The following is a 72,089-nucleotide window of genomic DNA, read 5'->3' as shown; positions in this document are numbered from 1 at the left end:
AAGAATGACTCTATATTACAGTCTACGTACCAGAAATCTAGATAAGGAATTCTGTTAACCCGGGAGAAGGTGTTAGGCATTCCCGAGTTCCGTGGTTCTAGCACGGTCGCTCAACTGTTATATTCGGCTTGATTATCTGATTTTTATACAAATTGAACACATGTGCAGATTTTAACTTTTAACCGCTTTTGTCGTTATTATTATTTTTACAAGAATTGCAACGTCGTGAAAATATATCTCGAACCGCGTTACATCAATGTACCCGTGGTTATCGATATATATCTCGACTCGGTTGAGATTTGGATTTGGGTCATATAAATGTGCACCCGAATTAAGGAAAATAAATTGTTAAAGGCGCGCTTAAAGCAACTAGCGTCTTGTTATTTTGGGGAAGGTCGTAAAAATTCGTTAAACGGCACATCCCGAATTCTAAATACTTTAATATATACATACATTTAGAGGGCCTTGCAGCTTTGTACATGTTTGTTTGTCGAGGCTCGTCTCATTCTTATTTTTTTTTTATTTTTTTTTAAAAGGAATTTGCGACGTCATGGACATGCATCTCGAACCACGTCACAATCAATGTACCCGTGATTAGAAACACATCTCGAATCCGTCGAGATTTGGATTTGGGTCACATAAATGTGCACCCGAATTTAAGAAGGTAAAATTATTAAACACGCACTTAAAGAGGCTATCGCGTTATTATTCCGGGAGGTTCGTGAAATTTGCTAAACGACCCACCTTGGAAACTAAATGCTTCGATATATTCATTTAACGAGGGCCCCGCAGCTTGTGCGTTTTTCTTTATCTTGTCGAGGCTCATCTCGTCCTTATTTTAAAAGGATTTCCTATAGCAACTACGTTTCTTGTCGCATTTGTCTCTACTAATTGAAAACAAAGATAGTCCTAGTTAATTACATGCTTGCAGGCTTATTTATAACAGGATTCAAAATGCTTTTACAGAATAAGAAAACGTGATTACGCATATGGACAGCTGATCGAACATTATGGCCCAAATCCAGCTCATGCGGGATGGGCCAGACCTGGGCCACTATTTTTCCGATGCGGGCCTGCTTGGTCTGTTTCGACCTGGGCTCGACCTTCATGAGGTTGAGACCCTGAACTGGTTCTTTGTTCTAAAATGAGTTTATCAGTTATATGAGACCATTTATCAGAAGGGAAGGAACTTAACTAGTAGTGGATAGTTTTCATGCTTGGCCTACATTAAAGAATATGCTACACAATTAAACTAAGTCTAAGATACAACCTATTGCATTGGGAATGTTTTCACCTAACAGCATACATATATAAACTAACATTCAACTAATCTACATTGATATATACCAGGCATGCAGGCTACTTCTATTATCCAAACAGGAATGTAAACTATCATGCATTACATGAGGTTTAACATAACAGTCTATAAAAAAAATCTTCAGATCTTCTTTTTTGTATTCATGCTCAACCTTCAAGTTACATTGACAATGTTCTAGGCGTGTACCTGGTATAGCCAAGCAAAAGAAGAAAGGAATGATCAGCTGAGTAGTATGCAACAAACAAAGCAACAGCAGATACACAACAACAACACAGCAACAACAACCAGCCAACAATGATGAAGCTCACGAGCAGTCGAGCCACAAACAAACAATCCCAGAAATAGAGTAATGAACCAACAGAAACAGCAGAGTATTCAATGCAACCACACCAGCAATTCAACAATCACAAGCAGCTCAACAGGCAACCAACATCAATCGGCCAAAAAAACTAGACCAGAATGAACTCTTATGTAATTTTCAGACAATGTTTGGTTACGATATTCTGAGACTTTATGTTTCTTGTTTTTTCCTGAAGACTAAAAATGTCCAGCCTTTAAGAAAATCCTTTCCACAGGCTCCAAAAATCTCTCAAAAAAAATCCTCCCCCCTTCTCAATGGAAGGTCTGCCTCTTTTATAGCCTGAATTCAGCACTTTACAGCCTATGTGACAACTCAAAATTCCCCCTCCCTGCTATTTTTTTCCACTCAGCTATTTTAAATAAACAGACTCCCATGACATCCCTAACAGCCCCCTTTTAACATTTATTAAACTAAAACAGGTCATGGGCAGCAAGAATATAATTTGACAGCATGTGCTGTCAGACTATTTTAATCCGAAAAGGCTTTATGCACATGTTGTGCACAAGTGCACATGCCCTCCAATTCAAACTGCAACTAAACAAAATCAATCCCTTTATATTTCTGATTCAAATACATCAAATGTAAATAGCTAAAGTCGATCTTCAATTTTGATTCAAGCAATGTTCAACGAGACAAATCAAGCTGTTACCATTCAAACAGCTAAAACTATTTAACGACATGTATCGAATCGACTATACTAATTATAACAGGTAATAATCAGTCTCTCATATAAACAACACGTACAGGGTCCCGAATGACTTCAAATATCTTTTGTTCAATTACTGGGAACCTATATGAGTTAACTTATTTGACGATTAATCTAATTGAACATGTTTATCACAGGATACGTTCAAAGCATATACAGAAAACAATCGACTAAATAAAGGGTCTTTGACAGAGATGGAAGAAATCCGAATGAAAAATAACAAAAATAACAAACAAACACAACGAAACATGCTGACAACTTAATTAGCAGTTGAATAAAACAAAAAGGAAAAGAAAAACTTACCGAAAAATGTCCAAACAGAATTGACCCAAATCTGACTCAACTTTGACCCCTTGAGGTCGAACAAACTTTAATCAGGGTGTTCTCACACGAGAACACCTTGATTAAGGTCTATTAGACCTCAAACCCTGTTAAGACTGGCCGGTTTCCAAGGCTATTCATGTTCTAGGGTTTGGATCTTCAGATCTGGTTTTTTAGGAGTTGTGGGTGGATTCGGACCAAACAAAGCCTGGTTTGGTCACGAGGGAGGTCAGGGGAGTGTCTGGTACGAAGATGGTGAGGTTTGGTATAAGTCAGAGTTCGACTCGAATCTTCAAATGAAGATTCGAGACGAAGGAAGGTGATTCGAGGCTAGGGGGTAACAGATCAATGTTCAGGAGAGTGAGGTGGTCCTAGGGTGTTCAGGAGGTGGTCATCGGCGTTCATGCCGCCGGGTTCTGGTGAAAGGGAAACTAGGGCGGCTGCTAGGGTTTCGGGGGTTCAGGGCTTGGTGAAGGAGATGAGTGAAGGGGGGTTCGGATAGGGGGCGTGGGGTGTGAGGGAAGGTTTATATACGAAGTAGAGGATTGGATTCGGGCCGTTAGATCAGATGATCTCAACGGCTTGGATCTGTTGGTGAGGGGTGAGACGAGGTCGTTTGGAATTAAAACGGGGTCGTTTGGATTTAAGTGAGGGGTTGGGTTGGACCGGCTAAACAGGTCGGGTTACAGGTGCGGATGTGGACCGTTGGATGGGTGTGGTTGAACGGCTCAGATCAGACGCCTGATGCGGTGTCGTTTCGGGAGTGCCTGGGCAGCTCATGTTTGGACTGGACTTGTGTGACGGTTTGGGCCTATTTTTGTTTTATTTCTTGGGCCCAAACCGATTTTCATCACTTCTTTTCTTTTATTTTCCCTAATTTTAAAAAAAATGAAATAAAAATGAAAAAATAAAATTAAAATAAACACAATGTAACACTTCAATACAATTATCACACCAAATTAAAATGTTTAAGTAAGTTAAATCACAACCTAGAACGAACAATGCATATATATTTTTTTTTTGAATTTTCTTTCAACGACCGAATTAGGTTTGATTACCATGACAGACATAAGTCCTATTTTGATTGATAAGATCAAATGCAACATGGACCGAACCACAAATGACTAACAGCACATGCCACGAAAAATCGAAAAAAATTGTACAGCTGAGTCATTTGTCACTATTTTTGTTTTCTTTTGGAGCGATTGTCCGTGAAGCAAAAATCACGTGCTTACAGCTGCCCCTCTTTGCCCGAAGACACGAAGGGTTTTCGCGCAAAGATAAAGCGGGCGATTTTTGCTCGTCCGAGTACTCCGTGTGAAGCATTTTTTTGAAAAAGACTTGACCGAACCTTTGCTTCAGAGGTTTCCTACATATCCTGGGCTGAACAGGAATCAGGTCAATGTAGTTCGGGAAATTTTGGTAGTTGGGACTACCGCGTGACTGTAGTGCTCGCTGCTGGTGTGCGTTGTTGCATGCTGCTGCTGGATGCTACCGCTCACCGATCTCCTTGTTACATTGTTCTGAAAGGAAAAACAAGAAGCTAAGCTAGACTATGGATCATGAGATCTCATCTATCCTCGACTTGTTTCTTGTTGCCTTGCTTTCTTGTCGGCTAGCGCTTTCCTCCAATGCCTTTATTTTGTGAACTTGGGGGATGATACTGGTCCTTCGCCTTTTCTAAATGCCAGTTTTCATCACTTCGCTTGATCTGCTGGGAACATGGCCCTCTTCTTTAAGCCTTTCAATGGTTTCTTCAGTGGTATGGCTTTCTTCATCAAAATTGTTATGTTGGGCAGGCTATAACGTTCCCCAAACTACTTCCTTCGAGACACGTTCCTTCTTCCTTTTGAATCGCGCGCTTGCCTTTGCAGCCCTCTGCTTCTTGGTGCTGGGGGTTTTATTGTTTCCTGCTTGGGGATCTCTGTTGTAACCTTCCGCCTTCAGGTGGGGTTACTGATTCCAAAATCTAGAGCTGAAAAGTATTCCCGCATTTTACTGGTGGGCGACCTAGAACTTAAATGTATTCCCGCATTTTACTGGTGGGCGACCTAGAACTTAAAAGTATTCCCGCATTTTACTGGTGGGCAACCTAGAACTTAAATGTATTCCCGCATTTTACTGGTGGGCGACCTAGAACTTAAATGTATTCCCGCATTTTACTGGTGGGCGACCTAGAACTTAAATGTATTCCCGCATTTTACTGGTGGGCGACCTAGAACTTAAATGTATTCCCGCATTTTACTGGTGGGCGACCTAGAACTTAAAAGTATTCCCGCATTTTACTGGTGGGCGACCTAGAACTTAAATGTATTCCCGCATTTTACTGGTGGGCGACCTAGAACTTAAAAGTATTCCCGCATTTTACTGGTGGGCGACCTAGAACTTAAATGTATTCCCGCATTTTACTGGTGGGCGACCTAGAACTTAAATGTATTCCCGCATTTTACTGGTGGGCGACCTAGAACTTAAAAGTATTCCCGCATTTTACTGGTGGGCGACCTAGAACTTAAATGTATTCCCGCATTTTACTGGTGGGCGACCTAGAACTTAAATGTATTCTCGCATTTTACTGGTGGGCGACCTAGAACTTAAATGTATTCCCGCATTTTACTGGTGGGCGACCTAGAACTTAAAAGTATTCCCGCATTTTACTGGTGGGCGACCTAGAACTTAAATGTATTCCCGCATTTTACTGGTGGGCGACCTAGAACTTAAAAGTATTCCCGCATTTTACTGGTGGGCGACCTAGAACTTAAATGTATTCCCGCATTTTACTGGTGGGCGACCTAGAACTTAAATGTATTCCCGCATTTTACTGGTGGGCGACCTAGAACTTAAAAGTATTCCCGCATTTTACTGGTGGGCGACCTAGAACTTAAATGTATTCCCGCATTTTACTGGTGGGCGACCTAGAACTTAAAAGTATTCCCGCATTTTACTGGTGGGCGACCTAGAACTTAAATGTATTCCCGCATTTTACTGGTGGGCGACCTAGAACTTAAAAGTATTCCCGCATTTTACTGGTGGGCGACCTAGAACTTAAATGTATTCCCGCATTTTACTGGTGGGCGACCTAGAACTTAAAAGTATTCCCGCATTTTACTGGTGGGCGACCTAGAACTTAAATGTATTCCCGCATTTTACTGGTGGGCGACCTAGAACTTAAATGTATTCCCGCATTTTACTGGTGGGCGACCTAGAACTTAAAAGTATTCCCGCATTTTACTGGTGGGCGACCTAGAACATAATGTATTCCCGCATTTTACTGGTGGGCGACCTAGAACTTAAAAGTATTCCCGCATTTTACTGGTGGGCGACCTAGAACTTAAATGTATTCCCGCATTTTACTGGTGGGCGACCTAGAACTTAAATGTATTCCCGCATTTTACTGGTGGGCGACCTAGAACTTAAAAGTATTCCCGCATTTTACTGGTGGGCGACCTAGAACATAATGTATTCCTGCATTTTACTGGTGGGCGACCTAGAACTTAAAAGTATTCCCGCATTTTACTGGTGGGCGACCTAGAACTTAAATGTATTGAAATTGTTTCCCCGTTCTTCCGAGAAAATTTTCGACAATCGGCAGAAAATTTTCTGCCCCGGTTTTTTGGTGATTTCCCTGGCGTTGCGTCTTGCTGCCATTATCAATCCTTTGTTTTTCTGCAGCAGACAAAAGGATTTAGTTAGTTTTAATCGTGGTGGGAGGAGGTGCCTTTCCGGCGGATGATTTTTCCTCTCTTCCCCTTTTCTTGCTCTATGCCCCCATAATAGGTTGGTGGACAAAATTGCTTGCTGGGGGTATCCGGCCTGCTGGGGATTGGTTTTCAATTTATCCCCTTTTCTGCTTTCTCTTTACAGTACATGCTGTGGGAGTCTGTTCTTACTCCCGAAACCACTCCCTTTAGGAGTTTACTTCCTCCAAAACCGCGGGGCACAACATTGCATTGCCTGGGGCCAGCCTTTAGGACTGTTGGGGTTATCCTGCATTGGATGAATCCTCCTTCGGTCTCTGGTAGTAAGCTTTGAAAAATCCTTTTCAAGACAAATTTTAGGAAGAGAAATAAAAGGTAGAAAAAGGAGAAAATCTTTCTGAACCAATTATTTGGTGGGAGAAGAAATTCAGAAGAACTTATCTGGAGGACATGACTGGTCCCCGTGATCATGACGTGCACCATAGATTCCCGACCCAGTCTAGTTGTATCAATCGATTTGACCGATGGTCTGACTTGCTGGGGATGATAAATGAGTGTCCATTTCGTTGCGAATGTGGTCGCTTTTTTGTTGATCTGTCTTGTCGCCTCATAGTGCCCTTCGAGGGGTTTTCACTAATGAGACTCTTTCTTTTCTCTCAGCTCCCGGCGCCTTATGCTGCCTGTGAATGTTTTCACCAATAAGACTCTCTCATTTTACATTTCTCATCTTACGTCGCCTTTCGGTGCCTGTGAAGGTTTTCACCGATAAGACTCTCTCATTTTACTCCTTCATCAAGGAATCGGGGTGTTGCCGATATGACCCTCTCTTCTGGAAGTTCCTTTGACCATCAATTCATTCCCAGTCTTATGATCCTTTTCTTTACTGGGGATCGGTGTATTATTCTCGGCTTTATTTGCCTGACTTGGCATCTCTTGGATATTGATCGGGAGGTCTTTTGGACGTCGATGTTGGTTTTGGTGTGGGGCTAAAGAAAGGCTTATTAAAAAATGAAATAATTTCGACGGGTGATCTGCTACAACTTTTGGAATCAAACCTTTGTCGGAACTTAAAACATAACCTCTGCCCCAGTTTTCTTGCTTGGGGAATTTTATTTTTTACACTTATGTTAAGCTACGTGCGTTATGCACACTGTGCCTATTATGCACACTATGACCGAGCCGTGAGGCGCCTACGTATCCTCTTCGAGGAATCAGGTCAAACGTAGTTCCCACGGTTTTGTATTTCTTATGATTTTATCTTCTTTTTCTTTTCTTTCTCCTTCTTTTCATTTTTTCTTTTTCTTTTCTTTTCTTTTTTTTTCTTTTTTTTCATGTCTTTTCCATTAGTGATTCCAAAAGAGGGGTATGAAAGAATAACTTAAGGCTCAAAGGGGGAAGCAAGGGTTAAAGTGTTTGGATAGAAGAAAAGAATTGTCTCCGTCATCTCATTATCCAATAAATACCAGATACAAACAAACGAACCAAAAATTGCCATAATTAAAGAAATTACGCATAATATCTCTTGACTGCATCAGAATTGATAGCCATGTCGACACATCTCCCTTCGATATCTGTCAAACACAAAGCACCGTTGGACAACACTCTAGTCACGATATAAGGCCCTTGCCAATTTGGGGCGAATTTGCCTTTTGCCTCGACCTGATGTGGGAGGATCTTCTTCAATACCTGCTGCCCTACTTCAAACTTCCTAGGGCGCACCTTCTTATTGTATGTTCTTGCCATTCTCTTCTGGTACAGCTGACCATGGCACACTGCTGCTAATCTTTTCTCGTCTATCAAGCAACTGTTCCAATTGGGCTTTGACCCATTCATCATCATCAATCTCGGCTTCAGCGACAATCCGAAGGGATGGAATTTCGACCTCCGCTGGTATTACGGCTTCAGTTCCGTACACCAACAAATAAGGAGTTGTACCTATAGAAGTCCGGACGGTAGTGCGGTAACCCAACAAAGCAAAGGGTAACCTCTTGTGCCATTGTCTGGACCCTTCCACCATCTTTCGCAGTATCTTTTTGATGTTTTTATTGGCTGCTTCGACCGCTCCATTCGCCTTGGGACGATATGGGGTGGAATTGCGGTGGGTAATCTTGAATTGTTGGCATACCTCTCTCATCAGGCTGCTATTAAGATTCGCACCGTTATCCGTGATGATTACTTTTGGGATCCCAAATCTGCAGATGATATGGGAGTGCACAAAATCCACCACTGCCTTTTTAGTTACCGACTTGAAGGTTTTAGCCTCAACCCATTTGGTGAAGTAATCAATGGTCACTAGAATGAACCTATGACCGTTGGATGCTGCCGGCTCAATAGGTCCAATGACATCCATGCCCCATGCCACAAACGGCCAGGGTGCTGACATCGTATGTAACTCTGTTGGCGGAGAATGAATCAGATCTCCATGTATCTGGCACTGATGGCATTTCCTCACGAAAGTGATACAGTCGTGTTCCATGGTGAGCCAATAACACCCTGTTCGAAGGATCTTCCTTGCCAATACATACTCGCTCATGTGTGTCCCACAAACTCCAGCATGTACTTCTGCCATAACCGTCGTGGCTTGACCGGCATCTATGCATCTCAACAATCCCAAATCCGGGGTTCTTTTGTACAATACTCCTCCACTGAGGAAGAAACCATTCGACAAACGCCGAAGGGCTCTTTTTTGGTCTCCAGAGGCAAGTTCTGGATATATCCCCATTCTGAGGTATTCCTTGATATCATGAAACCAGGGTTCGCCATCTGCTTCTTCTTCTATGGCATTACAGTAAGCGTGCTGATCACGGACCTGGATGTGCAGAGGATCAACATACATCTTGTCAGGGTGGTGCAGCATTGATGCTAAGGTGGCCAAGGCATCCGCAACCTCATTGTGAACTCTCGGGATATGTTTGAACTTCACTGATCGAAATCGCTTGCTCAGATCATGCAAGCATTGTCGATATGGTATGAGCTTTAGATCTCGCGTTTCACATTCACCTTGAATCTGATGTACCAAGAGGTCCGAGTCTCCCAAGACCAAGACGTCTTGGACATCCATATCCGCAGCTAAGTGCAGACCCAGAATGCAAGCTTCATACTCGGCCATATTGTTGGTGCAATAGAAGCGTAGTTGAGCCGTAATAGGATAATGGCGTCCTGTTTCAGAAATGAGTACTGCTCCTATTCCAACCCCTTTTGCGTTTGCAGCTCCATCGAAGAAAAGCTTCCAACCCGGTTCCTCAGTTAATTCCATCTCATTTGTATGCATTACCTCTTCGTCGGGAAAGTACGTTCTTAAGGGCTCGTACTTTTCATCAACGGGATTCTCTGCCAAATGGTCGGCCAGCGCCTGGGCTTTCATGGCTGTCCTCGTTACATAGACGATATCAAACTCTGTGAGCAGAATTTGCCATTTTGCCAACCTTCCCGTGGGCATAGGTTTCTGAAAGATATACTTCAATGGGTCCAAACGGGATATGAGATAAGTAGTATACGAGGACAGGTAGTGCTTCAACTTCTGAGCTACCCAAGTTAGGGCGCAACATGTTTTCTCGAGTTGAGTGTACTTGACCTCATGTACTGTGAATTTCTTGCTAAGATAGTAGATAGCCTGCTCCTTCCTTCCTGTGTCATCATGTTGCCCCAATACACAACCAAATGAATTTTCCAGGACCGTCAGGTAAAGAATTAAGGGCTTCCCAGGCTTAGGCGGGACCAATACGGGTGGATTAGACAGATACCCTTTGATTTGGTTGAAAGCCTCTTGACACTCTGCTGTCCAACCTACCGCAGCATCCTTTCTCAGCAGCCGAAATATGGGCTCACAAGTTGCTGTGAGTTGAGCGATGAACCTGCTGATGTAATTGAGTCTACCCAGCAAACTCATCACCTCTGTTTTATTCCTTGGCGGTGGCAAATCTCGGATGGATTCAATTTTGGATGGGTCTAACTCAATCCCCCATCGACTGACGATGAAACCTAGCAGCTTTCCTGATGGAACCCCGAATGCGCATTTGGCCAGGTTGAGCTTGATATCATACCTTCGGAGTCTTTGGAAAAATCTCCTTAGGTCTGCTACATGGTCCTCCTGACGCCAAGACTTTATGATCACATCATCGACGTACACCTCGATTTCTTTATGTATCATATCGTGAAACACAGCAGTCATTGCTCGCATGTACGTTGCCCCGATGTTCTTCAATCCGAACGGCATTACCCGATAGCAGTAAGTTCCCCATGGCGTAATAAATGCTGTCTTTTCCGCATCCTCCTCATCCATTAGGATCTGATGATAACCCGCATAGCAATCCACAAAGGATCCGATCTCGCGCCCAGCACAATTATCGATCAAGATATGGATGTTGGGCAATGGAAAATTGTCCTTGGGACTTGCTTTGTTGAGGTTACGGTAGTCAACGCACACCCTGATTTTCCCATCCTTCTTTGGAACTGGTACCACATTGGCCAACCACTCGGGATATCGAGTGACCCGAATGACCTTCGCCTGCAACTGCTTGATCACTTCTTCTTTGATCTTTACACTTATTTCTGTTTTAAACTTCCTTAGCTTTTGCTTGACCGGAGGGTATGTCGGGTCAGTGGGTAATTTGTGAACCACTAAATTGGTGCTTAATCCAGGCATATCGTCATATGACCATGCAAAAATATCTTTGAATTCCATGAGGGTTTTGATCAATTCTTCCCTGACATTCAGCTCAATGTGGATGCTGATTTTGGTTTCTTGGACGTTATCAGCGTCTCCTAGATTTACAGCCTCAGTGTCATTTAGGTTAGGCTTGGGTTTTTCTTCAAATTGGCATAGTTCTCGATTTATCTCTTCGAAGGCCTTATCTTCGTCATATTCAAATTCATCGTCGCAAACGACCTCTTGCATCATTGAGTCGGATTCAGATTGATTTATTAGACTAGGTCGAAGATCCGCTGTGCATGCCATGTCATTAGAACCAGTAAAAAGAGAACTGTTCAGAAAGAAAAAGAACAAGAACAAAATTAAAATGGGTAAAAGAAGAGAGCTTTATTAAACTTGCGGGATAAAAGGGTTCACACTTTTACAAAACAAAAGTAAAATTTGGATTACACCTGGAATAATTCGAACAAACAAACAAACAAAACATAAATCAAAGCCTACTACCAAGACTCCCCTCGGACAGGAAGAGGAGTAACTGTCCAATTGTTGGTCTTGGCCTCAGGCCCCATAAACTGTATCTCTGTTCTGCTGGAACCTTCTCCAGCTTCTACCACACTGACATCAGCGAATAGCCTCTCAAAACTCTGATTCAGGTCCTCATTTATACCGATCAATGGTCCTAGAATCTTTGAGACCGGTGACCCCTTGGCACTTGCTTTGACAAAAGACCTTGAGAGACGTGGCACCGGCTTAGGCAGAAACCAGACTCTCTTCTTCATTTTTCGCGCTTGCTTCCTATCTGCTGCGGTTGGTTTGAACCCCAATCCGAAAGTTTCCAGATTTTTAGGCAAGGTGACAGGTTGGACAATCCCCTGAAGCTCGACTCCTAGGCCCTTTCCCGGCACAAATCCATTACCCAGCATTTCTGAGACCATCATGACTGTTGAGGCAGCTACCCTAGGGTGTGGGATGATCTCTCCTTCAGAGATTTTGTTGGTTGACCCTGTATCGAAAATCTGGTAGACCCAAGGACCTTTGTCGTCAGCGGTCTCTATGAAAGGTACAATGGCGCCACCCATGGTGCACGCCGGGTCCTCGCCGTGTAGCACGACCTCTTGTCTTTCCCACTCGAACTTCACCATCTGATGTAGGGTGGAGGGCACTGCTTTGGCTGCATGAATCCATGGTCGTCCTAACAGCAGGTTATAAGACACTATGACATCTAACACCTGGAACTCCATGGTATACAGGACTGGACCGATGGTCAATTCATGTACAACATCCCCCACAGTGGCTGTTCCGTTTCCGTCGAACCCTCGGACGCAGATGCTATTCTTGCGGATTCTTCCGCGGTCGATCTTTAACTGGTCCAGAGTGGATAATGGGCAAATATTGGCACTTGAACCGTTATCCACCAATACTCGAGTTACCACCGAGTCTTCACATTTGACAGCTAGGTATAGAGCTTTATTATGCTCCGTACCTTCCACCGGCAGATCATCATCTGAGAATGTCACCCTGTTCACCTCGAAAATCTTGTTGGCAATGGTCTCTAGGTGGTTTACAGAAATCTCATTGGGTACATGAGCTTCGTTTAATAACTTCATCAGGGCCCGTCGATGCTCCTCTGAATGGATCAGCAATGATAGCAGTGAGATCTGGGCCGGTGTTTTTCTCAGCTGTTCGACCACAGAGTAGTCCTGCACTTTCATCTTCCTCAGGAACTCCTCAGCCTCTTCTTCGAACACGGGTTTCTTGGTTGCAGCCGGGTTGGTTCTTCTTAGCTCCACTGGAGCAAAACAACAACCGGATCGAGTCAGCCCTTGCGCTTCACAACTAACTTCTTCCACCTGTTTTCCTTTGTACATCACCACCACCTTTTCATATTTCCAAGGCACAACCTTGCTATCAATCATCGGCAGCTGGACTACAGGCTTTATGGTGACCAATTCTCTATATACCCCCTTCAACACAACTGCAGGTGCGGGCGGAATCCCTGATATTACCAACTTGTTTGGGTCGGGTTTGCTTGTTATGGCGGACGGGCTCTTTCCCAATATCACTATAGGCTTGACTCCTTCTCCCTGTGACTGTACCCTCGCTCCCCCACTGGTTGAGACTTCTTTCGGGGCGGCCTGGATCATCATCACTGTTTGTGAGGGTTTTCTCAACTCTCCTCCCTCATACACCAACTCAATCATGTGAGTCTCGTAGTGCGCTGGCAGTGGGTTTTGGTTGATGTTAGGAGCCTCCTGTGTCTGGACCTCGATCTTATTGGTGTCAATAAGATCCTGTATGGTATGCCTTAACTTCCAACACTTCTCGGTGTCATGCCCGAGCATCCCTGAGCAGTATTCACAACTTATTGATCGATCCAAATTCTGAGGTGGGGGATTTAGTTCTCGAGTCTGGACAGGACTAACCAAACCCAATTGCCTCAGCTTGTGGAACAAAGCGGTGTAGGTTTCTCCCAACTCTGTGAAAGTTCTCTGTTTCCGCAACCTGTCATTCCTAGCTTCTGGATTTCCCCGAAAGCCTGCCCCTGGAGGGTTTCTATATGCCCTCGGTGGAGGATAGGTGTTTTGGGGTGGTGCATATATGTTCTGGGGAGCCGGCGCGCGCCATTGCGGGCGAACCAGAGGCGGAGTGTATGCCTGGGCTTGGTGTACGGAACAATGTGGTTCTCGAGGTGGATAGAAATTTTGTGGTGGGTTGTATGGGTAGTTGGACCTGTGAGGTCTGGGTTGGTTGTAGTGTGGCTTGCCAGCCCTGGACCAACTTCCTGCCTCGATCGTGGCAACCTCTTTTTTCTTTTTTCTCAGCGCACCTCCCGTGCCGCTCTGAATAGCCTGGGTTGTGGCCTTGAGTGCCGAGTAGTTCAAGATTTTGTCAGACCTCAGACCCTCTTCTATCATGACCCCTATCTTGACCACCTCGTTGAAAGATTTTCCAACCGTTGTCACCAAGTGACCAAAGTAGGTTGGATCCAATGTTTGCAAGAAATAGTCCACCATCTCTCCCTCTCTCATGGGAGGATCGACTCTAGCTGCTTGTTCTCTCCAGCGGAACCCGAACTCGCGAAAACTTTCCCCGGGTTTCTTCCCAGTTCTTAATAATGTGAGACGGTCAGGGACTATCTCGAGATTGTACTGGAAATGACCTGCAAAAGCCTGCGCCAGATCATCCCAAGTATACCACCTGCTGGAATCCTGCCTGGTATACCATTCTAGTGCAGATCCGCTCAGACTCTGGCCGAAATAAGCTATCAGCAGCTCATCCTTGCTGCCTGCCCCTCTCATTTTGCTACAGAATCCCCGCAAATGTGCCATGGGATCACCGTGCCCTTCATATAAATCAAACTTAGGCATCTTGAACCCAGCCGGGAGTTGGACGTCTGGGAAAGGGAACAGATCTTTGTACGCTGCGCTGACCGGGTTGCCCAAACCGTGCAGGTTCCTGAAGGACTGCTCCATGCTTTTGAACTTTCTCAATACCTCATCCTGTTCAGGGGCCTTAACTGGCTTCTCAACCTCTGTCGGCACTTCCAAGTGTGGATTGTAAGCCTATGGCTCGGGGGCATGAAACGTAGGCTCAGGGGGATAGTATTGCGCATCGTGAGCCTGAAACAATGGCTCACTGGTCGTTCTTTGCAAAGGGGCTGATGTGGGTCCCACAAAAGTGGGAATACTGGGTGTTGGGAGAGGTTGATGGGGTGGTGGAGCTTGGGAATCATGAAATCTTCTTTCTTGATGATAACGGGGATTTGGGAGGCTTGTGGAAGGGTCAGAGTGAGGGTATTCCGGCATGTGCCCCATTGTTTCAGGGCTCTTTTGTGCTTTGGCTAGGGCTAGCTGCATTGCATTCATCTCTAGTCCCATCCTTTCGATCTTTTCCATCGCTTCTTTTAACAACTGGCTCATCGGCCTTTCTTCCTCATTACTATTCTCTGAAGTAGTCATGCTTGTTGCTACCGGTCCTTTGGATTTGGTTTGGTAAGAGTGTGTTGCCAGAATTCTTTAACAACTAACTGTCTGGAATCAGACAACAACAAACTTTGTTAGCATTAGAGTTTAATAGATTTGATCACAACACGTAAAGGATGCAATGCTCCTAGGCAGTTAACCGTTTCTACATGCTTTGCTTCAAACAACATGCGTCATCCCGGCTTGCTCATTTGTCCTTTTTATTTGTATTTCTTTTCTTTCTTTATTAAAAGCGGTCGAATCTTATGGGGATTGCCTACGTATCACGTCCTCGCGCAAATCAGACCAGGCGTAGTTCTGCCATAAAGTAAAGACACATAGAAATTCTTTTGGAGTTACTTAATTTCATTATCAAAATTTGCTATTACACATTACTTCAAACAATAATAGCAACAGTACAGACTCCACAATTTTTAACTTGGTTTGACTAATCGAAAACAACATATGGGAAAGCAACAATGCCAAATAAACAGGACTCGATCAAAGACTAAATTTCCAACTTAGGGGCCCACGAGGCATCTTTCGGCCCTTTCGCGGCCCTAGGTGTAATGTCTCTTTGCAAGCTCTTCAACTCGTTCATAATCCGGTGGACGCAGCCCATGATGGAAACAAGGAGGGTCTTCCGAGGTGTTTGTTCACATGCCAGGCATTTCATGTAGATGTAATGCCCGATTTCGTCAATCCTTGCTCGAATGCTATCCCTTTCAATGAAAAACTGCCTGATTTGTCGGTTCTTCAATCCCAGTGCCTGAGCATTGTCAGCAAGTCGATTCTGGAACAACTCCATTTGTCTTTCCATGCAGGCCATTGCATCGTAACACTGTCTTCTGTCGGCTTGGGCATCTCGTGCTTGTTTGATGATCCGCTCATGCAGAGTGGAGTTCGTCTCTCTTAATATCCCGATGCTCATTTCATAATCCCTTATGACCTGTTGCAGACGCTGCCTTCGGGCTATTGTACCTTTTGCCCATTTGACCCTCATCCTTGCGATGCAAGTTTCCGATTGTTCTAATTTTTCTTGGCTCTGGATGACCTGATTTCTCAAACTTGCTATCAATCTTTCGTCGGAGCGACACCTCTATCGGTCAATGTTATTCTTACTGGCTTGGCAAAGGCGGGCCTTCAAGGTCTGGTTCTCCTGGGCTAGCTTGTTTCTTTTCGCCTATTCCGAAGCGACTTGCACATTATTTTCAAATACAAGTCTTTCAACTTGACGCTTTAGCTTCCCGATTTCAGCTCGGTAACCTTCCTCTTTTGCGAGCCAGCCCCATTGTTCTTGTGATGACTCAACAAAATCTTGGAGGTGAGGCCGTTTGGTGGGCCGCTCCGCAATGTTCTTCTTATTATGCCAAGCAAGATAAGCTGGTGAGACTTCACCTCTGGATACATCATCTACCCGAGTATTTACCGTCAGGTACTGGCATTCTCCCCATATGCAACGAACTATCTTTTCAGGAAATTGGCCGTCACTGCTGACCTCGACTGCATAAGTGCTGAGATCTTCGTCCGGGTGTACTACTTGACACCTTCTTAACTGCCTCATCACCCTGTAAGGGGCATAAGGTTGAATACCTCTGAGTCCCATCAAGAGGAAGTGAGGACCAGTGGCGGGCATGTATACGATTTCTTCCACAGAAAGCCAACCCAAAGTCCAGTTTATTTGATCTGCAGTTATGGCCCGGAGATAGGATATCCATTCTTCAAACCCTCCTGGTGATCGGAAACCTGAAACCCTCAGGTTATAACCCTCGATGCAGCCCCCATTTGTAGACATGTAGCGCATATACTGAGGATGATAACACAGGTGTTCGATCATCCACATCTGTAATAACAAGTTGCACCCCTCGAAAAAGTCTGTCCCGACCTTACAAGCCGTGAGGGCTCGGTATATTTCTAACACTACCATAGGAGCAAGGATGCTTTTATCGTTGGTAATCAGGACCTTAACGATTCCAGCCACCTTCAGATCGATATTTCTATCTTTTCGGGGAAACACCACAAGGCCCAAAAATGCCACCATAAAAGCGAACCGCCTATGCTCATTCCACTTTACCAGATTTCCCCTACTGCAAACACCACTTTCTGGATCATTGAATCCTCCTATGTTCCCGTACCTCTGGTATATGAATTGTAGGGTAGAAAAACCTCTATCTAGTTCAGCGTATGGGACTCCCTTGCTTATCTTCAACAGATCCATGAATTTGTGTGAATTCACAGCTCTTGTAGCGATCAGGTATTTGTGTCTCAAACCTTCAGTGACGTTCATGTAACCCGCCATTTCTTCTAAGGTTGGGGTGAGTTCGAAATCCGAGAAATGGAATACGTTGTGGGCCGAGTCCTAAAATGTAACCAAAACCTTTATGATGTCGCATCGGGGACTGACGTTCAACAAATTAACCAGACCTCCCAGGTGCAGTTTGATCTTGTCTTGCTCTGACTTTTCCAGATCCTCCCACCATAATCGCACCTCCAGAGGGATCTTGCTCCTAACCGTTACTGGCAAACTTGGACTTATGCTCATTCTGCATGTTTATTGGGGTGATTAAGCAAAGATCCAGACTCATTGGACTCAAATACCAAATTGACACACCCTTCTTCCTAAAACAACGAAATTTGTTTGTTTCTGAAAAGCGTGATGTCACTTTGACTATTTAAAACTTTTGTTCCTTTGGATTGTACCTATATTTTGATAAATAAGTTGAGCCCGATGGGGGTTGCCTACGTATCTCGCACCCCGCGAGAATCAAACTGACGTAGTTCGGGCATAATCCGAATTTTGGAGACACACTATTTTTCCTCTTCTATTTGAAAATAAAACAAAGACTCTTATTTTTCTCTTACTTCCTAAAACAAATTAATAAGACACACATTTTCTCTTTTTCTGTTTTTTTTTTCTTCAAAATTCTGGCAGAATTTTAACTGTTTTCTAGGTATTGGTTTTTTCAAAAATAAATAATTAACTCCCTAACCGTTATTCTTTTTTTCACAACATTCCAATATTCAGAAGCCGGTCAGCATGTAAGCCTTGAAACAAGTAAATGCATAAAGCAAACAGGATGTAGCAAGATGGTCTTTATTCTTAGGTTGCTTGTCCTAGACGGACCCAACCCCTGTGTTGAGTCCCCTAAGTCAAATGCACATGATGCAAATAAGCGTTCCTACTAGGGATCCGGCATGAAGTCATGTTATACTAAGCTGTAAAACCTTAGGTGTTTGTTCTAGACCTGGCTTACCCGAGCGGACAACTCGAGCCGAGGATGGGAGCTGTGTACCGGTAACCAAAAGGCCATCCGATTTTGCAACTCCTCCGAATCCTCGTTCTATTTTGGTATATGACACTAACAGAAAGAAGCCACGACCAGCGTGCACTCCTCAAGAGAGAGAAGAGAGGGGTTTCGGCACAGTTTATATGTACAGTTCAAATAATATCAAAGTAGTAAAAGCAGCATTTAGCACATTAAGCTCAAACACGTAAAAATCAGATAATAAATAAAGCCAAATAATAACAATTATTTCAAGATCGAATTCTTAACCCTGAACCAGTGGTTCTGGGTTTGGAAGTCCCCAGCAGAGTCGCCAGAGCTGTCACACCTCCTTTTTCCGTACCCGAGGGGGTACAAGGGAGTTTTTTCCAATTAAAGGACAATCGGAACGGGATTGGTTTATTAATTTCAGAGTCGCCACTTGGGAGAATTAGGGTGTCCCAAGTCACCAATTTTAATCTCGAATCGAGGAAAAGAATGACTCTATATTACAGTCTACGTACCAGAAATCTGGATAAGGAATTCTGTTAACCCGGGAGAAGGTGTTAGGCATTCCCGAGTTCCGTGGTTCTAGCACGGTCGCTCAACTGTTATATTCGGCTTGATTATCTGATTTTTATACAAATTGAACACATGTGCAAATTTTAACTTTTAACCGCTTTTGTCGTTATTATTATTTTTACAAGAATTGCAACGTCGTGAAAACATATCTCGAACCGCGTTACATCAATGTACCCGTGGTTATCGATATATCTCGACTCGGTTGAGATTTGGATTTGGGTCACATAAATGTACACCCGAATTAAGGAAAATAAATTGTTAAAGGCGCGCCTAAAGCAACTAGCGTCTTGTTATTTTGGGGAAGGTCGTAAAAATTCGTTAAACGGCACATCCCGAATTCTAAATACTTTAATATATACATATATTTAGAGGGCCTCGCAGCTTTGTACATTTTTGTTTGTCGAGGCTCGTCTCATTCTTATTTTTTTTTTATTTTTTTTTAAAAGGAATTTGCGACGTCATGGACATGCATCTCGAACCACGTCACAATCAATGTACCCGTGATTAGAAACACATCTCGAATCCGTCGAGATTTGGATTTGGGTCACATAAATGTGCACCCGAATTTAAGAAGGTAAAATTATTAAACACGCACTTAAAGAGGCTATCGCGTTATTATTCCGGGAGGTTCGTGAAATTTGCTAAACGACCCACCTTGGAAACTAAATGCTTCGATATATTCATTTAACGAGGGCCCCGCAGCTTGTGCGTTTTTCTTTATCTTGTCGAGGCTCATCTCGTCCTTATTTTAAAAGGATTTCCTATAGCAACTACGTTTCTTGTCGCGTTTGTCTCTACTAATTGAAAACAAAGATAGTCCTAGTTAATTACATGCTTGCAGGCTTATTTATAACAGGATTCAAAATGCTTTTACAGAATAAGAAAACGTGATTACGCATATGGACAGCTGATCGAACATTATGGCCCAAATCCAGCTCATGCGGGATGGGCCAGACCTGGGCCACTGTTTTTCCGATGCGGGCCTGCTTGGTCTGTTTCGACCTGGGCTCGACCTTCATGAGGTTGAGACCCTGAACTGGTTCTTTGTTCTAAAATGAGTTTATCAGTTATATGAGACCATTTATCAGAAGGGAAGGAACTTAACTAGTAGTGGATAGTTTTCATGCTTGGCCTACATTAAAGAATATGCTACACAATTAAACTAAGTCTAAGATACAACCTATTGCATTGGGAATGTTTTCACCTAACAGCATACATATATAAACTAACATTCAACTAATCTACATTGATATATACCAGGCATGCAGGCTACTTCTATTATCCAAACAGGAATGTAAACTATCATGCATTACATGAGGTTTAACATAACAGTCTATAAAAAAAATCTTCAGATCTTCTTTTTTGTATTCATGCTCAACCTTCAAGTTACATTGACAATGTTCTAATCGTGTACCTGGTATAGCCAAGCAAAAGAAGAAAGGTATGATTAGCTGAGTAGTATGCAACAAATACAGCAATAGCAGATACATAGCAACAACACAGCAACAACAACCAGCCAATAATGATGAAGCTCACGAGCAGTCGAGCCACAAACAAACAATCCCAGAAACAGAGTAATGAACCAACAGAAACAACAGAGTATTCAATGCAACCACACCAGCAATTCAACAATCACAAGCAGCTCAACAGGCAACCAACATCAATCGGCCAAAAAAACTAGACCAACATGAACTCTTATGTAATTTTCAGACAGTGTTTGGTTACGATATTCTGAGACTTTATGTTTCTTGTTTTTCCTGAAGACTAAAAATGTCCAGCCTTTAAGAAAATCCTTTCCACAGGCTCCAAAAATCTCTCCAAAAAATCTCTCTCTTCTCAATGGAAGGTCTGCCTCTTTTATAGCCTGAATTCAGCACTTTACAGCCTGTGTGACAACTCAAAATTCCCCCTCCCTGCTGTTTTTTTCCACTCAGCTATTTTAAATAAACAGACTCCCATGACATCCCTGACAGTCCCCTTTTAACATTTATTAAACTAAAACAGGCCATGGGCAGCAAGAATATAATCTGACAGCATGTGCTGTCAGACTATTTTAATCCGAAAGGGCTTTATGCACATGTTGTGCACAAGTGTACATGCCCTCCAATTCTAACTGCAACTAAACAAAATCAATCTCTTTATATTTCTGATTCAAATACATCAATTGTAAATAGCTATAGTCGATCTTCAATTTTGATTCAAGCAATGTTCAACGAGACAAATCAAGTTGTTACCATTCAAACAGCTAAAACTATTTAATGACATGTATCGAATCGACTATACTAATTATAACAGATAATAATCAGTCGCTCATATAAACAACACGTACAGGGTCCCGAATGACTTCAAATATCTTTTGTTCAATTACTGGGAACCTATATGAGTTAACTTATTTGACGATTAATCTAATTGAACATGTTTATCACAGGATACGTTCAAAGCATATACAGAAAACAATCGACCAAATAAAGGGTCTTTGACAGAGATGGAAGAAATCCGAATGAAAAATAACAAAAATAACAAACAAACACAACGAAACATGCTGACAACTTAATTAGCAGTTGAATAAAACAAAAAGGAAAAGAAAAACTTACCGAAAATGTCCAAACAGAATTGACCCAAATCTGACTCAACTTTGACCCCTTGAGGCCGAACAAACTTTAATCAGGGTGTTCTCACACGAGAACACCTTGATTAAGGTCTATTAGACCTCAAACCCTGTTAAGACTGGCCGGTTTCCAAGGCTATTCATGTTCTAGGGTTTGGATCTTCAGATCTGGTTTTTTAGGAGTTGTGGGTGGATTCGGACCAAACAAAGCCTGGTTTGGTCACGAGGGAGGTCAGGGGAGTGTCTGGTACGAAGATGGTGAGGTTTGGTATAAGTCAGAGTTCGACTCGAATCTTCAAATGAAGATTCGAGACGAAGGAAGGTGATTCGAGGCTAGGGGGTAACAGATCCATGTTCAGGAGAGTGAGGTGGTCCTAGGGTGTTCAGGAGGTGGTCATCGGCGTTCATGCCGTCGGGTTCTGGTGAAAGGGAAACTAGGGCGGCTGCTAGGGTTTCGGGGGTTCAGGGCTTGGTGAAGGAGATGAGTGAAGGGGGGTTCGGATAGGGGGCGTGGGGTGTGAGGGAAGGTTTATATACGAAGTAGAGGATTGGATCCGGGCCGTTAGATCAGATGATCTCAACGGCTTGGATCTGTTGGTGAGGGGTGAGACGAGGTCGTTTGGCATTAAAACGGGGTCGTTTGGATTTAAGTGAGGGGTTGGGTTGGACCGGCTAAACAGGTCGGGTTACGGGTGCGGATGTGGACCGTTGGATGGGTGTGGTTGAACGGCTCAGATCAGACGCCTGATGCAGTGTCGTTTCGGGAGGTGCCTGGGCAGCTCATGTTTGGACTGGACTTGTGTGATGGTTTGGGCCTATTTTTGTTTTATTTCTTGGGCCCAAACCGATTTTCATCACTTCTTTTCTTTTGTTTTCCCTAATTTTAAAAAAAATGAAATAAAAATGAAAAAATGAAATTAAAATAAACACAATGTAACACTTCCACCAAATTAAAATGTTTAAGTAAGTTAAATCACAACCTAGAACGAACGATGCATATATATATATTTTTTTTTGAATTTTCTTTCAACGACCGAATTACGGTTTGATTACCATGACAGACATAAGTTCTATTTTGATTGATAAGATCAAATGCAACATGGACCGAACCACAAATGACTAACAGCACATGCCACGAAAAATCGAAAAAATTGTACAGCGGTGTCATTTGTCACTATTTTTATTTTCTTTTGGAGCGATTGTCCGTGAAGCAAAAATCACGTGCTTACAGTGTTTATTAGTTATATGCTAATACACTTAGCGTTACAATTTTATAATCAGTTCCACAAATAAGCCATGAACATTCATGTTACCTTCTCAGGAAAAAGAAAAACTATGAAGATTTTCCATGACTTCATGTTTCAAGTTAGTTCTTGTCAAAGTTTATTGAAAGATGGTAACATTGTAGCCTTCCAGTTAAATATATGCTAAAATTGTGGAGTGCCCAAAAGATTAAAGATGACCAAGTCTCTCTCTCTGTATGTGTGTATTTACCTAATTTCTCCATATGAGCTCTTTCCTACATGCTAACAATTAAACATCACAGTTTCTATCGCCGGATAGATTGTCAAATCTAATAGTGAATATAGCTTAGCTCAGAATTCACATTTTTTTTAATCAAAAAAGACAATAAGCTCATATTCACATTTCTTGATAACAATAAAAAAATACAATGAGCACATAATGACCTCCAAACTATTAAAATCTCAGCTTTCTCACTAATCTTTTTATAAACTAAACAAAACTTCGCTTGTTAGAGAAATCTCAGAGGAAGCATATCAATACTCTTTCCTCTTATACATAAGAAAGACTTATTTTTTAGATTATCCATAAAAAAGTTTACATATTAGTACATAAAAAATATCATTGAACATTGCTGGTTTAAACCCCTATGCGTGGTCCCAAATACCACCAAAATTTCAACTGATATTAAATTTTGAACCCATAATCTCAACTCAATGGACAACCAATTGTCACCCTCTGTATTTGTTAGTTTTCCTTATTGGGAAAATCCATATTGAATAGGAAGGTGCAGAGAACTTCAATTAATGGATGATCTCCAGAATAGCAGCAAAGTGGCTACCAAAGCAATAAAGAGCCTAAACGTTAGATAGTCGAAGGAAATCCCAATTTCTTTTCTAGGTATTTTTGAATTTCACAAAACTAACATAAAATTACAATTTAATTTCAAGCAACAAATCAGCAAGAACCCAAAAATAAAACAATCACAGTCACATGTAATGAAAAAAGATAGAACAATAAACTAACCTTTCAGCCATATGATTATGTCAATTGAACAACTACTGAACTACAAAACCCCAAACAAAACCCTAATTTTCTGTTACAACGAAGAAGCAGAAGCCAAAGGAATTCTGAGCGAAGATCAGCGGTGACTGTGAACCATGTGATTATGTCAATTTAGCAACTAATGAACCACAAAAATCCAAGCCAAACACCAATTCTTTCTTACAACGAAGAAGAAGGTTGTGGAATTCTCACCGAAGAGAGGAAAAAGCATAGCAAATTTAATTCTGTACTTTGAAATTAGATACAAATTAGATAGAGAAAAACAAAGAAGATGGTTAGATAGAGATAGAGAGTGACTTATCTGTCATACTGAAGTACCGCAGATAAATCAGTAATGCGCCAGCTGTCATATTGATCACACGCGTTAGCTTTCAGTCAAATTTAGGAGCAATATGAAATGACCACAATACCCTTTAGCAGCAAGCAGACATGACGACCTTCAGCTGCTTCTCTCGCTCTTCTATATATTATTAGTAAACTAGTGTAGAATGGCCCGTGCTAAGCCCGGGCCCAAACTTATGTTGTTTTATAAAAAGAGTGCATAAATTTTTATGAGATGTATAAGTTTTTTGTTATTAGAGATATAGTTTGAGAAACTCAATTCGAGGGGTCTTCTATATGGATTCAAACGCTATTATCCTGGAATTCTCTCTGCATAAATGAATTTTACTTAATTGTAATAGTTCACTTGAGCCATTACATTTCAACTTCCAAAAGCAGATTTGTTAGCTTAAGTAACTTGTGGTGTATAAGTATATTTGGGAGCCAATTCATTTATCTGCTAATCTTTTATTAAAAAAAATTTTATTGACCTTCGACGATCTTTCTTAGGTTGTCTGGGTATAGAAAACTGAACTTTGAGCTTTTGCACTTGCCATTTATTAACTCCGTTCATTATCATTACTTTCAGAAAACAGAACTGTCAAGATAATTGGAAGTCCATTGTGCTTACACCAACAAAAAGTTGCTTCTGTACTGTGTGACTTCTCCCTGGCTTCCTTTGTTGGTAAACCTTATGAGCTCTTATATTTCCTGCAATCCCTGACCATAAAAATCCGAGGGAACATACTTGATGTTTTTGATTTACAATATCTTGAATTATTTCTGCCCAAGAGTGTCAAGAATTTAAAGTTATAGCCAACAACGGAACACTTCTCTATCCACTGGATAGATAAGCTCAGAGGTGTCCCTTGGTCCAAATTGCAAAGCTTATCTCTTGTCTTAGACGTTATGTCAGATAACCTTTTAATCACAGTTGTGAATTTCCTTCCACTTATGGTATAGCCGAATTGAAGAAGGACCTCCCACTGGTCAAGTTGGCCGAGTTTTGTTCTCTGCTTTGTACTTAGTTTGTCTAAAATACAACTTCACTGTGATGCACGTTATACTTATTTTAGCCTTATTTGCAGCCTGAATTGTAATGTTCCGATTATCTTGCTTTATCATTCTTTGTTGTATAAACCCTTTAAATTGCAATGGATATCATCCTGTTAAAAAGGATCTCTTCTCAACTTTCAAGAGAAATGCGTTAGCTTATTTGCAGTCTGTCATATTCAAACATTATCTTTGATCGCAATGGGTTCCTTTTGTCATCACCACAAAAGAATTGGATTGATTAACAAGATTAAAAGAGTGTTATTTTGCACTTCAAGTGAACTTGTAATATTTGAAGAACTCATACTCCATAAGATAGGGCAACTTTTTAATAACGTTTTGTATAAATCAAACTGAAATTCATTTCAACAGGAAAAAAAATGCATATTTGAAAGTAATTTTGAGGGTAGGAAAGACTAACATTCACCAAGAAAGTAGGATGAAGATTAACTTGGTATTAAAAGGGTTGGGTTACGGGAAAGGAAGAACACATGCCCAGAATCTCAAATTAAATTAGTACTTGCAGAACACTACTACTACCGGACAACAATAGGCCAAGCATACTGAGTAAAACTTCTGAAGCCAATATCCTCTTATCACTTTCACGCACCTATATAATGGTGCCACAAGAATCAAGGTTATATATATGGGCAACTACGACTACAGAGAGACAAAAGAAAAGCAAACTTCTCAGTACTTCGATTCCTATAGGATCCCGAAACTCAGCAAAACATGTAGCTACTGCTACAAAAGAGATTCAATAAGAGCAAAAAGGTAATCTTGGTAATATTTAAATTTTCAAATAAAAGCAGTTCGCCCACTCCTCTTGCTATGTCTGTCATATGCAGTGTTCATATGCAGTGTACACAATCACGATAATAGATTAAAAACATGCCTAAAAGTATTTCCTACTAATCTTCATTTTAAATCGATAAACTCTACGACTAGCTTGTTTACTACGAGAACCACTCGATGAGATAGGAAAATAATAAGGAATAACATGAGACAAACATTTGCAGCCACAAAACTAGGCAAGGATTATGCTGATGAGTAAACTGCCAAAGAAAAATATAATATCTGATATTAACCCATTTCAATTGCTTATATCCACGGGAAATATATAGAATAATGAATACTACTTTACTGGTGAAACGTACTAGTGTACAACAGAACAGTGACATTTGAAGCAACATATAAGAAGCTTGGCATCTAAGACAGTATGCATTCATAAAATTCATAATATTGTTAAGCTAAAGACTGTTGAACTAAATTTTGTTAAGAACTGTTGAACACTAAAATTCTAATACAAGACAACTGGCAACTAATATAAGGTATCTTACTAGACTATTTTATGAAATGTATCGATTTATTATACTCTTAAACTCAAGAGTCTACTTTCCAACTTTAAATTTCGGAAAAAAAAAACTCCAAGCCAAACTAGAACTCCCATTGTAGCCATATCAAACTTTGATTTTATCAAAACACAAGGATGAAACTCATATTTCATTGGTAAACGTCAAAGCAAAGCAATATGTGTTAAATGAAGAAAAATACGTACATGAATTCAAGCTAAATACATGAGACCTATCACAATTCAATCACTGAATCCTTTTCAAATCAAACATCGTCATTACTAATTAGATAGACGCCATGTTTTAGGAATTAACTAAATCAAACTAAACATTCTGCTTATGTTTAAAACAAGATGGAAGCATATTCAGCCAATCACGCTCAGGGGCGGATTTAGGGTGGCGAAATATATAAGGTAAAATCTGATTTTTACCTCTATATATTAAGTTTTGAACCCGCTTAACACAACCCAAAAGTGTATTAAAGATCAGAAAAGCTGAGTTCTTTGGTAAGGAAATTACACTGACAGAGGCGGAAAATGAAAGATTTCATCAGTCAGTGAGATGGGTATCTCAAAAAGAAAAAACCTAATGAGATGGAACCCAAAAAAAGAAGAAGAAAGATAACTTTGAAAATAGAAATCCCTAATTTAAACACCTACCAATTTTAATCAAATACCAGTGAGTAAAGGAGAACGACGGAGAAATTCTCATGTTGTTATTGAGAAATCCAGCAAAGGCTCACAGAGAAAATTCCATAGAAGATACAGAGGAGGAGAGATGCTGGGAGTAAAATCCGATGAAATTTCGTAGAAAACATCGACAAGTATCTCGTAGCCGCTTACTCACCAAAATGCAGCACACGTGTAAGCGCCGGGAACACAGAAGGTATGTGAAAATACTTAAATACCCCCGTGTCTAAGCAGGGATGTCCAATATCTGGAAAAACTTTTAGCACTTCTGATCCTATTTTAAAATATGTGTATTGTGGTTTATACATAATCTTTACATTTCTAAATTTTATGTTTAAGATAATTAATATGTGCATTTCCTTATTGAATATTTGGATTTAACAAATCCTCAAACAACCTTAACATTAGAGAAAAGCAAAAAGTTGCGAGCTTAGTAATTGAAATGGCAAGAACCGTGGTGCCCACGTGGTCAGGGAAGTGCTACGGTAATAGTTTTCAAAAGGCTGTGTGATTTAATGAATTTAAGTTTCATAGAAAATCAGTGATGTCAGGTTGTGTCGGTAGAAATCACCATATAATCCTATTCTGAGACGACGGCAATCTTAAGGATATAATAGACTATTCAAAAAATGATTTCGCATGAAATGACTAAATTGCCCTTGAAAAGCAAGCAGGCATGGCGACCCTCTCATGCTTCTCTCGCTCTTCTACATATTATATAGTACAACTAGTATTAGTACCCGCACGATGTGCGAATAATATTATGATCCTGCTATATTCTATAAATTAAAAAGAATAAATTATATGAATAACTATTGGGATAAACTTAAATATTATAACCCCATATATAATCGGTGATACAAACAAATAAAAATACAATATGATTCAAAAATAAATACTCCTTTCTTTTCAATTTACATAAAGTATATTTCTTATTAATCTGTTCCAAAAGAATGACACATTTCTATATTTGGAAATAATTTAACTTTAGATTTTTTATTTTACCCATAATGAGAAACTCTTACACTCATACAACTATCACGGCCCCACAAAGCTTTTAGGACCACAAGTTTTAAAAGTTTTATTTTATCCATTTTACCCATGCACATATACTAAAAGAAGATGAGTTCTTACGGGTAATTCTTAATTAAATGAATTTTACCTTATGATTTTTGTGATTCACTTTATTTTGTATAAATAGTAATCCCAAATAGTGCAATTATAATCCTGTATATGTTTACCCTATCTAAATCTATTTCATTCTAATTGACACATATGTACCGACCCCATCGGTTGCTCAATCAATTGGCTCATACACTTTAAGAGAATACAAATATCAACAACGGGCTAAAAGGTCATAGTCCATACCTGAGCCATTAGAGAAGAATCCATCCTCCCTTTTTAGTTTTATCTATTATAACGATTTTAAATACGTGTATCTTATTCATATAATATGACTTATCTCATTATTATTTTAGAAACATTCTATTCTCAAAGATCAAATAAATCTTATCATTTTATATACATCTACTACTGAGATTATTATTTATTTACATATTTTTCTTCTTTTTTGATTCCTTGTTCATGTTATTGTATTATCCATAACTTAAAGTTGTTCATATCTTGCCCACAACTCCCATTAGTAGATGAATTTAATTTTCTTTTTCTTGTAATAAAAATTATATTCATTATTTCTTATTCAACTGCTCAAATTAATATTTAAATTTATCAATAATATTTTTAGCATCATTTATTTTATTATCTTTATTTTAAAATTATATTCTTTATTTTATTATTTCTAGTGGTACTCGTAGTATGTGTTGATAATACCTCCAAATTTATCTTTATAATGACTTAAGATAAAAGTGTTGTTTTTATCTCTCAGCTCAATATTTTCTTGTGTTAAAAAATTATTAGTTAAGATAGAGTAGTTGGTTATATCGTTATAAGACTATTATTCTTTCTTTCCTTTCAGATTCAAAATAATCTTATTTACTACCTTTCCATTTAAATTAAAAAATTATCTTTTTAATTTTAAATTAAATTAAATATTATTATAAATATTATCCTAAATTGTCTTTCAGTTCAATTTTTTTGTGGTCAAAACTTTATTAGTTAAGATAGGGTAGTTGGTTATATTTATAATAATATTTAGCTTATCCACAAATGCACATTATTCCTTTAATATATATAATGTACATATAAATATAGATATAGATTGATTTGAACATTGAGTTTATTGATTGACGAATAAGGTGCGCTATCACCAAAGCAAATTTTCTTTTATTAATCACCATACAAGTTGATGCTTCAATTCATATTTTCACTCTTCTATTATCACTACTAATATAATATAAATGTTAATTTCATATTTGTTATAGTTAAATTTATTGAATTAACGTCTTAGGGCACATGGAGAAGTGAACGTTATTGATCAACTAAGGTAGTTACGAAAGTTAAGTTTTGATCCAACAACTCAGTAATTGTGATTATGGGTTCAAACCTAGAATTTTTAATTTTTTTTCTAGCAACAAACACTTTTTACCTTTTTTTGTTGTTTTTGTTATGGAAATTTTCAAAAAACTTTTTCTTATTATTTAAAACAATTCGCCTCACTCATTGAGCCTCGCGTTTGAATTGGAACATTTATGTGTTGATTAGCTTTCCTAATTAATTAATCAATGGCCTGCATACAGACCTCCTCGGAAATAGAGGAAAAGGAAGGACATCTTTCTATGGCAGAGGGAATAATATTCTCGCTCAAATGGGTAACCAACAATTGATAGCTGCTAATATAGCAGGTATTCCATGTGGTAATACAGAACATCCTTTATATAAAGACTTTATGGATTTTATAAAATCCAGAAGGAAGAAGGTACATCAAATGTACTAACATATTCCTCAGTAATAACAGAGGAAAGTCATGAAAACCTTGAGGTTTATAACCAAAAGGAAAAGAAAGAATTAATAATTCTTTTAGAACAATTCGACCTTAAATGGAAGGATAATCCATGGCAGCTTATGGCTCGATATTTAGATACAGTGTCATATGCCACTTGTCACACCTCCTTTTTGCGCGCCCGCCCCGAAGGGTTAAATGCGCGAGGGGAGTTTTTCCAATTTACGTGACAATATTCGAAATGGGATTATTTATTTAATTCAGAGTCGCCACTTGGGAAAGGTTTGGCTTTTGGTGTCCCAAGTCACCGGTTTATCTTGAATCCTAAATCGAGGAAATTTTCGACTTTTCCAAATGAAGTCTGCGAACCAGAAATTCAAAGTAAGGAATTCTGTTGACCCGAGGGAAGGTGTTAGGCACCCTCGAATCCCGTGGTTCTAGCACGGTCGCTTAAATTGTTATAATGGCTAAATATCTGATTTAAATACATGTTATGACTTACGTGCTTTTATTAAGTTTAAACCGCTTTTATCATTATCATTTATTTTTATAGAATTGCAACGTCGTGAAAATGCATCTCGAACCACGTCACAATCAATGCGCCCGTGATCGTCAACACATTTTGACTTCGTTGAGATTTGGATTTGGGTCACATCAATGTGCACCCGAATTTAAGAAGGTTAAATTATTAAAGGTGCGCCTAAAGCAACTAACGTATTGTTATTTTGGGAAGGCCGTAAAATTCGCTAAACGGCCTGTCCCGAATTCTAAGTATTTTAATATATACATTTAGAGGGCCCCGCAGCTTGTGCATTTTTGTTTGTCGAGGCTCGTCTCATTTTTATTTAAAAGGATAAACCTACAGTGACTATATTTTCTATTAAGTTCATCTCTAAAATAAAAGAAAATTTCTTAATTATTTACATGATGAAAAACGTAACTTATTTATTAAGTTACGACTAATGTGAACGGAAAATTGCGATCGCGTTTGTACAAGGAAAAACTGCTTTAATTCTACATTCTATTATTTACTAATACTAGAGCATGAGATAGATACACAATAATATCAAAAACAGATTAATTCAACTAACATTATTAGATGAAGAAGTTATACATATGCAATCCATTACTTATTAATAAATCGACTATATTTTTATATAAAGAAAGGAAAATTATATTCAAACAACAAATCTAGACAGTTCGGATTCAACAGGAACAAAACCTGATTAATATTTCATTTTTTGCTTCAAGCCGAGATTGTACAAATGTGTACCTGGAAACAGCAGTACAAGAACAAAAGAAGTAGGAGTCAGCGACAGTAATAACGCGGCAACAGCAAGTTCAGCAACACCGCAAAACCAGTAAAAACCAGTAGAATAACCCAGTAACAGATTGAAAACTCAGCAGTGCAAAAGTACAATCGCAGTCAAAGCAGAAGAGAGAAAAGATACGAGATGCAGTAGTTTCTGACTTTTGAATAACACTCGAAGAAAAGCAAACAGAATTGTTCGAGTGAAAGTTCAAATTGTCTTTCTCTTTTACTATCACAAACTCTCTCCAAGTATAAAAGTATGTCGACTCTCAAGTGTAAAAAGAATCTGTCAACTCTCTCTAAAAATCCTCTCAATAATATTCAACTCTTTTTCTCTCCCCCCAAAAATCTCTCCTTTTAATGTCAAGAATCACTCTATATATAGCAAGACAAGTCTTCAATTCCCAACCCCCAAATTATTCCCCCAATGGCATGCTTTGTCCCACTATCAAATGTCTTCTTTATTTTAAAACTTTGTCCCCCATGCCTACATTAAATAAATGCCACATTACCAACCCATTACAATATGTCCCCCATGCCTACATTACACAAGTACAAGATTCCTCCCCATTATGTTTTGTCTTGTCCCCCATTATATTAAACAAGTACATCAAAAACCCCACCCCATTATAGTTGTCCCCCATGCTTAACATAAAGAATCAAAATAATGTTCAATTACCAAACTACCCCTCCGACCTTATCGCAATTACCATTTTACCCCTGAACGGATTGCAATTTACCAAATTACCCCCATCAGCTCTAAACACTCAATTAATCATAACTCAACCAAAACATAGTTAAGATGATCAATTTCTAAACAATCTTCAACAACAAATCATATGAACACGATGAACAACACAACTCCAAATTGATGGAAATAAATTAACCATATCGGGAACCAATCCTGGTTAATTTAGACCATCAATGGATGAACAAAGAGACAACAATACAAACAACAATATGCATGATTCAAATTAAATCAACAAATCACAAACAAACATAAATTCACATTAAATCACTGGATTTAAACATGAACTTCAAACCAAGACGAACATGAATTAAATCTATTTTTAAGCAACAAACATGACGGATTCTAACGACTCAAACAACATTAATAATTCCCGGAAAATACATAACAACATGAAACAAATTGAAGAAATAACCAATTAAACTTCAATTCGAATCTAACAAACTTTAAACTAACAAATAATCAATTAAACAACAATACAAACACGAAATAACATGAAAAACAATTAATTAATCTTTCATTTGGAATCTAAAAAAAATTAATTTAACAAACAACACATGAACATGAATAAAAAATTAATTCAAACGATAAACAAAACAAACATTTGCCAATTTTAGATCCGAAAATATCAAAACAAAATACGGACAAAATAAAACTCAAAAATCTACTAACCGGAGATGAGGAACGATGAATTCGATCGTATGGACTGTTTCGATGAACCTCAAACATGGGAATAAATCTGTCCGGACTCAACGGCGAACTCAACGACGAATTCACCTTTCTTATAAACTTGAACGAACTCAAAACGACGCTCGACGACCTCGACTAAAACTCAACCGAACGAAAAGGTGGCAGCAGCTCGTCTGAAGATACAACAGCTGGAAGTGTGCTTGGTTTGTTCACGCGAAGAAGATGAGGGCAGCAACAATAGCGTGAAGACAGCTTGGCCATGGTGATGCCCAAGCTCGAAGAGAACGAAACAGCAACGGAGGTCGTTTGGCCATGGAAACGAACGACCGACGAGGTCTGTTTGGAGGTGAAGAAGCAGCAGCTAGGGGGACTGGACGTCGAGCAGCAGCAGTCATGGTGAGCTGCTTTCGTCGTTCATGGTGAAGCAGCTTGGAGAAGATGAAGCTCGACCAAACGACGACGAACTCGACGGAGCGGAGCAGCAACTCGGAGCAGATGAAGCTCGAAGAAGATGAAGCAACAGTTGGTTGACGAGGAGGAGGAAGGTGGTCGACGCAGCACGCAGAAAACTCGAGCTTGAAGCAGCGTCAATGGCGGGAAGGCAGCTCGGGTGGTGGTGTTTGGACGTGAGGGAGTCCGGACTGCGTCCATGGTGGTGGTGTTCGCGGTGGGAAGGTGATGGGTGGTGGACGCAGAAGAAGGGAGCTGGTTTGGGCAGCCATGGATGGGGTGTTCTTGGAGTTTGGAAAAGAAGAAGCCAAAATGGGGGCGGATGGTTTAGGTCCCTTTTTTAGGGTTTTTTGTTCTTTCTTTTTTTGTTCTTTTGTTTTTGTGTCTTTGAAATGCAAGATAGGGGTATTGGGTTATGTATTGGGTTAATGGGGCGGACCGGGTTGACCCATGTTGAGATGGACTGGGTCATGGAGAAGGTTGGACAAATGTTTGGGCCTGGGGTTGAATTTTGAAGAAGTGGCCCAATCCGATTTTTCTTTGTATTTTTGTTCTCTTTTCTTCTTTTATTTTCTAAAACTAAATTATAAAAATACTTAAATTATTATTAAGAACTAAATTAAATTATAAAAGCGCAAATTAACTCCCAATAACAATTAACGCACAATTAAGTAATAATTAAGCATAAAATTGTTCATTTGGACATTAAATGCTAAAAATGCAAAAGATGCCTATTTTTTGTAATTTTTAATTTTTGTAAAACTAATTTAATTACTAACAATTGTAGAATGAAATCCTACATGCAAAATGCGACATATTTTTATATTTTTTATTAATTTAACAAATAAACAAACACAGACAAATACAAATAATTATCCAAAAATATCACAAAAATACTCAAAATTGCACACCAAGGAAAATCATTTTATTTTGCATTTTCTGGGAGTATTTCTCATATAGGGCAAAAATCATGTGCTTACACCACTCATGCTTATAAATAGAGGATGCACTATGAGATAATACTCTCAACCACAGGATCAGCTGAAATTCAGCACTTCTATCCTGCAAATACCAAAAACACTTATAGTTTTTCTAAAATTATTATTAAAAAGGTATTAGCCTCTGATGAATGGGGACTTAGTACTTTAAAGGATAGAGAATACACTCATCCTGATCAAAAAGTCGCAGTTAAATTTAACTACTGGGACTATGTAGAAAGTTTTAATAAAACTTTTCTTTATGAAAATCCTAATAGGATTCTTTATGAAAAGTTTTAATAAAACTTTTGTTGGATTCTTTGGACTTCAGTTATAAGTTTGTCCAATTTTTCCTGTATTGTAATAACCTGTTCTCCCATAATACTAATATACATATTAGTATAATTATTCTAAGTGAGCATTGTATTCAGGTTTTTAGCTGTAATAGTAGCTACATCATTTTCAAGTAATTTTGAAAAAGCAGTAAAATAGACTATTTTATCCTTTTCTCCTATCTGAAAAGATTGTTGGGGAGGAAAAACTGATTTAGTAATTTTCCCACTAGTGAGCATATAATCTCGTTCCAATACCGAAATATAATTATAAACATGTTTAGACATGAACCATGGAACAAAAGCAATAATTTTATTTTTTTTACTTATGTCATTATAACAATCATGTTTGAAGAATTGTATTAATTCATCATTAAAGTTTTCAAAAAACCATTTTATGAAAATACTCCATCTGGGTTGTAAAAAATCTTCAAGAATCATTTTTCTTGCCGGTGAACCCGGGCTAAAATCTATTTGGTTTTCATCCATCATTTACACCATTTGAAAAATCCATTTCGGATGCAGTTGGTTCAAGGTCTGAATTGACCTTGACTATATTATCTCGACTAATTCTTATATTATCAATTCTATTATTTTCTCTAATTTGTGATATGGATGCTCTAGATGGAAAGTCTACCACATAATCAATTGGAGAGATATAAGAAGAGTTTGATCTAGTTAATCTAGATGCTAGACTGATATTATCATTTTGGACGGGTTCATTGAACCCGATTTTAATAGTCCCATCTAAGGTTTGTTCTATTTCTGTTACCTTAGTATTACCAGTGTTTTGAGGAGCCACCGCTTCCTCTATGACCCATTCTTTGGGAAAATCTATAATAATCCTATTATATATATATATATATATATATATATATAGAGAGAGAGAGAGAGAGAGAGAGAGAGAGAGATCCTCTGCTCTCTTTAGTTTACTGATTGACGAATAAGGTGCGCTATCACCAAAAATAAATTTTCTTTTATTAATCACCATACAAGTTGATGCTTCAATTCATATTTTCACTCTTCTGTTATCACTACTAATAAAATATAAATGTTAATTTCATATTTGTTATAGTTAAATTTATTGAATTAACGTATTAGGGCACATGGAGAAGTGAACGTTATTGATCAACTAAGGTAGTTACGAAAGTTAAGTTTTGATCCAACAACTCAGTAATTGTAATTATGGGTTCAAACTTAGAATTTTTAATTTTATTTCTAGCAACAAACACTTTATTTTTTCTGTTGTTTTTGTTGTGGAAATTTTCAAAAAACTTTTTCTTATTATTTAAAACAATTCACCTCACTCATTGAGCCTCTCGTTTGAATTGGAACATTTATGTATTGATTAGCTTTCCTAATTAATTAATCAATCAATTCAAATTTAACTTTCTTTCCATTTAGATTCAAAAGAATCTTATTTACTATCTTTCTATTTAAATTTAAATAAATATTCTATCTTTCAATTTAAATTAAATACAATAACAAATATTGTCATAATTTGTCAAGTGGCTTTATATTACCTTTCCACTTAGCTTAATGAGGTAATATGTACGCAGACCTTACCCCTACCCCGAAGGGTAGAGAGGCTGTTTCCAGGAGACCTTCAGCTCAAAAAAGCAATAGGAGATGATATATTAGTACCATAAAAATGCGTAATAAAAATAACAAAAATATATAAGAGATATGAAATATAAAATACAGGATACGAAATACGAAATAGATGGCTGGTATAGTACAACTAGAAGGTACAACCCTGCATCAATAGACGACCAATGACATTCCTAGTCTAACTCCTAACTAGATAGTCTCCCTCTATTGTGTTGTAGAAATATTCACACTCTCCCCTAACCTACAACCTTAATGCTCGACCTCCATAATTTCCTATCAAGGGCCATGTCCTCAGTAATCCTAAGTCGCGCTATGTCCTGTCTGATCACCTCTCCCCCATACTTCTTAGGTCTCCCTCTACCTCTCAGCGTGCCCACTACATCCAGTCGCTCACACCTCCTCACCGGTGCATCAGTGCTCCTCCTCTGAATGTGCCCGAACCATCTAAGTCTTACTTCCCGCATCTTGTCCTCCATGGGGGCCACACCCACCTTCTCTCGAATATCTGCATTCCTAATCTTATCCATCCTTGTATGCCCGCACATCCACCTCAACATCCTCATCTCTGCTACTTTCATCTTCTGGGTGTGCGAGTTCTTTACCGGCCAACATTCAGTTCCATACAACATGGCAGGCCTAACCACTGCTCTATAAAACTTACCTTTTAGTAACGGTGGCACTTTCTTGTCACACAAGACTCCCGACGCTAACCTCCACTTCATCCACCCCACCCCTATACGGTGTGTGACATCCTCGTCAATCTCCCCGATCCCCTGAATAACCGATCCAAGGTACTTGAAACTACCTTTCTTGGGAATGACTTGAGAGTCAAGCCTCACTTCAACTCCCGCTTCCGTCGGCTCAACTCCAAATTTGCACTCGAGGTATTCCGTCTTCGTCCTACTCAACTTGAAGCCTTTAGACTCAAGAGCATGTCTCCAAATCTCTAGCCTCTCGTTGACGCCGCCTCTTGTCTCGTCAATTAGAATAATGTCATCAGCAAATAGCATGCACCATGGAACCTCCCCTTGAATATGATGAGTCAGTGCATCCATCACCAGGGCAAATAGGAATGGGCTGAGCGCAGACCCTTGGTGCAACCCCGTAATAACTGGAAAGTGTTCAGAGTCGCCTCCTACTGTCCTAACCCGAGTCTTAGCTCCATCATACATGTCTTTAATCACCCTAATATAGTTACTCGGGACCCCTTTATCCTCTAAGCAGCTCCATAAGACCTTCCTAGGAAACCTTATCGTACGCTTTCTCCAGATCAATAAACACCATGTGGAGATCCTTCTTCTTATCTCTGTACTGTTCCACCATCCTCCTAATAAGGTGGATAGCTTCTGTGGTAGATCGTCTCGGCATGAACCCGAACTGGTTGTCTGAAATAGACACCGTCCTTCGCACTCTCATTTCTACCACTCTCTCCCAAACTTTCATGGTATGACTTAGTAATTTGATGCCCCTATAGTTGTTACAGCTCTGGACATCACCTTTGTTCTTATACAACGGGACCATTGTACTCCACCTCCACTCTTCAGGCATTCTATTAGTCTTGAATATAACACTAAACAATGCAGTAAGCCATTCCAAGCCTGCTCTACCCACACACCTCCACAGTTCAACCGAAATTTCGTCTGGCCCGGTAGCTCTGCCCCTTCTCATCTTACGCATTGCCTCCATGACTTCATCGATCTCAATGTCCCTACAATTACTTACTTCATGGTGACTGTCGGCATTCCTCGATTCCCCAAGTATAATATCCTGATCCCTTTCTGCACTTAGAAGTTTATGAAAGTAGGTCTGCCACCTCCTCTTAATCTGGTCATCTCCCATCAAAACTTTGCCGTCATCATCTTTTATGCACCTCACTTGGTCCAGATCCCGAGTTGTCCTCTCTCTCGCCTTAGTGAGTCAGAATAACTTCTTCTCCCCACCTTTGTTCCTTAGCTCCTCATACAGACAAGCAAAAGCTGTCGTTTTAGCCTCTGTCACTGCCATCTTCGCCTCCTTCCTAGTTACCTTATACCTTTGACTGTTCTCTCTCTTCTCCTCCTCGTCAGTGCTCCCTACTAACCTTAGGTAAGCCGCCTTCTTTGCTTCCACTTTACCTTGGACAACTGCATTCCACCACCAATCTCCTTTGTGTCTACCATAGTGGCCCGTAGATATCCCTAACACCTCACTCGCCGCTTTTCTTATACAGTCCGCCGTCGTCGATCACATTGTGTTTGCGTCCCCACTACTTCTCCAAGCTCCCATTGTCGATAACCTTCCTTCCAACTCTTTAGCTTTATCCTTAGTTAAGGCGCCCCACCTAATCCTGGGGCGTCCTTGTACTGACCTCTTCTTCCTCCTTATCCTAATACAAATGTCCATCACCAAAAGCCTATGCTGCGTTGAGAGGGTCTCACCTGGGATAACCTTGCAGTCCTCGCACAACCTTCTGTCGCATCTCCTGAGGAGTAGATAGTCAATCTGAGTCTTCGCCACCAAACTTTGGTAAGTAACCAAATGTCATCCCGCTTCGTAAAACTCGAGTTTGCAATGACTAGATCGAAAGCCTTGGCAAAGTCCAACAGCGCAATGCCCCCTCCGTTCCGCTCTCCGAAACCAAATCCGCCATGCACCTCAGTGTACCCACCTGCAGATAACCCAATATGACCATTGAAATCTCCTCCTATGAATAACCTCTCAGAAGGCGGTATACTACGAACAATCTCATCCAACCCCTCCCAAAATTGCCTTTTAATATCCTCATCCAAGCCTGCTTGTGGTGCATACGCGCTAACGACATTTAAAGTACCCTCACCCACCACCAACTTAATAGTCATTAGCCTATCATTCACCCGCCTGACCTCTACCACGGACTCCCTAAGATGGCTATCTACCAGGATACCCACTCCATTCTTACCCCTCAGGACACCAGAGTACCACAACTTATACCCATCCACGTTTTTTCGCCCTCGATCCGACCCACCTAGTCTCCTGGACACACGCTAAGTACAATAACAAATATTGTCCTAAATTGCCAAGTGGCTTTATATTAGCTTGCCACTTGGCTAAATGAGAAGGCAAATTTTCTTGCTTATATATATATATAGATATAGATATAGATTTTTCTTAATTCAGCACTCGTTAAATAGTAAAAAAGTCTTGAGAGTTTTGGTAAGTCCTATAAAAGTCCATAGTTATTGCATTCTGCTTCTACTAGTGACTTTTAAATGACATTTAAAAAAATATCGAAAATTAACCGAACCGTACCGATACCGAAGAGAAAACGACATGATTGGTACGGTTTCTAAAAGTCTAAATTTGGTTATACATAATAGAATAACTGAAAAATTAATATGGTACAAATTTTATAAAATAACCGGCCGAACCGTAACAAGCACTTGTCGGGCCTTATTGGCGCCCACCAAACTGTTTTCTGCAACTGTTCCTGCGCTGCATTGCCCAGTTCCATCTCTACTTCTTCTCCTATTTCAATTACATGAAAAACACAAGAAAAATTATCAGGATTAAAAACCTAAAAACAGTAATTGAAATTAAACTAGTAATTGCATAAGAGATCGACACACACGCAAAAAAAAAGAAGGTTTAAGCTTCTACAACGAATCAATTTGCTTTGTGGGCTAGATGATCATCCCAAACATATATTTGTTCTTACTCAAAGAAAAAACTGTAGTTATAATTTTTTTAATTTACCTGTGAAAATTCCAGCAGGAAAGACTCTAGAAGGACGAGAAAAGCATTATGTATGTAAAAGTGGTGGTGTATGAGAGACGTGGAGGAATGCGGCAGTAAGAAGGTAAAGAGAGGTAGGGTTAAGAGCACAAATACTTATATGGGAGCTATGGTAGGGTTCCTTTTTTCCCCAATCATGTTCCTCTTTTTCACTTGAATTTACCAGAATAGCAACACCAGAATGTAACTCTAATAGTGCTGGTTTCAACAAATTTTCGTCCATAAGTAGTTCGTGTAAGTTATATACACGGACACTGTTCCTATTTTTATAGGATCAGTATAGCTTTACCTATTATAACAGTTAATTACCATTAAACTGACGTCGTTGTACAAATATTTTTTTTACTGTCTGTGCGTAACTTAATTTCAGTATCACAGTTTCAGTAGGTCAGATTATTCAATAATTATTAAGAGATTGATCCTGTGTATTTTGTTTCTGCGTGATGATTGCTTTTCCCCCAAGTGTATGCAAGCTCCTTTTCTGCAAATATCCAACAGTTTTTGTTGAACCTTCTCAATGTATAAGTAACACTTAACTTTTCCATCCAATGTTAAAACAGCCTCTATGCCCCATCGGGATAGGACCCTCCCCAGACCCCACTTGTGGGATTTTACTAGGTCGTTGTTGTTGTTGGGAAGAAAGAAGGTGCTTCTTGCCGCAACATAGACGAAGAAAGATTGATTTTTACCCTCAAGGGATGTATAGAAAGAAGGATACAACAGAACAAAATCTTAAAAGACCAACAAACCTCTTCGATCCCTTCATTTATGTGCCAGAGATTTGGTAGGAAAGTGGAAGAGACCTTTTTGTATATGATTATCAGAAGGAGTGGGAAAGCTGCAGTAATTCTTTGGAAAAGCCCGGTTCTCTTTGTCTTCGAGATTAACAAAAAATGTAGGACTAAAATATAAGGATGGAAGAACCTCATGCTACCATTCGTTATAATAACCCTGGAAGATTAGTGTTAGAATGGTAGAATACATGACACCACTGCAAGCGTTCATTACAATAACCACCATAACCACCGGAAGATTGGTATTAGAATGGTAGAATACACAATAATGCTGCGCTTAGTGGCTCAATTTTGATTCCTTGATGCTTAATTAAATTCTTCTTAGTTTTCCTTTTTTTTCCTTGTATTATTGTTGGAATTATAATGAGCTACCTGTTTCTGATGTACTTAAATGTAATTGATGTAATATTTCAAAAGAAAGGGCACCAATAAAATCACTGTCAACTAATCCATGTCCAAATTTCCAGTAAGTTCAAATGTTTGAGCGTCCAAATTTCTTTTTGCAGATAACAGCCTAAAAAAGGATGAGGAGGTTTCTGCTGTGATTGAAGGGAGGAGCAAAGTCCAAAGTGGAAAACTGGATTGTGATTCTAGATCAGCTTCCATGTTTCCTTCAACTCCTATCCAGAAGGGTTATCCCAGGAAGGAACAGGGTGGTAGCTTTGACCTGAACGACAGACCAAGGAAGAAACCTAGATTGAAAAAGCACACACCAAAGATCTTTGATGAAAGCAAGCCCAAAAAGACTCCAAAGCCTAAGATAAAGCCTTCGACTCCCAAACCAGTTAACTTAAAGGCAAGTGCTAGGACAAAGAGTAAACTAAGAAAGGCTGCGACAAAGTCTCAGATGATTTATCAGGATATAGTGATATGCAAGCACCTAACAGAAAGACTCCAGGAGTATCTCTAGTCCTAAAGGTTTCAACTTCTCAGCAGGAAATGGAGCACAATATTCATGTAGATCTTGGGCATGATGTGAAGTCATGCAGACGAGCTCTAGATTTTAATTTGGAAATTGAGAATGATGTTATTTTCGAGAGAGCTGCAGAAGTGATCAGAGATCATGTAACACATAGTTGCAACAAATTCTTGACAAATAGACTGGACTGTGTTAATGAGCTAGCAGTTGAAACTGATATCACTGTGCTGCAAATGTAGACAAGGAGTCACTGATTCCGAACTTGATTGTTCTGGCAAAAGATGAAAGCAGCCATGTCACACGTGCTAGCCTGTTGAAAGCTAATTTACACGACGGTTATGATATTAGCACCACTGGCTTAGAACATAATTTAGAGGCAGAGTCAACTTCCCAGCCCAACCGAGGTAACCAAATTCCATTGTATGACTATTCTTTTGTTGTAAGTCTTTTGCTTACTTTTCGAAGAATTAACATTGGCACCACGTCTTTAGCAGAAAATGAAGCTAGTATCGGCCAAATTGACCAAAGAGCCTGTCAGCATCATATTCTGAACCTTTATAAAAGGAGGACCAAAAGTAAAACAGGTATTTTGCCAGGAAATGAAGCTGGTATCTACCAGAATGACCATGGAACAACGGACCAAATTGGTTGTCGGGATCGTTTTCTGAAAGTTTATGGAAGGAGGAGAAGAAGAAACATTGGTACCTTGTCTTTGGCGGGAAATGAAGCTGATATCTACCCGAATGACCATGAAGCCCCAGATCAAAGTGGTTCTCAGCATCATTTTCCAAAATTTTATAAAAGAAGGACAAGAGGTAACATTGGTACTATATCTTTTATAGGAGATGAAGCTGATCTCTACCGGAATGACCAAGGAGCTGCGGACCAGACTGGTTGGCATTTTCCAATAATATGCAAGAAAAGGAGGACAAAAAGGAGAAAAGCACTTGTATTTTTCAATTTTTTGAATGCTCATCATGCAGACAAAGGCCAGAATGCATTGAATACTGATATGTGGTGCAAAGTGCCTTCCAGTGCAAAGAGGATGTATGGAAGATTTGGTGCAAAGAGAGCTACAAAAAAGCGTTCTAAAATTGCCAAGAGAGCTAAAAAGAGTTGTTTTATAATTGCCAAGAGAGCTACAAGGAGAAGTCCTAGAACTGCCAGTGGTACTAAAAGGATATGGTTTTCAACTGTGAACTTGGAGCAGAATGTAAACTTAAAATCACATTTTGTTGCAGAGGTTCTACCTACTGAATATCAAATTAGAGCTGCAATGGCTGATCCAGAATCTTTTGATTGTGTGTTTGGCTTGTCCCCTATAGTGAAGTCTCGGAGGAAGAGATCTATCCATCCTAAGAGGACAAAGTCTGCTTATGGGGAAGAAAACAAAGATCTAGAACCTTTAAGTCTTGCCTTAACTTTGCCTCCACTAGTCATGTCCAAAAGGAAAAAAATCTAAAAATAGTGAAAGATCAACTGCAATTCTAGATTCCCTCTGCCTTTCATCAGAAATAAGTGCAATTAACAGGATTGAACCTTTTATAGATAAATCAGCTTGCCCTGATATTCAAGGATGCCCACAACATGAATATCTGTGGCCTAAAACAGATAAATCAGCTCACAATGAAATTCAGGAATGCCAACAACATGAAGATATATGGCCTAGAACAGATAATTCAGCTTGCAATGAAATCCAAGAATGCCCACCGCATGAAGATCTGTGGCGTAGAACAGATAAATCAGGTTGCAATGAAATTCGAGAATGCCCACAACATGAAGAGCTGTGGCCTAGAACAGATAAATCAGCTTGCAATGAAATTCGAGAATGCCCACAACATGAAGATCTGTGGCGTAGAACAGATAAATCAGCTTGCAATGAAATTCAAGAATGCCTGCGGCATGAAAATCTGTGGCCCAGATCACAGAGTAATCTACTTCTGACCTGCATTTATCCTTTTCTCACTTATTGTAATAGTTGTGATGTATATATTGATACAATTTTGCAGGCTCAACGGACTTGGAATCCTTGGTTGCATCACGTATTCAGAGGTTAGAGAATATAAGAATCTGCGATCAGAGAACCTATAGAAAAAGAATAGCTATCAGTAAGAAAAGAACCAGTAATAATGCTGGCCAGCTTGTCTTGTGGAATCCTTTTGCTCCAACAACTGTTCACAAGGGAAAGTCTAAACCCTTGAGACGAAAACTGCCCAAGGTTGATATTGAATACGGAGTCACTGCGAGTGTGGAGACTACTTATAGAAAATGAAGGTGAAATTGATGAAGACCTGGATAAAGAGAAGGAGATATGGTGGGAGGAGCAAAGAAAAATATTTCAAGGAAGGGCGGCATCATTCATTGCCCGCATGCGTCTTGTCTTGGGTACATCTTAAACTTTTCTGTCTTACAAGTAGTTTGATGCTTTAACTTTCATGCTAAAAGGAAACTTCCAGGTGATAGGCGCTTTTCCCAATGGAAAGGGTCCGTGGTAGACTCTGTGGTTGGCGTTTACCTAACACAAAATGTATCAGATAATCTTTCAAGGTAAACTTCATTGTATTACATACCCATTTTTCTCATTCCTGGAGTGTAAATAATGTTATTTCTCCCACTATGCAGCACTGCCTTCATGCTTCTTGCTTCAGCATTCCCACCGCAAAATAAGCAAGAAATGACTACCCCGCAAGGACAAGCTTTTATGATAGGAGAGGGAATGCGAGATTCATTTGAAAGAGAAGTCTGTGCCAATCAGAATGATCCTGGGTTTGCTGGTTCTTCTCGAAGTGCAATGTCCATATGTAGGTCAAGCTTAGATGAATTATCTTTTGTAGATGGTATACATACATCAGAATATTTGCCTACATCATATAGCCACTTACCTCACGTGGGGGACTGCATAAATGAGAGATTGGATGGAACTCAAGAGGAAAACAATATAGCTGAGGATACTTATGGAAGTCATGTTACAGTCACTTCTTGCAGCTCGGAAGTGAGAATCTCCACTGAGAGTGGTGACTGCATAAATAAGAGATTAGATGGAACTCGAGAGGATACTTGTGGAAGTCAGGTTACAGTCACTTCTTGCAGCTCAGAAGTGATAATCTCCACTAAGTGTGGTGACTGTATAAATGAGAGATTGGATGGAACTCGAGAGGAAAAAATTAGAGCTGAGGATACTTGTGGAAGTCATGTTACAGTCGCTTTGTGCAGCTCAGAAGTGATAATCTCAGCTAACAGTGGTGACTGCATAAATGAGGATACTTGTGGAAGTCAGTTTATAGCCACTTCTTGCAGTTCAGAAGTGATAATCTCTGCTAACAGTGGTGACTGCATTAATGAGAGATTGGATGGAACTCGAGAGGATGCTTGTGGAAGTCAGGTTACAGTCACTTCATGCAGCTCAGGAGTGATAATCTCCACTAACAGTGGTGACTACATTAATGAGATCGGATGGAACTCGAGAGGAGAAAATTATAGCTGAGCATACTTGTGGAAGTCAGGTTACAGCCACTTCTTGCAGTTCAGAAGTGATAATCTCCACTAACAGTGGTGACTACATTAATGAGATCGGATGGAACTCGAGAGGAGAAAATTATAGCTGAGCATACTTGTGGAAGTCAGGTTACAGCCACTTCTTGCAGTTCAGAAGTGATAATCACCGCTAAGAGTGGTGATTTAGGAAATGAAGCGGTCAATTTGCCCAAGACAATATCGAGAAAGAAAGATGAATTCCCAAAAGGAGAAATTGATTGGGATGAATTGAGGAAAACCTATTCTACTGGTAGATCTGGTGTTCTTACCGAAAAAAATAGGGATTCTGTCAATTGGGAAGCCGTTAGACATGCAGATGTTGAAAAGATTTTTGAGCCAATCAAAGGTCGAGGACAGGGTAATGTTCTTGCTTCAAGGATCAAGGTACACTGTAGTGGTTTCATTTATCTCATTTTATTTATAATCTATTTCAAGAGAAATTTGGGAAGTCCTGAAAGTAAAAATGTTGTTCTTAGTTCTTTTTTTTGAATTGGTAACTATTGTATATATAATAAAAATCAGTACATAGGTTGCACTGAAAACCAAATTTACATAGAGAGAATTTATAGATATTCTAATTTGAGACCTAGCAGGATCCTAGTATGTCTATGATTGTCAATGTATCTTCTGTGTACATCTGTTTGCACCAAAAACAAAATAGAAGAATACAATTGAGTTTAATCTTCTGCATTGAATTGCTTTTGTCTTCAAAACATCTAGTATTCCTTTCCCTCCAGACTGTCCACCAAATACATGCCGGAACGGTTCTCCATCTATCTCTGCTCGTTGCTTCAGCTCCAGCTTCCTCCCAGCTATAACTGACATCTTTAATCCTGTATGGCATTGACCACGAAATACCCCTAAGACTAATAAAGATTTTCCATAGTTGGTCTGTAATCTTGCAGTGTAGAAACATATGGTTGACCGTTTCTGCATTTTCCCCACACAGAAAACATCTTGAACACAGAGAAATTCCCCTTTTTATGAGATTATCCTGAGTTAAAACCGCCTCCTTTGCTAGTAGCCAAGTGAAGCAGGCTACCTTGTATGGAATCTTTGTTTTCCATATATGTTTCCAAGGCCATGTGTCTACCTGTTGATTATCATGATTCAAAATCTTATATGCATCCTTCACACGGTAAATCCCTTTGTTGTGCCTCTTCCACCATATTGAATCCAAACCTTCCTGTAGTCCTGTGAATGCTTCCAGCTCTTTGTAGAGATCAGTTAATCTTGTTATCTCCCAGTCATTCAGCTGTCTTCTCAGAGCTATTTCCCATCCTTGACAACTCCTCATATCAGCGACTGTCTTATGCTGGTTTTGTGCTAAACCGAACATATCTGGGTATCTTTCCTTTAAGCTTCCCATTCCTAGCCAGTTATCATTCCAAAAAGATGTGTTCCTTCCGTTGTTCACTCTTATAGAGGAGTGGTTCTTCATTATTGGCCAAAGTTCTCTGATGGATTTCCACACACTTACTCCATATGATGTACTGACTTTTTTTGACACCCAGTTGTTTTCTTCACCATACTTTGCTTTGATCACTTTGGCCCATAAAGATTGGGGTTCTTTAGAGTACTTCCATAACCATTTAATTCTAAGAGCCTTGCTTTGGTTCTTCAAATTCCTTATCCCTAATCCACCTTGTTTTTTATCCATTGTTAGTGTCTTCCACTTGACTAAATGGAAGACCTTTTTCTCCTTATTGCCTTGCCAGAGGAATGTTCTTCGGAGTTTGTCCAATCTCTGTAAAATGGCTGCTGGAATTGGGAACAAAGACATCATGTAGGTAGGGAGAGAGTCTAATACTGAGTTGATTAGAACTAGCCTACCCCCCAGTGATAGGTACTGCGATTTCCATCTTGACAACTTCCTCTCACATTTTTCTATGACTGAATTCCAGATTTCTTTTGATTTGGATCTTGCACCAAGAGGCATCCCAAGGTAAACAGTTGGTAGGGACCCAACTTCTCCTCCCAATATCTGAGTCAGTTGCCACATGTTATTAACTTCATTAATGGGAAAAATATTGCTCTTTCTCCAGTTAATGTGTAAACCTGATACTCCTTCAAATAAAACCAAAATGATCCTTAAGAGTCTAAGTTGGTCTTTTCCAGCATCACAGAAGACTAGAGTATCATCAGCATATTGGAGATGTGTGATCTCTAGATTATTAGCCCCACTCCTATTTACCCCAAAGCCTTTAATCCATCCACTGACTTTAGCCGTTTTGATCATGTTGTTCAATCCTTCCATGGCTATGATGAATAGAAATGGAGATAAAGGATCACCTTGTCTGAGACCTCTGTGTGAGTGAAAATAACCTTTAGGACTTCCATTTATAAGAATGGAGAATTTCACAGTAGATATGCAAAATTTCATCCATCTAATCCATTTTTGCCCAAAACCCATTTGTTCTAACATTCTTAGTAGGAATCTCCAGTTCACATGATCATAGGCCTTCTCGATATCCAATTTGCATAAGATTCCAGGTTCTTTCTTTTTTATTCTTGAATCCACAGCTTCATTGGCAATCATGACTGCATCAATTATTTGTCTTCCTTTTATGAACGCCATTTGTTGAGCATCAACAAGTTTTCCAACCACCCTCTTAAGTCTTTCAGTTAAAACTTTTGAGAGCAGTTTGTAGAAGCTCCCTATCAGACTGATCGGTCTGAAATCTCTCAATTCTTTCGCACCTGTCTTCTTTGGAATCAATGCTATATATGTTGCATTGAAGCTTTTCTCGAACATCTCCTGTGAATGGAAGTTGTTAAAAGCCGCCATTATATCTTCCTTCAAAATGTCCCAACACTTTCTGAAAAAACCCATTGTGTATCCATCTGGACCTGGAGCCTTGTCACTTGCACACTTCTTCAAACTGCTCAGCACTTCTTGTTCCTCAAAGTTACTTTGTAAAGACTCCCTTTCCGATTCAGAAATGCTTGGTCTATTTTCGAAATTGACTGTTGGTCTCCACTGTTCAGGTTCTGTGTATAGCTCCTTGTAGAAATCAATAATCTCGTTCTCTATTCTTTCTGGATCCTCAATTACTTCATGTCGAATCATTATTTGGTCAATGTTGTTGTTTCTCTTGCGTGCATTTGCAGTCCGATGGAAAAATTTTGTATTCCTATCCCCTTCTTTGAGCCACAAAGCTCTTGATTTTTGTCTCCATGCAAATTCTTCATTCTTGAGTTGCACCTCAATCTCCACTAGAGTGGCTGCTTTCCTGACTGATTCCTCCTCTGTCAACGCTCTTAGTTGTTGCGTTGTCTCAAAATCTGCTAGTTGACTTAGCAATTTTGATTTCTGCAGTCCCAAATTGCCTTCGTAACTTCTGCTCCAACCTTTTAGCTTGCCCTTGAGAGCTTTTAACTTGCAAGCTAAAATGTAATCAGGTCTTCCTGAGAATTCAAAAGATCCCCACCACTCTCTAATTCTGTCCTCAAAGCCTTCCACATTCAGCCACCAATTTTCAAACTTAAAGTATGATTTAGCTTGTTCCCACGCACCGCAGTCTAGAGCCACAGGTGAATGGTCCGAAATCAGCCTTTGTTGGATAGTTTGCTTGATGTTTCTGAACCTTACATCCCATTCTTCTGAAATGAGAAATCTATCAATTCTTGAAGCCGCTGTATGATTGTCCCCTTTGAACCAAGTATAGTTTCCTCCTTTCAAGTCGAAGATCTATCAGCTCCATATCTTCTATAAAATCCGAAAACTCCACCATCGCTCTGGACCTCCTTGAACATTCCCGTTTTTCAGAAGGGTACCTTGTAACGTTAAAATCGCCACAAACCGCCCAAGGACCTTCCATCAGTCCCCTCACTGCACCAATTTCATTCCATACTTTATTCCTTTCTATTCTACAATTTGGAGCATACACTCCTGTTATGTGACATTGAAAATTCTGTAGAAGAGCGTCAAACTTGCACGTCAAAGTGTATGCCCCAGTCTGTAACACCTCCCCTTTCCATACTCTGCAATCCCATAACATCAAAATCCCCCCTCTCGTGCCGCTAGCTTCTAAACTTGCATACCTAACCCATCTACCACCCCATATTTGCCTGACTATTTCCTCGATATCCCCCTCGACTTTTGTTTCTTGCATGCAAATAATGTCTGCCCTCCAATTCTGCACTTGACTTTTTATTATCTCCCTTTTCTTCTTATCATTTAGACCCCTTACATTCCAGGAAATTACTTTGATCCTCATATAGAAATAATTGATAGATCTCTTCCCCTACTCCTTTTCCCGTCACTCTTGAATTTGACATCGAAAGAAGTCAAACCTTTTAATTCCAGTGATCCTTTGAATCTTTGTTTCTTCACCTCCAACTCTGTCTCCACCCTTCTAACCTGTCTGCAGCTGTCAATTTGCATTAACAATTCCAGTGCTTCTTCTTCATGTCCTTGGAAATCTACTCCAAACATTTTCCCCAATTTGATCATATTTTGATGGACCCATATTGTTGCATCCATGTCTTTATCCAATAATGGATTGTGTTGCTGAACTGCTAAAGGATTCACCTCCTCAATTTCCCACTCTTGAATAGGGCTAAATTGCTTTAGATGTTCCAAAGTACTTCCCACGTGAACATTCCCCATCTTTGAGTTTATGCTTTGTTCCCCATCCTTCTGTTCCAATCTTGCTAAATCTACTCCACCTTCTGGCTGACTGCAACTGGTAATTGTTTCCTTTTGCATACTTTCACGACTCACATTAAAGGTTTGATCCCCTGGATGTGACTCTTTTGCCCCCGATTGAGAATGGCCTCCCATTTCCTCGATATAAGGCTTCAGCCCAGAATCATCAGAGATCTCACACGAGAGGTCATTAAAAATGACTTGTGCAGCCATATCGGGGCCATAGGATCTCAGCTTGACTTTTGACACTTTACTGCTTTGATTCATCGAAGTTGAACCTTGTGTAAATTGTCCACTTGCTTTTCCTTTACCAGTGTTTAGCTCATACCGTGTGTTTCTTTCAGCCCAGATTGGGATGAAGAATTTGGTACCATCTTTTTCAATCCCCACCTCATTGGGAGTCTTTCTGCCATCACCAACAATTTTGATTCTCGCCCACTTAAGATGGTTTTTGAGATCAGTTTCTTCTTCTGTAGCTAACCAACCCCCACAGAGATCTCCTATTTCTTTGAAGATCTTTTGTGACCATAGATGTAAAGGAATCCCCATGGCTCTAATCCAGCATGTTTCCTCAATTTGTGAGTTTGGAATGCAACCAGCTGTATGATTCCACCAATCCAGATGAAGCTTGTATTTTTTCCATCTCCATTCTCCTTGCACAATCTGCTCTGCCATGAATCTGTTTGGAAACTCAAAAAGAAACATGTTTCCTGTCATTTCATATATGTTTACTCCGGATGCTTTGTTCCATGAAGCACTAGCCCATCGCCTTATATCTGCTAAAGTGGGTCTCTCATTGATTTCTTTCCCTAAAGACCCGATAATGCATCTTTTTAATAGGCCTGTGTCCTCTCCTTCAGTAGGTTCCAAAACAGTGATATCGCCATTGTTCGTGCTGACCCTTGCCTCTCGAAGAGTATTGGATTGCCATTTACTCTCCTTAACTGCTTGGGCATAAGAGAAATTTTCCACAGTATTTCTGGGTGGTACTATGGGATTCAACTTGGTGGATATGAATCTCTCTATCTTAGCTGCTATGTCTTTCCAGCCAGAATTCAAAGTTAACTCTGGGATTATAATCACTGACCTCCCTTCTCTCTTCAGTGACAAAATACTCATATATCTTCCATGTGCGTTAAATTTCCTAGTACAGAAATGTTCTGTCATTTGCTCCTTGTACTTCCATCTCATCACTCGATTGTTTTGAACAGTCGACGCTTCTTTAAGTGCAAAGCATATCCATTCCATTGCCTTACTACCCATGGATGATCTTCTCATCATGTTGCGGCTTCTCTCCACCCATTCAAACCAAGTATCTTTGTTGGAGTTCCATCTGGTGATGTCAAAAGATTTGAATCCTGCGTTGAAGTATATCCTGTTGTCTCCCATATTGTACTAAACAGCTGCTCAGGTTATGGAATTTTAGGGGTTGTTTGGACGTTATCACCGTGAGCTATAGAGCTTGAAAAAAAGGAAACAGAGAAACCAGAATTCTGGACAGCGATAGATTCCCCGCCACCGGAAAAACTAAAAGTTGTCGAAATTCAGAAAAAGTTGTATGGGTGTGCTCGGAATTTCCCAACGATCATGCTGTCCAAAACAAAAATTTTGAAAAGTGGCCGGGATTGAGCTCACGCGCCGGCGCGTGGCGTTTGGCTCGCAGGAAAGTGCCGCGCGTGGCGGCGCGTGAGAGGCTGTTTGTCGGAACTGTTTTCAGGGGTTTGGTCGGAATTGAATGAGCATGCTCATGGTGTTTATGGATCCTCAAGATTCCTTGTTCTCAGGCTCCTCGGGGAGTGTGCCTGAGAGCTCAAGAAAACAGAGAGAGAAAATAGAGACCACTAAATTGAAAAAGAATTTCAGCAGTAAGATATTTGTTCGCTTACATTGGTGTTCTCTTAATCAATCGGTTGGTGATATGAACTTTGCAGAATTTTCTTAATAGATTGGTTAAAAATCATGGAAGCATTGACCTCGAGTGGTTAAGGGATGTCCCACAAGATAAAGTGAAGTAAGAACGTAAATTATTTACTCAAAAATTATGGTCATCGTGATATTTATAGTTAAGATGTTGTCGAGCATTGTTTTATTACTCTGCTTCTGTTCAGAGAATACTTGTTGAGTATAGATGGGATTGGACCAAAGAGTGTGGATTGTGTTCGACTTTTGACACTTCGGAATCTTGCTTTTCCTGTAAGTTCTCAGCTGGGAGTTTTTGTCCACTTTTTTTTGGCCTTAGGAATCTCAACATTCTGGGTTTTTCTTATTTTCTCATTTTTTGCTCACAAGGTTGACGTAAATGTTGCTCGAATAGCAGTACGTCTAGGATGGGTCCCTTTGCAACCACTACCTGATGGCATCCAGATGCATCTTCTGGAGAGGTTTTAATTGAATAAATTCTATTTATTGTTGCTAAGGTTGAGCTAGTGTATATTAAGTGTTAATTTTCAATTAGGTACCCCCTGGAGAGTGACATACAAAAGTACCTTTGGCCACGTCTTTGCAACCTTGATCTGCTAACACTGTAATGCATTTCCACTTTCTTTAGAGTTTTCGTGTTAATGGATTTGCTTGTTACCTTTAATTCTAAGTAACCAAAAATTTGTTCCGGAAAATCTTCTGCTCATTAAGTTTGGTACGTGTGGCAGATATGAACTGCATTACCACATGATCACATTTGGGAAGGTCAGATTTACATTCAACCGTCAATGAGAGCAGAGTTTGATCAGCTATATTATTTCTTCAGAGAGCACTAACAGCAGGAGTTTTCTTCAATATCACATAGGTTTTCTGTACGAAGAGAAGTCCAAATTGTAATGCCTGCCCAATGAGAGCCGACTGCAGACACTTTGCAAGTGCATTTGCAAGGTTTGCATCGGATTACTGCTCAACTATAAAATAAACAATTTTTTTTATGCAATTGATATCCAGGCCTGTTTAGCATACACAAATATCTGAAGTATTATTTTTTGAGACTGGTACCAATATATTAAGAAAAAAAGGCACTAAGGCAGTGCAAAACCATATGTACAGGGGGGAAGATCAAAACTGATCCACCAGACTTACAAAAAACCTAACATGTCAACCAGGGACTCTGTATTCTCTACATGCCTTTCTTTACACCAAAAATAAAACAAAAGAATACAATTCATCTTAACATTCTGAAGAGTATTGTATCTGTCTTCAAAAACTCTTGAGTTCCTCTCTGTCCACACTGTCCCCCATACACAAGCAGGTATCAGTCTCCACCATGTCTTCTGACTGACTACACCTCCAATGTTATTCCAGGACTTTAGAAGCTCTAGAGTAGTTGCAGGCATTGTCCATCTGAGGCCCACAATGTTAAGGAACAATTGCCACAATTGACTAGTGATAGGACAATGCATGAACAGATGACTGTTGGTCTCTAGATCTGTGCCACATAACAAACATCTCGAGCATAACAGAAATCCCCTTCTTTGTAGGTTTTCTTGGGTTAAACAAGCTTCTCTTGCTACCAGCCATGAGAAACAAACCACCTTAAAGGGAGCTTTAGCTTTCCATATGTTCTTCCATGGCCATCCCACTGTATGCTGATCTGCATTTGTAAGCATGAAATAGGCAAATTTGACAGTGTATACCCCGTTCTTGCAACAGTGCCATAATAAGGTGTCATCATTTTCATTGAGCCCTTTGAACCCTTCCAAAACCTTAAAAAAACCAGCAATTCTCCCCATTTCCCATTCATTCAGACCTCTTCTGAAAGTGATATTCCAACTATGCTGGCCCCAAGCTGCTTCCATTTTAATATGAGGCATGTTTGCAATACTGAAAAATTCTGGAAACATCTTTTAAGTGGACCATGCCCAAGCCAATTATCATTCCAAAATAGTGTCTTCCTACCATTACCCACCCTTGTGCTAGTGTTAACCAACACAGAGCTCCATAATTGTCTGATAGATTTCCAAACACCTAACCCATAGGAACTGTTAACATAACAGGGCTAGTGCACCACTGCTCAGTTTGACCATATTTCTCCCTTATAGCCTTTCTCCACAAAGCATTAGTGTCTGAGTTGTATCTCCACATCCACTTCATAAGTAAACTTTGGTTGTGTGCCTTGAGGTTCCTGAGTCCCAGACCCCACCTGCCTTTTGCTAGTGATAAGTGAGCTCCACTTTACCATATGTATGGCTCTTTTATCTTTGTTGCCCTGCCAGATAAAATTCCCCCTAAGTACAACAATTCTTTTCCTCACCTTGGATGGTATCGGAAACAAGGACATGACATAGGTTGGGAGTGCTTCCAACACAGTGTTTACCAAGACTACTCTGCCTCCCAAAGAAAGATACTGACTCTTCCAAGTTGCTAGTCTTTTTTCACATCTTTCCAACACTCCGCTCCATATTTCTTGAGCTTTATTCTTGGAGCCTAGTGATAGCCTCACATAAGTAGTTGGCAAAGATCCCACCTGGCAGCCCAAAATTGCAGCTAATACCTGTGTATTATCAACCGAATTAACCGGAAACAAACTACTCTTACTCCAGTTAACATGAAGCCCAGAAACAGCTTCAAATATTACAAGGATTAATCTTAGATGTTTCAGCTCCTCAGCATCAGCATCACAGAGAACTAAGGAGTCATCAGCATATAGTAAATGTGTGATCCTCAAACTGCTATCTTCCCTACTTGAGACTGAGAAGCCTCTTAGCCAAGCATTCCCCTGGGCAATCTGTATCATCTGACCCAGACCCTCCGTAGCAATAAGAAACAGAAAAGGGGACAAATGGTCACCTTGTCTGAGACCTCTTTGTGATGGGAAAAAACCTTCTGGAGAACCATTAACATAGAGAACATAACTCTTCTTATACAAAAAGAGATCCAATTAATCCACTTTGCACCAAAACCTATATCCTTTAGGACTTTCAGGAGAAAACTCCAGTTTACATGGTCATATGCTTTCTCAATATCTAGCTTACATAGGATCCCTGGAGTTTGCCTTCTAATTCTAGAGTCCACACATTCATTTGCTATCAATGCAGCATCCGTAATTTGTCTGCCTTTGATGAATGCCTTTTGGTGACTATTAACCAACTTGTCCACCACTCTTTTCAACCTCTCTCTCAATGTTTTAGAGATGATCTTATACACACTTCAAATTAGGCTAATAGGTCTAAAATCTCTCAGCTCCTTTGCACCACTCTTTTTAGGGATTAGTGCTATATAAGAGGCATTGAAACTCTTCTCAAAGTATTCATTGCAATGGAAATTCTTAATGGTCTTCATAAGATCCTCTTTAACTACCTCCCAACACTTACGAAAAAATCCCATAGTGAATCCATCTGGACCAGGGGCTTTATCTGACGCACACAGTTTTAAGCTTTCCAATACTTCTTCAAAGTCCCTTTGCATCCACACCCTTTCTTCCTCTGTAATGCTTGTCCCACCCATTATGTTGAAATCAGGCCTCCATGGTTCTGTTTCAGTATACAGATTCTGATAGTAGGCCTCCATGGTTCTGTTTCAGTATACAGATTCTGATAGTAGGCTACAATCTCCCTTTTAATATCATCTGGATTAGTAATGACTTCCCCTCGAACTTCTAATTTATCTATGTAGTTGAATCTTCTGTGAGAGTTTACCATTTTCTGAAAAAACTTGGTGTTTTTATCTCCCTCTTTAAGCCACAATGTATCTCTTCATGTTTTGCTACCTCCTCGAACTCCATGTGAAGACTTGCCTTTTGCAACAATTCATTCTCATTAAGAGGTCTCTGTTCCTCGAAGTTATCTAGAGCTGAGATCTGCTCCAGAATAGCACTCTTCTTTACCTTCAAACTCCCATAATTGTTGGCATTCCATTGCTTCAGCTTTGTTTTCAAACCTTTAAGTTTGTAGGCTAGAACATAATCTAGTCTTCCCTCTATCTGAAAAGAGTTCCACCAGCCTTCCACCCTCTCCGTAAAGCCTTCAACCTCCAGCCACCAGTTCTCAAACTTGAAATAAGGCTTTGAGAATTCCCAATCCCCACATTTCAGAGAAATTGGGCAGTGATCGGAGCTAATTCTAGGAAGTAAGGACAGCTTAATGTTACTAAACACCTCATCCCACTCCACAGAGAATAGAAATCTATCTATTCTAGAAGAGCATTCTTGATTTTCCTTTTTCGCCCAGGTAAACATTCCCCCTAACAATGGAGGATCTACAAGTTCCAGCTCCCCGATGATCTCTGAAAAATCCCTCACTGCCCTGGTAAACCCACCATTGTGTCTTCTCTCATTTGCAAATCTAGTTGTATTGAAATCCCCACAAACCACCCAAGCCCCCTCGCATACCCCTCTAGAAACTGCCATTTCCCACCATAATTCCTCCCTTTCCCTTCTAGTTTGTGGACCATACACCCCAGTTAGACTCCAATCAAAATCATTATGCAGAGAGTTAATTCTGCAAGTGATGCTTTACAAACCAGAATTAACTAACTCCCCCCTCCATACTCTTTTATCCCACATAATTGAGATACCGCCACTCCTCCCATTAGCCCCTAATCCCACATAAATATGCCCATCTATTACAACACAAATGTTTGACTATTGTACCACATTCCTCTTCCAACTTTGTTTCATGAAAGCATATATGTCTGCTCTCCATTCTTGAATCAAAGGTTTGATAACCCTTTTTTTATCAACCCCGTTTAACCCCCTCACATTCGACGAGATAATGTGTACCTTCATTTATCACTATTACTTATGTTTCTCCCCCTGTTTCTCGATCCTCCTTCTTTGAATTTGATCCCAAACGAGGTCAGATTCTTGACCTCCTTAGATCCTTTTTGTTTTCGTGTAGTTGTGGTAGAACTGTTGGGAACACAAAGCTTCTCCTGCCTTTTCCTATCCAACTTCATGAAGAGCTAGAAAGCCTCCCATTCGCAACCCTGGAAATTGACTCCGAGCTGTTAGCTTAATTTCACCACGTTTCTGTGAACCCACAAAGAAGCTTCAAGTTCTGCTAACTGAATCTGCATCTCCAGAGGAAGAGGGTCCTCCATAGGAGGCCATTGGTGAGGTTGTTCTGCTGTCACCAATTGTAACTCATTCACCCCATAGCTACTGTTAGCCAAATCCCCAACTTTCTGACTTATACCTTCATCTGTATCTATGTTGCTCACATCTGAAAAGGCAAGGTATAGATCTCCTGAGCTTCTTTGTGATACTTCTTCTCTGTCTTCCTCTACTTCCACCATCACCAATTTTGTTTGATAGATGTTTGCTTCGATCTCATCTAACAAAGGGTCGTACCAACAGCTGCAAACTCCTTTTGTTCATTTATATTCAGTCTCTGGTCCAGGCCCATAACTTGGCCCAAAGCCCTTTTCCCTTTAAAACCCTCAGCTACCTCCCTAACGTGCTCCACACAGGAAATCTCACCCATCTGCGCCACACACTCCTTATTTTTTTAAAATTTGCAGTTATCTCTTTACCCACGTGCCCAGCCACTCTATATCCTATAGACTCAGACAAGCGATTGGACTCCCGCAATTTCAGGTCTCTAGGATCCCCGACGTACTTTCTACCAACTCTCACCGTCGACGGCCATTCACACCAAATCAGTAAGGTAAAATCAGACCATTTTTCTCCAGATCAATGAGGCGAGGAATATTTTCTGGTGGACCTCTAACTTTGATTCTTGCCCACTTCAGGTGATTTTTCAATGTTGTCTCCTCTTCTGTTTCAATCCACCCGCCACACTTATTGCCTATTTCCACCATCGCCTCCTTTATCCAGGGGTGAAGAAGAAGCCCAATAATTCTGACCCACAGCCAGTCAATTACTTCATCGGACTTCGTGCATGCAAGTTCTGGCGACCACCATTTCAGTTTCAGAGGTTCGTGCCTCCACTTCCAGTCATATTCGAACAGATATTGCCTCTCGTTCAGAACATAAATAAGCACTCCATATGCTGACTTCCATTTATCAGCCACCCATCTGTGCAAATTGGCTCGAGTAGGAACCTCTGGCTTCCCTGAGAAACTGCCTATTAAGCACCTGCTTAACAGATCATTTTATATGTTGTCCTCGACTTCGGAGAAGCTGATACAGTCACTGTGGTGCTCAATCCTGTGACCACCTTCCTTTAAAGACCATTTGCTTTTGGCTAGAGCATCACCATAAGAGATTTTCATAATGGGAGGCAGCTTCTCAACTTCATTCACAACTCCTTTGTATGTAAACTTTGAGATTTTTTTAGCTATATCTCCCCACCCCCTGTTAGGAGCCAGTTCAGGAACAATAATATCTGATCTCCTCTCCCCTTGTACTGCCACAATACTGATGAATCTGCCATAACTGTTGTACTTCTGAGAACAAAAGTAATTGTGTAAATGGTCTTTAAGTCTCCAGTTGTTATACTTAATTCCCCTGGTTCCTGTTGCCAAATGTAATAAATGGCAAATCCACAGCAGGGCCTTCTTGCTAACTGTCATTCTGTGCATTGAATTCCCTTTGCTTTCCACCCAATCATACTAGGGGTGTGCATTCGATTTATCGATTCGATTTTGACCCTTATCGATAATTACTTATCGATTATCGATTTGTACATATGCTTATCGTTATCGTTTCAATAAGGTTTCGATTTTTTCGATTTCGATTTATCGATTTTGGGAGCTTATCGATTCGGTTATCGATTGCACCAATAAGAAAATTTGCGGAATTCCACGGAAAGTATATTGCTATAAACGCGCCTAACTAATATGGACAAAAAGAAGCTAAAATAAGACGAATACCGTTTATAACATAAAAATTGTGTCAACAAGCACATGCAACAAAACTAAAGTAAGGGATCAAATGTATGCCACCAACACTCCAACAGTATAAAAAACAAAACAAAACAAAATACATCATCACGGCTAATTTTGTTTTCCATTAATTTGAACTTCATTCCCTTGATCTTTAAATATGATCATTCCTTAAATGTGGTAGAGGAAATAATAGGGTTAGGAACTTAGGGTAAAGGAAAGGGTATTATAGAATAAGGAATTTTTTTTTTTTTTTTGTCTTTTTAGTATATCTTATCGGTGACGCATTCTATATAGATTAGGGAAAATGATATTGTATAGCCGCTTTCAAAATAATAGCGGAATATATATACATTCTGTATGTTATATTAAAAAATTATAGTATAAATTTTATACACTTTTTCTGCTACCAAATGTCTGGCGTAGGCTAAAAGTAATAATACCCCTATAGATTATTAGCTATAAGATATTTGTGATAAATTAATTAATCTACACAAATAGGTAATTATTCATTTTACAAGTGTCTACAGTTAGGGGTGTGCATTCGATTTATCGATTCGATTTTGACCCTTATCGATAATTACTTATCGATTATCGATTTGTACATATGCTTATCGTTATCGTTTCAATAAGGTTTCGATTTTTTCGATTTTTTTGATTTCGATTTCGATAACAAATAATCGATTCGATTTATCGATAAACCGATTCGAATGCACACCCCTAAATCATACCACATTTCAGACCTAGAACGGTATTCCGTTATATCGATAGATTTGCCTCCCGCATTAAGATAAATAGTATTGTCCATATTATGTTGCTCTCGAACCCATGTTTTTGGTCAATCAGCAAGATTGAAGAAAAACTCAGTCCCTCCGATGAGCGATCCTGCCTGAAACTGTTGGAAAATGACTTTAGTAACTTACCTCGTAACCCGTGCCGAGAGCATTAGCCTCCTATCGTTTTTTTCTTGCTAGTTTTTAAGATGCCAATCAATAGATTATATCTGAAGTATTAACAATTCCCATAGGTAAAGAAAATAGGAGACAAGATTGGAAAAGAAAGAGAGAAAATTTTGTAAAGAAGTATCACTAGTAGGTTACTTCCCATTTGGTGTTGGTTTTAAAACCTATACACCTGAATAACTTCAGGTGCAAAAAAGCGATTTTCCAAACAATGAATATTTCATATTCCAGGAAACCTTGTCAAATTCATCCTCGTGCATCAGAATATTTATAAATTTGCACTATGCAGTTCTAGGCTTCGCCTCCCAGGACCACAGCAGAAAGGAGTGGCTACCGTTAAGCAGCCTGTTAGAGTTGATGAAGTCCCAAACATATGTCTGCCGTCACCAGCTTTGTCCCTTTCTAGCAGAAGCTTCTTGGAGTCCAGGTTCCAGACTCAAGATTGTGAGCCTATCATAGAAATGCCAGCATCTCCGGAGCACAAATCTCTAGAATCACTGGAACGAGACATTGAAGACTTTCCTTATGAGGTGGAGCATGAGCAGGAGATGCCTACCATCCGACTCAACACCGAAGAGTTTCGAGAAAATGTCTTGAACTTTATCAACAAGTCCAACACTAAAGAGTTTCAAGAAAGTGTGTTGAACATTGTTGATGAGATCAGTACATTGAATCAAGATGAAGAAGTGTCAAAAGCCTTGGTTCTTTTGAATCCAGTGTCTGCTTCACATCCTGCTCGTAAACTGAAGTATGAGAGTCGACTAAGGACTGAGCAGTTAGTGTAAGTAATAATTCCATCTTTTTGCGTATAGCAAATATTTCAAGTTACAGAACCATATGCTTATAACATGAGCAAATAGTATGTTAAATTGAACACATGCAGTTGTTATTTGAACACATGCAATTGTTATTTGCTTAAGCTTTTGGCATACAACATTTTGCTGATTATAACTATGACAGGGTTTGATGTTTTTGACATCAAAATTTTCATCAGGCAGCATATTACTAAGTCTTGATACTTATATTTCTTATGTGAGAAAATATCTAGGAAAGTTCCATAAAAGCTAACAATTCCTCACTCGGTTGCAGGTATGAGCTTCCAGATTCACATCCTCTTTTGAGTGGGGTAATTTCTTATACATCTTAATATATCATTTTTTATGCAACCACATGCATTAATGTCTACTACTTTACAGTTTGAGGAACGGGAGCCTGATGACCCCTGCCCTTACCTTCTTGCCATCTGCCGAACAGGTAAAGAAGTATTGGTGGATGCTTACTACGAATGTCATCTCCTAATAATGCATCTCTCCTGACGTAGTTCAAACTAACTATTTTTTTTTAACTTTAAGAGGATCTAGAGCGACGTGATGCAGAGATATGCTCAGGCAGTCCAAGTTCCTCCCAATATGATCAGATAGTTTATGGAACTATTTTGGTAAGTTCATCATGAACATTCTTTCATATTGTTTCGTAAGAGATTCTTCATTTGGATATGAGACATATTACCATGATTTTACAGATACCATGTCGGACGGCGAACAGGGGAAGTTTTCCACTTAATGGAACGTACTTTCAAGTTAATGAGGTAATCAGATTGTGTGATTGTTTCTCCATGAACTCCTCTTTGTTGCTGCATGGTCACTACTTCATTGTGTTACTGTCAACCTCACAAACAATTTTCTTGTACACCAGGTTTTTGCTGATCATGAGTCAAGCAAAAACCCAATTCCTGTTCTGAGGACGTCAATATGGATTTGAGACGAAAAACTTTATTGTTCGGAACTTCAGTTACGACCATTTTTAAAGGTGGAAAATATTCTGTTGCTTGTAATATTTCACTTTGATCTGGTCATGTTTTATCAAGACTTGGCTTCATAAATACTGATATTACTCATAATTCAAACCAGGCATGTCAACAGAAGACATTCAGTATTGCTTTTGGAGAGGTATGGCACATCTCTTCTGTATATACAAAATTGAAAAAAGTGTTGCTATTTTGTGAGGTTCTATACCTTCATATCTCTTCTGAACTTGATATATTAAATAGAATTACTAAGAATGGTCAGAAGTCTAGTGAAAATTGAAAGGAAATCTTGGCTAAAATGGATTTCACAATATATAAGTTTCTATTATAGTGGAAATCTTGGAAATACATAATGAAATGACTAGGATATCTTGCCTACGAACTAGGTGATAGAGAAATGTTGGAACAAAATACAGTATCATGTCTTTAGTATACAATGTAGGGGCCAAATGTTATACTCCAATGACAGTGAAAGCATTTCCACAGGCATATTAGCCATGCTCATCTTTTATGTTTGATTTGATGATGGTAAGTTTCGTTACAAGGCAAGTAATATCATGACCGTAATTCACAATTACCTTACGTTTAGATGAATAAAAATTATAAGAAACAGTACTTTCTTGCTGAAGGAAAAAATTGTCTTATGTTTCAGATCTTGTGTCTTTTTGCAGGATATATGACTGTGAGAGGATATGACAGAGAGCAGAGGGCACCCAGACCCCTCCATGATCGGTTCCATTCAGGATCAAAAAGTAAAAGATAGTCAATTCTGATGATTTGCATTTAGAGGTGGCAGTTATTTGATAGGTGATAAAAGCGTAAACTATTTTTGAAAACCTGTACCCATTTATCATTCGTTTAACATAATTTTCTTGTGAGAATCATGATCGTCCTTTGATGGAAAAGGTCATCCTAGTCGCTCATATAGTTGCTAGAATTGTTTCATTCTTTTGCTATTTCTATTACTTGACAGGATTTTCTTGTTGTAGTTATTCCAATCGTTGCTTTGATCATTTGGTTAGTCTATTTTCCTGATTGAGAGCTATCCTGCCAAGTTACAAGGATATAACTTATGGTAGATCCTGTGAAACAAAGGAAGATATCTATTCTCATTTGGGATGCGCTCAAATGGTATATGACTTGAAAAATATCAAGGAAAAAGATGGTGTGTGACTTGAGCGCCTTTATTTAGGAGTAGTCAAACATACGTCAGGCAGCTCATTGTCATACAAAGTTTTTGATGTATTCTGGACAGTATAAATTTATGGTTGTTTATTCTTCTTTGTATGGTACTTGCTCATTCCCTCTTTATTTTTTTTCCGTGAGAGCAACCTCTTGCAGAAATGGAGAGTAAGGCTGCGTACAATAGATCCTTGTCGTCCGGCCTTTCCCCGGACCCCTCGCATAGCTGGAACTTATATTTGCTTGTTCTTTCTCCTTGGATCGTTAAAGAATCCTGTCGCTCTGATACCAATTGTTAGCGGAAACGTAAAAGAAAGAACACAAGATTTAACGTGGTTCGGATCAAAATAATCCTACGTCCACCAGAGAACAATTGCCCTTTTAATATTAACAAAGGAAGGGGAGATTTCCCAATTACACTTAAGAGAATTTCTCTCTTAACTCTCTACTCACTACAATGTATTGTATTATTTTGGGATGATTTCTACAAGTGAAGGAGTGCATCTATTTATAGAGGTAAAGATCTCCTCTTGATGTCATTGGTGACATCAAACTACCTCCTCTTGATGTCATGGGTGACATCAAAGGAGGAAGCTTCCTCCTAGCATCCACACCAACTCTTTCCACCAACTCTTCCAATTGGCATGCCATTGTTGACTAAACATAAACCAACATTTTCAGCATGCCATTGTTAACTAAACATAAACCAACATTTTCAATCTCCACCTTGGTTTGCGTTTCGAGCGTGTGAACAACTCTGGCCAAAACTTCTAAGCTTATTGGGCAACCCCGTTGTAAGAAACAAGAAGAATCAAACCATTGTTGAACATACCACCTCCACCTAGCAACTGTTCTCTTCGGAGTTGCATCAGTTGATGCACACCCCCGCCAAGTCCTTGCAGTGTGCAAACTTAGCGAGCGGGACTATCTTGGTCAACATGTCTGCAGCATTATCGTCTGTGATAGCCTTCACGACCTTGACAGTTCCCTCATCAATAACATCTCGAATAAAATGAAATCTGACATCAATGTGTTTAGTGCGCTCATGAAATCTCTGATTTTTCATTAGATGAATAGCACTCTGACTATCACATCTAAGAGTTGATTCCAGCTGAACCAAACCCAATTCCGCTACTAAACTTTTCAACCAGATAGCTTCCTTTACCGCCTCCGCTGCTGCCATGTATTCTGCTTCTGTCGTAGACAAAGCGACAATCGACTGCAAAGTCGACTTCCAACTGACGGCACTGCCAACGAGGGTAAAGATGTATCCAGTTGTGGACCTTCTTCTGTCAAGATCTCCTGCATAGTCAGAATCCACATAACCGAGAATTAAAATACCTGTACCACTTTTTCGAAAGGTAAGACCAACACCAGAAGCTCCTTTGAGATATCTCAATATCCACTTGACAGCTTCCCAATGCCTCTTTCCTGGGTTGGACATGTATCTACTTACCACACTTACAGATTGAGCAATATCTGGACGTGTGCATACCATAACATACATAATACTACCAACTGCACTGACATAAGGAATCTTTGACATATGCTCCACCTCATCCTCAGACTGAGGCATTTGTGACTCTGAAAGTTTAAAATGAGGAGCTAATGGTGTACTTACAGGCTTGCACGTTTGCATATTGAATCTCTCGAGAACCCTTTCAATATACCTCTTCTGAGAAAGATGTACAACATCGTCTTCTCTTGAAATCTCCATACCAAGGATTTTCTTTGCAGCTCCTAAATCCTTCATGTCAAATTCCTTACTCAATAGTTTCTTCAAAGCATTTATCTTTGTAATGTTGTTAGCAGCAATAAGCATATCATCAACATACAACAGTAAATAAATCATTGAGTTACCAGACATCTTCTTGTGATACACACAACTATCAAATGCGCTCCTTGAGAATTCATGTGTAGTCATGAATGCATCAAACCTCTTGTACCACTGTCTAGGGGATTGCTTCAAACCATACAAAGACTTCTTTAGTTGGCATACGTGATCTTCTTTTCCCTCAGCTAGGAAACCTTCTGATTGATCCATATAGATTGTCTCTTCTAGATCACCTTGTAAGAAAGCAGTTTTGACATCAAGCTGTTGAAGCTCCAAGTCAAATTGTGCAACCAATGCTAGTAGCACGCGAATTGAGCTATGCTTCACGACCGGAGAGAAAATCTCATTGTAGTCAATTCCCTCTTTTTGGCTGAAACCTTTTGCAACCAATCTCGCCTTGAACCTAGCATCTTCTACTTCAGGAATTCCCTCTTTCTTTCGGTAGACCCACTTGCATCCAACTGTCCTCTTCCCCTTTTGTCTTTTCACTAAGACCCATGTCTGATTCTTGTGAAGAGACTCCATCTCTTCAGTCATGGCTAACCGCCATTGTGCGACATCCTTGCAAGAAGTTGCTTCAATATACGAGGAGGGCTCCAGATCTTTAATCTCTTCTTGTGCAGCTACGAACGCATATGCAATCAAGTTTGCTTGATTTATAAGGCGTTCCGGTTCTCGTGTCTGCCTCTTCTCCCTCCCCTTCGCAATTGTGTATGGTTCATTGACAGCAAGTTCTTCAACGCCTACATCTTCTGACTCATCTTTAACCTGAGTCTCTTGATCCTTTTCTTTGGCAAGCTCCACCGGAAGCTCCACCTGCTCGTTGTTCTTGTTTCCTGAAAACTCCACGGAAACTTTACGGGGATCAAGTATAGAGGATTCATCGAAGGTGACATCTCTACTAACTATAAATTTGAGTAAAGACAAACACCAAAGTTTGTACCCTTTTACTCCATCCACATACCCTACGAATATGGCCTTCTTAGCCCTTGGTTCAAGCTTTCCTTCATTAACGTGATAATAAGCTGGACACCCAAATACTCGTAAGTATGAATAGTTAGAGGGTTCACCTGACCATACCTCATTCGGAGTCTTAAAGTCAATTGCCGATGCTGGAGATCGATTGACAATATGAGCAGCAGTGTGAACTGCTTCAGCCCAAAATACTTTGGACATTTTGGCTTGTAGGAGCATACAACGAGCCTTTTCAAGAAGAGTTCTGTTCATTCTCTCGGCAACTCCATTCTGCTGTGGGGTATGCCTGACAGTCATATGTCTTGAGATCCCATGAACCTTGCAGAATTCATTAAACTCTTCATTGCAAAACTCCAAGCCATTGTCTGTGCGAAGATACTTGATTTTCCGCTCCATTTGATTTTCAATCAAAATCTTCCACTCTTTAAATGCTTCAAAAGCATCACTTTTTGCCTTCAAAAAATACACCCAAACCTTTCGTGAGAAATCATCAATAAAAAAGAAGATACCTCTTTCCGCCCTTCGATGGAAGTTTAGAAGGACCCCATAAATCTGAGTGGATGTAGTCTAGCACTCCTCTTGTCTTGTGTTTGCCAGTGCTGAAGCTGACCTTCTTCTGCTTCCCTAGAACACAGTGCTCACAGAAGTCAAGCGTGCTGATCTTCTCACCTTCCAAAAGTTTACGATTGCTCAACATCTCCAGTCCACGTGCACTCATATGACCTAGCCTCATGTGCCATAGTCTTGCCTTGTCATCATTAGATAACTGCATTGTAGATGCATTTGCAGAGCCAACAATGGTGCTTCCGGCCAATGTGTAAAGGCCGTTCTCCAGCTTGCCTTTCAGCATGACTAAAGAACCTTTAGTCACCTTCATAGTTCCTGCTTCGCTCATGTACCTGTAGCCTTGTTCATCCAGAGTACCCAAGGAGATCAATTTCTTCTTCAGATCAGGAACATGACGGACTTGTGTAATAGTCCTCACGATTCCATCATGGCAGCGAACCCGAACTGAGCCAATGCCAACTATTGCACAAGTTGCATTATTGCCCATTACTACGGTTCCTCCACTTTTCTCGTAGCTGCTAAACCAGTCTTTTCGGAACGTCATATGCAGAGTACAAGCAGAGTCTAACACCCATTTGTTTTCATAACTACTATTATTATTACACGATGTTGTTAGTACATAATCATTATCAAAATTATGTACCTGTTCAACTGTAGATGCACTCGCCTTTTCCTTGGACTTTGACATTGGGCAATCTCGTTCAAAGTGCCCCTTCTTGCCACAACCCCAACACTCTGTATTCTTCTTGTTCACACGAGACTTTGATCTGTGCTTTGATTTGGTCTTTCCCTGTTGGCTAGTCCGGCCTCTTACAAAGAGGCCACTTGCCTGGTCATCTCTATCTCCTTCAATGTGCCTCTGCACATCACTAGAGTTAAGTGCCTGCCGCACTTGCTCAAGCTTGATAGGCTCCTTGCTATACATCATTGAATTCTCAATATCACGATATCCTGAAGTCAATGAAAATAGCAAAGCACATGCAAGCGTCTCCTCCTCCCTTTTAATTCCTGCAATCTGTAAGTCCATGACAAGTTTATTAAACGCATCTAAATGATCTTGTAACGAAGTACCTGACCCCATCTTAAATGTGTGAAGACGCCGTTGTAACAACATTCTTGTTGTCACTGATCGGTCTTGGTATAGCCCTTCTAGCATTTCCCACAACTATTTGGCCGTCTCTTCGGTACCCGTACTCACTTCACAAAGCACGTTAGGTGCAAGGGATAGTTGGATTGCACTCAATGCATCCCTTTCAATCTTCTCCTTGTCGGGAGCTGATATATCCGTAGGATACTTTCCGTCAATAGCATGGATTGAACCTTCCCTCCGCAGTAACGCCATCATCTGGATCTTCCAGATATTGAAGTTGTTGCGTCCATTGAATCTATCAATTTCATACTTCATGGAACTCATATTTGCTTGTTCTTTCTCCTTGGATCGTTAAAGAATCCTGTCGCTCTGATACCAATTGTTAGCGGAAATGTAAAAGAAAGAACACAAGATTTAACGTGGTTCGGATCAAAATAATCCTACGTCCACCAGAGAACAATTGCCCTTTTTAATATTTACAAAGGAAGGGGAGATTTCCCAATTACACTTAAGAGAATTTCTCTCTTAACTCTCTACTCACTACAATGTATTGTATTATTTTGGGATGATTTCTACAAGTGAAGGAGTGCATATATTTATAGAGGTAAAGACCTCCTCTTGATGTCATTGGTGACATCAAACTACCTCCTCTTGATGTCATGGGTGATATCAAAGGAGGAAGCTTCCTCCTAGCATCCACACCAACTCTTTCCACCAACTCTTCCAACTGGCATGCCATTGTTGACTAAACATAAACCAACATTTTCAGCATGCCATTGTTGACTAAACATAAACCAACATTTTCATTCATCCTTAAATTGCTTCATATGGTAGAGTCGTATGTTGATTGTTTGTTTAAGCAGATCATAAGTGCCTAAAATTGAGGGATTGTAGCTGCGTGCAGTCATGTCAAAGCAGATTGTTGATATATTGTATTTCTATTCTCTCTTACACAGCATAACTTTTGGTTTGACGGTAAGTTGTTGGTTAACTATGCATGCTCCATGCCATGGTTCATAACGCCTTTAACAGGTAAACATATAACTTTATATCACTCCTTATCATCCAAGTACAATTTAAGTTGTTCTATAATAGATCTCGTAGACTATGATTAACATTACCAATCCTGAACGTAGAACTGCTATACCATTATCATGTGAAGTATACATGGATGCTTTCCATAGTAGTATCGGAAGTTCAGAGAATTCCTTCTGCTCCCACCATTGTAACCCACTGATTTTTGTATGGTTAGCATACTTCTGATTGTTTTGTAATGTAGAGGGCCTCAGAAAACAACTGAAATTTCTTTAGTTAAATTTTACGTGTACTCTGAACACTTGAAGGATGTTATGCTCTTCAACTTGGCAACCGCTGAGAGGATTTCATTTAGAATGCGTTTCCATCCATACCTTTACATTGGGTTTGTACATAATGTTTGCGTCTTGTAAGAAATGAAACTTAGTTAAAACTTGAGAGGATGATTCAGTGAAGCACCATATATATTGATGTTGAACTCCAACAGAAATGTTGTCTAAGAATTTCAGGTTCTAACTTCTATACTTGGAGCCAGTGGCGTAGCCAAAAATTTCGTTAAGGGGTGTCAAAATATATAAAAGTAAACATATCAGGAAATTAAGTGGAGTTAATACATAGTGTGTGTGTATATATATATATATATATATATAATTATTTTTTTACCTACCTACTCAGTTTATTTGATCTGACACTCCATCCTATAAGGTCTTGGAGCCTGGTTCTACAGCAATTTTTTTTAGTATAGGTCTTAGAGCTTTTATAATCCATGTAAGAATTAGTGTATGTTATTTATGTATGACACGACTGGCTATTTATATAAAGATCCCTCTAAAGTGGGTGGCACAATTCGATTGAAGTAAATGTAAAGCTGCGGTGGTTAGGTCCATTGCCTGCAACAGTGTTCTTTTCACAGAAATTCTACTGGAGAGAGTGGAGATCATACGTAACTAGCCTTTATGTGCGTGTTTACGTTATGCAAAAATGACTTATTTGGTTGATGATTTAGTTATACAAAAATTATTATAAAGTAAACAATAATACAACTGCAAAAATCCTTGTCGTAGTATATTGATAAAAGGGGTAGTACCTGGAGGAGTTAATGAGATTGTTAAGTTGAAGGGTATCACCAAGAGTCGGTAAGTACACTCCATTCTCAAGTTTAAGCCTTCAAAATGGAGTCACTTTTAGTAGAATACGCTTTGCTCCTAAAGTGAGACTTTAATCGCTCTAGAGTGAATATTCAAGTCGAGTGGGAAAAAAATGGAGGGTAGAGAGTGGAAATGCGGGGGTTGCTTAGATGGTCAGCACTCCCCAAATACAATCCCAAAGTTGTGGGTTCGAGTCATCAAAAGAGCAATAGCTCAAACAAAAGAGGGATAAAAAAGGAATCAAAGGGAGGGAAAGCAAAAAAAAAAAAGTCCAGGAATACAATGCATTTGAGCAGAAACAAACAAGAATGGTGTGTTGTAAGGCGTTTCTCTCTCAAATGTCCACACCTGACGAACTGCTGGTCTGCGCCTTCAGCACTGCCAAAACTGATAAACGAAATGAAATGAAAGGAAACGAAAGGGGAGGAATGAAAATGGAGGCTCTTTTATAATACGGTAAAAATATTAGATTCTCATATACTCCTCCTTAGCTAGCCCGTTTGGCCAAGCTTCTAAAATTAGTTGGTGAGAACTAGTTTGTGTTTGACTAATTAATTAGAAAAGCACTTTTGAGCAGTAATTAGTGTTTGGCCAAACTTTTGAAAACTACTTCTAAGTGTATTTTTCTCAAAAGTGCTTATCAGAAAAGTGCTTTTGGAGAAAAGCTACTTTTTTCTGCTTCTCCAAAACTGTTTTTGCTTCTTCCCAGAATCACTTTTTTTCCTTCCAAAACCTTGGCCAAACACTTCAATTTTTGGCCAAAAGTGCTATTGGCAAAAAAAAAAGCATTTTTGGCCCAAAAAAAAAGCTTGGCCAAATAGGCTATGTATTTGTTATGAATATCCAAACCCCATTAATCCATCGGTACACTGAAGAATTTGGAAGTAGTGAGAAAAAGTCTTTGTACGGGAAACACTACTAAAAGTTGTAACTTTTCAACTGTACATTTCACGAAAACAGAAAATAGAAAAAGCTTTTAAAGGTGTATTTTCTAAAATTGCAAGAATTTAATGGATAGTAAAGCATTTAGCTTTTTCAAGTTATTTCGGGGGAGGGGGTCGAGAGGGGGAGGGTTGGACCAAACCTGCCCCCTCTGCATTTTCACATGACTGCCATGACTTATTACTGTATATGATTTGAAAAAATAGCACTATACAATTTTATGCCAAAGTCAGCCGTTCTTGTGGGTCAGAAGAATTACTTACCACTCCTATTATGTATTTAATTGTTTATATCGGAAACTATTTATTCAATCAGTTTAACCATCTAAACATAAACTAAAACAAAAAGAGGGGCGGTGATAACGATAATTAATAAGGTTAAATAACACAATAATAATTGTTTACCGTGAAAATGGTAATAACAATTAAATTTGATTATGAGGTTCTAAAAATACGTGATCTATTTTTATGCTTGTTGTAGAGCAGTGGATGCTAAGTAAAAGGTTATAAATCAAGATTATAGCTCAGAGACAGTCTGATAATCGAACCAAACGGCTGGAGATCGGGGGTCTCGAGCTGTCGTTTACAAGGCCTCGTGGTCGAGCTGGATGGCCGATTTAGAGCCGTCGAGGGGGAGATAATAGTTATGAGAGCTACAATTATGACTCTTTATGATCAATGATAAGCAATAAATGAAGACTAATAAATAGAACACAATGAATATAAGCAATAAATGAAGTAATGAAATCAAAAGAAAATGTTAGAGAGCAAAGAGAATGTTCTTGTGTATTTAGTATTGAGCATCAAATCCTTACAAAATGACAAGGATCTCCTTAATATATGAGGGGAAATCCCAACATATTTCAAATGCATCAATTACAAAGATATGGGCTGGTACAACCATTTAATATCCTGATTCGTTTTTGGACTAGTCCACTAGGCTTTGTCAGCTACATGTACGCGCCTTGGGAGCTTCACCTTGATCGCCAAGACCACTAATTTACATTGCCTCGAGGCCAGTTGTTACTAACATTACCTCGAAGTCGATCACCGAGAATCCTCGGAGTTGATCACTAGAAATCCTCGAGATGCCTTGATGATTAGAAATCCTCGAGGGGACGGGCCTCTGAGTCGGAAATATCGTCCGAGCCTACTGCACCTAAAGTCCCTAGTTCCGGAAGGATGGCTCCTTCGAGTGATCGTGCTTCGACTGGGGTCGTTTCTTCCAAGTCTGAGGGGACTGGGCCAACAGATGTGTGCTCGGCCTTCGAGGAAATCCGCTAGCTTCACTTTACGGTGAGCTTCACCATAGGCCTTTCGAATCCCGTATCTTCCCTTTCTTATCGAGTTTTTCATTTGCAGTCTTTCGACAGGCTTAGGTCTGAGCTGCTCTGTCATGGATCTAGGCTCCGGAAAGCTTTGGATGAGGGCAGATCCCTTAGGCTCTTTTGCGAGGAGAAGGAAGTTGGGTTGGCACACTAGCGATATGAGGCGTACTGGAGCTCAAATTACGAAAGGTATTTGATGGAGCAGGTAACTTTTTATATCAGGCGGGTATGCATTTTACTTTTAAACCTCTCAGGTTAACTCTTCACTCATCCCAGCTGCAAAAAAGACGAAGGCCCTGGAACGCCTCAAGGGTGAAGCCGAGCGAATCAGGAATGACTGCGTCGAGCTAATAGCTCAGGCGCAGGTTCAAGCTTTAGAGGAGAAGGGTGCCTTGCTAAAGTTCCTGCCTTCGAGGCCCAACTCCGCTTAGCTCGTGACAACGCTTCAGTTCAAGCGGATATGATCACCAAGTTTGAGTCCGAACTTTCGAAGGTTAGTGCTGAGATCGTTGATGCTCGGGCTAAATACACATAGCCGGACTAAGGCTGATCAGGAGATTGTGATTCATTTGAAGGATGCTACCGATGCCCAAGC

At 39.8% G+C, this 72,089-nt stretch overlaps 1 protein-coding gene and 2 long non-coding RNA genes across 3 annotated transcripts; 1 reads left to right on the top strand and 2 right to left on the bottom strand.

The window, feature by feature from the left end:
- Positions 1 to 19,996: 19,996 nt before the first annotated feature.
- On the bottom strand, positions 19,997 to 24,529 carry LOC107790958 (uncharacterized). Its single transcript, XR_012702246.1, has 2 exons — positions 23,736 to 24,529; positions 19,997 to 20,273 (listed from the first exon to the last, which is right to left on the bottom strand). It is a non-coding gene; the product is annotated as an uncharacterized LOC107790958 (long non-coding RNA).
- A 14,855-nt stretch (positions 24,530 to 39,384) lies between these two features.
- Positions 39,385 to 40,058, bottom strand: LOC107790959 (uncharacterized). Its single transcript, XR_001649150.2, has 2 exons — positions 39,920 to 40,058; positions 39,385 to 39,691 (listed from the first exon to the last, which is right to left on the bottom strand). It is a non-coding gene; the product is annotated as an uncharacterized LOC107790959 (long non-coding RNA).
- Positions 39,892 to 62,343, top strand: LOC107813452 (protein ROS1A-like). Its single transcript, XM_075237179.1, is given in 21 exon segments — positions 39,892 to 40,032; positions 41,259 to 42,075; positions 42,163 to 43,600; positions 43,681 to 44,056; positions 44,128 to 44,218; positions 44,294 to 45,589; positions 51,788 to 51,867; positions 51,965 to 52,049; positions 52,146 to 52,237; positions 52,312 to 52,380; positions 52,505 to 52,541; positions 52,642 to 52,724; positions 59,877 to 60,368; positions 60,677 to 60,713; positions 60,784 to 60,841; positions 60,940 to 61,025; positions 61,110 to 61,175; positions 61,283 to 61,340; positions 61,343 to 61,396; positions 61,498 to 61,536; positions 62,066 to 62,343. Coding segments are annotated over 16 exon segments (1,782 nt in total). The 5' UTR covers positions 39,892 to 40,032; positions 41,259 to 42,075; positions 42,163 to 43,600; positions 43,681 to 44,056; positions 44,128 to 44,218; positions 44,294 to 45,235; the 3' UTR covers positions 62,158 to 62,343.
- Positions 62,344 to 72,089: the final 9,746 nt, after the last annotated feature.

This window comes from Nicotiana tabacum, chromosome 18 (assembly GCF_000715075.1).
Source record: "Nicotiana tabacum cultivar K326 chromosome 18, ASM71507v2, whole genome shotgun sequence".
NCBI classification, from domain to species: Eukaryota; Viridiplantae; Streptophyta; class Magnoliopsida; order Solanales; family Solanaceae; genus Nicotiana; species Nicotiana tabacum.
The sequence above is the reverse complement of the archived record's forward strand: the minus strand, read 5'-3'. Positions and strand labels throughout refer to the sequence as shown.